At 42.3% G+C, this 71,942-nt stretch overlaps 4 protein-coding genes across 7 annotated transcripts; all 4 read right to left on the minus strand.

The window, feature by feature from the left end:
• Positions 1-13,458: 13,458 nt before the first annotated feature.
• Positions 13,459-23,686, minus strand: trim35-28 (tripartite motif containing 35-28). 2 transcript variants are annotated; one of them, XM_083661313.1, is made up of 7 exons: positions 23,549-23,686; positions 23,011-23,461; positions 21,539-21,634; positions 20,632-20,862; positions 20,421-20,443; positions 17,674-17,792; positions 13,459-15,545 (listed from the first exon to the last, which is right to left on the minus strand). In XM_083661313.1, the coding sequence occupies exons 2-7, from the start codon at positions 23,437-23,439 to the stop codon at positions 15,010-15,012; spliced, it is 1,434 nt and encodes a 477-aa protein (XP_083517439.1). In that variant the 5' UTR covers positions 23,440-23,461; positions 23,549-23,686; the 3' UTR covers positions 13,459-15,009. The 2 variants fall into 2 exon arrangements, with proteins under 2 accessions (XP_083517439.1, XP_083517438.1); XM_083661312.1 differs by having other exon boundaries at positions 23,011-23,458; positions 23,549-23,682.
• Positions 23,687-24,498: 812 nt separating this feature from the next.
• LOC310798835 (uncharacterized protein) lies at positions 24,499-36,331 on the minus strand. 3 transcript variants are annotated; one of them, XM_083661395.1, is made up of 7 exons: positions 36,103-36,331; positions 35,372-35,485; positions 34,599-35,276; positions 34,245-34,421; positions 33,972-34,111; positions 33,727-33,830; positions 32,441-33,613 (listed from the first exon to the last, which is right to left on the minus strand). In XM_083661395.1, exons 1-7 carry the CDS (start codon positions 36,275-36,277, stop codon positions 33,487-33,489), a joined length of 1,515 nt encoding a protein of 504 aa, XP_083517521.1. In that variant the 5' UTR covers positions 36,278-36,331; the 3' UTR covers positions 32,441-33,486. The 3 variants fall into 3 exon arrangements, with proteins under 3 accessions (XP_083517520.1, XP_083517521.1, XP_083517519.1); XM_083661394.1 differs by lacking the exons at positions 32,441-33,613; positions 33,727-33,830 and adding exons at positions 24,499-26,388; positions 26,502-26,602 and having other exon boundaries at positions 34,245-35,276; XM_083661393.1 differs by having other exon boundaries at positions 34,245-35,276.
• A 2,173-nt stretch (positions 36,332-38,504) lies between these two features.
• On the minus strand, positions 38,505-44,727 carry LOC310798836 (uncharacterized protein; the record flags this gene model as incomplete). Its single annotated transcript, XM_083661396.1, has 6 exons — positions 38,505-41,203; positions 41,317-41,417; positions 41,566-41,705; positions 41,838-42,059; positions 42,184-42,273; positions 44,595-44,727. 6 exons carry the CDS (start codon positions 44,725-44,727, stop codon positions 41,077-41,079), a joined length of 813 nt encoding a protein of 270 aa, XP_083517522.1. The 3' UTR covers positions 38,505-41,076.
• Positions 44,728-49,295: 4,568 nt separating this feature from the next.
• tmem79b (transmembrane protein 79b) lies at positions 49,296-60,277 on the minus strand. Its single transcript, XM_083661349.1, has 5 exons — positions 60,238-60,277; positions 57,554-58,063; positions 55,035-55,229; positions 52,767-53,028; positions 49,296-50,419 (listed from the first exon to the last, which is right to left on the minus strand). The coding sequence occupies exons 2-5, from the start codon at positions 58,017-58,019 to the stop codon at positions 50,215-50,217; spliced, it is 1,128 nt and encodes a 375-aa protein (XP_083517475.1). The 5' UTR covers positions 58,020-58,063; positions 60,238-60,277; the 3' UTR covers positions 49,296-50,214.
• Between the last annotated feature and the right edge of the window lie 11,665 nt (positions 60,278-71,942).

A 71,942-nucleotide genomic window follows, 5' to 3' on the forward strand; every position in this document is an offset into this window, starting at 1 on the left:
TTGTTTAAATGTCCTATGTAGGCTATATGTCTCTGTCTCTACTCAAATAAACAATAAATGAAAACAAGACAAAAAATGAAATTTATGTACAATAGTTTAATTATTATGGCTAATTTATCCACAGATGTATAGATTCAGAATGCCAGACCAGTGTTTTTAGTCCTCATGAATGAGATTATTAATTTCAAGAAAGCAGTGAAATGTGTACAAACCAGACACGCCTTGAGTGATTTCCAAAACATATATAGGCTATTTTGATTTCTGATTAGACCTCTGACTCATTTTTGTTATGTATTTTATTTATAATTAGTTTGAATTCTAAATTTATTTTCTATATTTATTTTAAATTGCTCTTCTTGTCTTGAATTTGTAATGTATGATCACTAATGACTGGAAATGCCAGACTTTGTTAACAGAAAAAAACACTGTCAATGGTTTCCATGTATATCCACTTGTTCCCAACACACTAATAGCAGCCGTTTAAAACATTTGTACTACCCGCTGTGAAATTGGAGCATATACAGTAGATCAGTGTTTCCCAACCAGGGGTACGTGTACCCCTAGGGGTAGGCTACTTGAGCAGCTTGCAGGGGGTACTTGGAAAGATTTGGCATTACAATTTATTTCCAAAATGATGGGAGAAAAATAATTTCAAAAGTAATTTCATAAGCCCATTGTTAAAATGGCACATGCACGCACATGCACTAGTTCCCCCCGACAGGTGTCAACTGTTACATGACTGATAAATGGCTCAAAAACGTCCAGTTGCTGTCGCTCCAGATTCAGATTTAGGAGAGCCTGGTTATAAAAGGAAAAAGGAGGCCAATCCCAAACACGTCAGTTCAGTGAAACATATCTTTTGTATGGATTTCTTTGTACGTCTGCATATTATTACACTAAAAGTTATAGAACAAATTTAGGAGCATCATCAACAGGCATGAGTGAGGGGGTAGGCTACTATTGGCCTGGCAAAACAGCTCAAGGGGTACATAAGACAAAAAAGGTTGGGAACCACTGCAGTAGATGACCTGATGGGACACTGGGGTCATGGACACCCAAGCTTGGAAAAAGATGCAATATACCTCCACCTAGCTTAGGCTACTTGCTTAGTTTAGCTCTGAGGGACAGTATTTGATTTTGGCCTGCCCTCATTAAAATAACTTTACTTTCTGATGTCTGTGTTCTTGGTTGGGATGTAAGGAGTGTGTGTGTGTGTGGGGGGGGGGGGCTCAATTCTATAATGCATTTTTGGTCTTGTCAACATTGTTGTCCAGCTGATGCAGGATCTTAAAACTCCACTATTTCCGTGTGGTTGAATCAAACATTTGCTCCATTAATTTGTGTGTGATCCAACTGGTTTAGGCACACGAACCAAGGGATTTCATCTGCAATTCTTTTTTCCATGGACATTTCATGAAATGCTAAAAGTAGCCTAGTTTGATTTGGTCAAACCAAGTGATTCAGCTATACAGTATTTAGAATTGGAATCAGGAGGGGCCGAGGGGCCATATAACATTTCACTCAGACCTAAAAAGCAAAGAAAAAAGCAAGTTAAAGATGTTTTTTTAGACTTTTTGTTGACGTTTTGGTCCGAGTGAAATGTTCTGGTGTCTAAATATAGCTGAATCGCTTGGTTTGACCAAGTGAAACTTATTTTTAGAAGCATTCTGTTGACTTTGTCATTTGGCTCTCTATTGGACACGTTAATGCCCATGTTTTTTTAAGAGATGCTCAACAATCACAGTATGTTTAGGTGTTCATACTTCTGCCCATATAGTGGGTTTCCTACAACTGCTCATCTCTTGTGTTACAAAGATGATATATGTCCTGAGGTGAATAGCAGTTGTTACAGCAGCAAATTCACAATGGTAAAACCCAGGACAAGTCACAGAGTACGAGAAACACAATACTATCAACAGGACACTCCAACTCCACCAAGGTAAACAGCACACTGTACAAGAGACACAATGCATACAAATGGGATAAAATATAGCCTACAGTAATTCATATGTATGCGTTTGTCATATTTATATGTTCTTCATAGTAGGCAACAAAGTAAATAATGTATCTTGGAAGAGGAAATGTGTTAAGACTTTTTTTCTGTTAACACAGTCTGGCATTCAGTCATTACATTACAAAATCTATACTGAGCAATTACAGAATTGTGATCAAATAGAAAACAATATTAAAATCAAATATAATCTTGCATTGTATTGCATCTTGTAGTATGTTTGGCGATTGAGGGTATTTTTCCATTGAGATTGGTGGTTGATTGGTCGCAGGCCTGGTCGCTGGATGATCTGTGGGCGTGGCCAACCTGTGCTGAGTGCGTGCTCTTCCTGTTTTCAACAACAAAACATCGTCAGTTCAGAATGCGACTGAGTGTTTAGCCTGCGTGACACGGTTCCTCAGGTCTCATGAGACAACTCAGTCAGACAGGTATGTTTTGATATGTTATTTGGGGAACGAAACGGAGGCATTCACAAGGACAGCTACGTATTCTGTTGCGTCCTTTCAACAGCTGGCGTAGCTGTGGAAACCACAGACGCAATTGGCTGACGGTCGCCAGTTATATGGTCGCCAGTTGTTCCGGCTCACCGGCAACAAGTTAGTGCAACTGCAATTTGCGTCCGGGCGTGTAACACCAAAATACCACCCCAGGGGAACAAAAAGCTAACGTAGTTAAACCAGTAGGGTGGGACCTATTAGAAAGAATAGATTTAGGGGAAGTTCACTAATACAACAGAAATCGGGACAAATAAATAAACAAAATAAAATAAATAAAATAAGCTCGGCTACAGTAGCACCAATGAGAGAGTCGTTCGAAAAATGGGCTGCGCCTCCCGTGTCATCACTATTTACATATGCTCCACAACAAAAATGGCTGAGGTAGCATTAGCAACGTTAGCAACAGTGAGGACACCGTCAAAGTTTGTTGATATATGCCGAGTATGTGGTGACTGTACGAATACAGGAAATAAGCGTAACTTATTTCAGGGAAAACATCTCTTGAAGCCAGATTATACAATTGCCCTCGAAGAAATATGTGGACCTGTTCGCTACGAAGACAAGAAGCCGCGCTCCATTTGTAGACCATGTTGCTCAATCTTGGTAAAGTATTATAAGATATATTGTGAGCTTGCTAGACTTCGTAGTTTAATCGGCGAAAAAAGCAATGCTAATGCAAGTTTAACAGGAAGACATAAAAGGTGTGCGCCTTCAACCCCGACTCAAGAATCAAAGAGAAGAACTGCCTCAGATAATGATGGTAACGATAATGGAGGGAGAACAGCAACGTGTGATAAAGGAACTCAAATGGACATGCCGCCGGCTAATCGTAATCCGAGACGTGGTCTTTTCCCAATGAAACCTGGGCCAGTTTCTACAGTCTCCGTGCCAGCAGTGGATCTCCCAGTGCCAGCAGTTACTGCTCAATCAAAAGTAGTTAAGGTAAGGCAATTCTCACTTATTAACGTTAGGTATTTTCACTCCAGTAGTTCATATTTTCGTTTTATAATAAAAAATAATGCCAGGTGGTTGTCAAAACTGTTTCTAGACTACACACATGTCCATTTTGGCTAGCCATGCTGTCAGAATTGAACTTTTAAATATTGTTATATGCAAGATCACTGCAGCTAAAATGATGTCCAATAAAAATGTTATGAGTCTTTGGAAAGGGCTAGTAGCCAGCAACTATAGTAATAGCCTACTTCACTGATTATAAGGGAATGAGAATTCTGTCCCTCTCCCTCTCTCCATAGGTTACATGTGAAAGAAAGTCATCGACACACCAGAATTCTGAAAGGCCCATGGGAGAAAGTTGGAGAAAGTCTTATCAAAGGACGTTATCAGAGTTTGCCAAAGATTTTGTTCTATATTCCTACTGTGGCAAAAGAAATTAACAAACTGGTGATGATCCAACTCAGAAAGGAATGTCAACTCCTAACAAGTAAAAAGTTTAACTCAGTACTCCGTCAAAATCATCCTGCTGCTTTAATAGACTTTCAATGGGAGAATGTTATCTCTGAATGGCAAACAACAGCACCAACATTCCTGGCTTTTCTTTTAGAAGCATCGAATGCAAATCCTGACGACGTGGTTGGAAACAGGTGTACTACAGAACGAAGCACCAAGATATGCAGTATGGCAATGGCTGGTGCCATGTTACTGAAATCCCGTTGCAAACACATGTCTGCTGCCCAGTGCCGTAATTCACTTGTCATGCGCCACGCAGGCACCAAAAAGAGATGCTTCGATAGGTTTTCCAGACTTGGCATATGTGTGGGGAAAACAACCAGTTTGAAAAAACTAAAACAAATGGGAGAGTCTTATGACAAAAGCTTTATTGAATGGAAAGCTATGGCAGAAATACCCTCAGATGCCTGCCAGATGACTGGGGCCCCAGAACACCATCTGGAGGAGAGCTTTTGCATTCAGGTGAGGGAAATAATCAACATTGGTATTCAATTACATGTATTACACATTGATCATATTTACATTATATAATTTTTGGTGATTTTCAGCATGTGAGCCATGAAGATCGGATCCTGGAAGATAACTGTACCAACCAGCCCACAAAGCCAGTCCATGTGCCATGTTTACCTGTGGTTAAGCAGAGACCTGCAGCAACACAGGTATGTCACATTTCTCCCTGTATCTTATCTACTTTTTTCAAAGAGTCACAATGTAGTTTGATTTAAAAATGTATTAAAAATATATGATATTTTCTCTGTCTCTCTCTCTCTCTGTCTGTTTCAGCTTGCGAGCCATGAAAGCAGGATCCTGGAAGATAACTACACCAAACAGTCCACAAAGCCAGTCCATGCGCCATGTTTGCCTGTGGTTAGGCAGAGACCCGCAGCAACACAGGTATGTCACATTTCTCCCTGTATCTTATCTACAATTTGTCAAAGAATCAAAATTTACATTGAAATAACAAAAATCGATTCTATCCTCTCTCTCTCTCTCTCAGTTTGCGAGCCATGAAAGTGGGATCCTGGAGGATAACCGCACCAACCAGTCCACAAAGCATCCATGTTTACCTGTGGTTATGCAGAGACCTGCAGCAACACGTGTATGTCAAATTTTTCCCTGTATCTTATCTTACTTTTTTCAAAGAGTCACAATGTAGTTTGATTTTAAATTATATTAAAAAAAAATCTCTCTCTCTCTCTCTCTCTCTCTCTCTCTCTCTCTCTCTCTCTCTCTCTCTCTCTCTCTCTCTCTCTCTCTCTCTCTGTCTCTGTCTCTGTCTCTCTGTCTCTCTGTCTCTGTCTGTCTGTTTCAGCTTGCGGGCCATGAAAGTGGGATCCTAGAAGATAACTGCACCAATCAGTCCACAAAGCCAGTCCATGCGCCATGTTTAACTGTGGTTCTGCAGAGCCCTGCAGCAACACAGGTATGTCACATTTCTCCCTGGATCTTATCTACAATTTATCAAAGAATCAAAATTTAGATTGAAAATCAAAAAAATTGATCTATTCTATCCTCTCTCTCCCCCCTCTCTCTCTCTCAGCTTGCGAGCCATGTAAGTGGGATCCTGGAAGATAACTGCACCTACCAGTCCACAAAGCCTCCATGTTTACCTGTGGTTATTCAGAGACCTGCAGTAACACATGTATGTCTAATTTTTCCCTGTATCCTATCTACTTTTTTCAAAGAGTCACAATGTAGTTTGCTTTAAAATTGTATTCAAAAAATATTTCTCTCTCTCTCTCTCTCTCTCTCTCTCTCTCTCTCTCTCTCTCTCTCTCTCTCTCTCTCTCTCTCTCTCTCTCTCTCTCTCTCTCTCTCTCTCTCTCTCTCTCTCTCTCTCTCTCTCTCTCTCTCTCTCTGTCTGTCTGTTTCAGCTTGCGGGCCATGAATGTGGGATCCTAGAAGATAACTGCACCAACAAGCCCACAAAGCCAGTCCATGCGCCATGTTTACCTGTGGTTATGCAGAGACCCGCAGCAACACAGGTACAGTATGTCAGCATGTGACATTTTGTAGCGAGACAACACAACTTGATCGGAACAAAGTTGTGTGCATTGGGCTTAAAGACCAATGTACGTGGGAGGCGATCGATGCCTGGCGGCCGAGAATGATTGCTCCCATTGTTATAAATGAGTCTCCATCGGTCGTCTGCCATCTGCATTTGACTTAATTTACAATATCATTCTTTTTCAAGATTTATTGCTCTCATTTCAGAAACCTGCGGACAACCTCACAGACCTGTTCAGTGTGCCATCTCCAGCTGACCTCATCAACCCGCCCACTGTGCCATCTCCAGCTCCAGACATATCCTCAAACCCAATGCAACTGACAATCGACAACTTTGATCGCATTGTATCCCCACATGCAATGACCATTACAAATCAGAACATAGACTATCACTGGCTGTTAGTAGTTGGAAGTCAGGAGAGGGTTAGTGGAGCGCACCTTTGTGACAAGAGTACAAGGTCAGTTCTAGAAGTGCCACTCACTGACATTTTGCCTAATACAGAAGACAAGCTGTGCTTAAGAAATGACTTTAAAGAACTGGTGGGCCGTGTAGTAGTAGAACATTTTCCTCATATGCAGCAGTTTAAGGAGAATGTTCAACAACACATTACCCACGAGTATTCAGCTGCCATGTGCCAAAAAAGTGAAATCATACCAGTGGGATTGCTCGACTATGATGAGAAAAAAGGTAGTGATATGATCCAGGCACTTAAATATATTAACGGCAGATACATACCATACACTCCCACCGTTGTCGGTGTCAAGGTTATCATTCATGGAGACCAGCTTACAAAGCAGAACAGTGATGCTGCTATCAGAGCCATGAAAAATGGTGAAAGCCCAGTTGATAGATTGGAGGGACTATGTCCTGCCATTGCAGACTTTCATTGTAGTATGAATTTTACAGATGTTATATACAAGAACTTTTATAACACGTCATCTACCTCAGAAACAGGAACACTTTTTCAAATTAGGAATAAAATAAACCGAAGAAATGTCACCAAGAGTGCTCTTGGTGACAACTACCGACCCTGCAGTGACTTTTTAAATGACGTGACTGATGCCTCTCTTATTGCAGCTGCTCTCCATCACTTTGACATGAAATCAACCACAGATACTCCTAAAGATGAAATGAAACCACCTGTCTTTACATGTAATAGTGAAAAGCAAAAGTGGTTTGACAAAGAAATGTTTGCTTTAGTAAACAAATATATAATGAATGATCACTTGGCTCAGACTGGACTCCCTGAACAGACTACTGACCACACCATCCTGCCTCAGGCCATCAAATGTCCCTTCCAAGCTTGCAGTCACACGACATTCCGTGAGATTGATCAGCTCTGTAAGCATATGTTGAAGGAGCACCAAGTGAAAATACAGGAGAACAGGGAGACTAAAAAGTATACAACTGAAGATGACAGAAATCTAGATGGTGTATTTAGCTACCACAGTGCCTTATTGAAACTAGCTCTATTGGAAAGGAATTTTCTAGATTCTATAATGGAAGGGGATGGTGAACGTACATGTCGTATCTGGAAGTTTAAAATGTTACATTTCAAGAAATCAGGCAGGCACAAATATGCTCTAGAATCCCTCAAACTTCAACTCGATATCCACGCGATACAGAGCCCACAGACTGCGCACAGGCTAAAGTGGAACAGGACAGTAAATACAAAAGGTGGTGTTGGAAACAATGTAGCTATGGATCTAAACTGTGAACACTATGTGCGTGTAACAAAAGATCTGATATCTCATCAAGGCGCCAATGTCAAATTTAATCTTGCACAGGAGGTCAGCCGGACTATAAAACAGCAGAACAAATTGATGGATAAATTTGACGAAGACTGCAACCTCCGTCCTGAATTTGGTGAACATTCACGGCCAAACAAACAAGAAGATATCTATGCCATCGTGCAGGCTCTACAAGAAGAGAATGTTTTCAGTCAGTGTCCTGGCAGATTCTATCCCTCCTTTAAAAACATCAAAAGAAACCCGTTACAGGGTATGAATATGGCAGATGTTAAACAATGGATCAATGAACACAAGAGGAAAATATATAAACTGCAGCAGTTGGAGTGTATGAAGGTGTAGAGCCCTTAATTTTTTTTTTAAACAGTATAACATCTTAAGTCTCAATTTAAGTTTTATTTTAGGACAAAAAAATGGTTATACAATTCACATGCTCTGCAGGAAGCACAAATTCGCAGGAGAAAACAGTGTAAACGTCTTTACTCAGGTTCTAAGGTTTCAAAATGCTCAAGTCCAAAGTATGAATACAATTATTTTAGACTTCACATGCTCTGCAGGAAGCACAAATTCACAGGAGAAAAAAGTGTAAACGTCTTTCCTCAAGTTCTAAGGTTTCAAAATGCTCTAGTGCATCAAAGTATGAATACAATTATTTTACGCTTCACATGCTCTGCAGGAAGCACAAATTCACAGGAGAAAACAGTGTAAACGTCTTTCCTCAAGTTCTAAGGTTTCAAAATGCTCAAGTGCATCAAAGTATGAATACAATTATTTTAGACTTCACATGCTCTGCAGGAAGCACAAATTCACAGGAGAAAACAGTGTAAACGTCTTTCCTCAAGTTCTAAGGTTTCAAAATTCTCAAGTGCATCAAAGTATGAATACAATTATTTTAGACTTCACATGCTCTGCAGGAAGCACAAATTCACAGGAGAAAAAAGTGTAAACGTCTTTCCTCAAGTTCTAAGGTTTCAAAATGCTCAAGTGCATCAAAGTATGAATACAATTATTTTAGACTTCACATGCTCTGCAGGAAGCACAAATTCACAGGAGAAAACAGTGTAAACGTCTTTCCTCAAGTTCTAAGGTTTCAAAATTCTCAAGTGCATCAAAGTATGAATACAATTATTTTAGACTTCACATGCTCTGCAGGAAGGACAAATTCACAGGAGAAAACAGTATAAATGTCTTTACTCAAGTTCTAAGGTTTCAAAATGCTCAAGTGCATCAAAGTATGAATTATTATTATCATCTGACACAGTATACATGTCCCCAAATACCTCTTGGATGACTAACAAAATCAATCTTGCTTGCTGTACATTTCTAACCTGTATTTTGCACAGAATGTCCTCTAATGTGAAAAGTCTATTGCATTCCTCCAGCACTTCTTCTGAAATGATGTGATTTGATTCATGTGATGACTCTGCTGAATAAACAGACATAAAGGAATATGCTTCTTCAGACTTCCACTCATTGCCTAATAATGCATTCATCTTTTCTTTCAGTGTGTGTTTTTGTTCCTGGGTAGACATTCGTTCCCTCTGTGGAACGACCTCTGACGCGTGTCTCTCGAGCGGGCTAGCTTGGCCATTACATGCTTCCCCACAGGTACAAGACTTTGCACAAAGGTCACAGCAATCATGGCCTGGCAGAACAGGATCGGTCTTTTCTTTATCAAAAAGATGAAAAAGTTGAACTCTCCTGCACATGTCTACATTTGTGACATACTCCCTCATCTGCTTAGATAGCCCCAGCATCAGTCGGCCGTGATGCAATATAATTGAATGAGACCTTGACCCATCTCTTCCCGCCCTCCCCAATGCTTGAATGTAAGACTCCAAATCATTTGGGGCACCATAGTTAATTACATTATTTACACCTTTGAAATCGACACCCATGCCTAATGCAGATGTTGCTATAACAACTCGAAGCACAGATGTATGATCACTTAAAGATTTGATTATTTGTTTTTTGATGTGATCGGGGGTTTCAGAATGAAACATTTCAAAAAGTCTGTTCTCAGTGGTGTCTGGAGCTCCAACAGGGCACACAGACTTTTCTTTCAATGTTGCCTTGAATACTTCATAATAAAGGAGTGAGCAGTCTGCAATACTTTTGCAATAGATAACAGTCCTTTCTGTATTCTGCCCTTTAGTATCAAGTTCTTTGATTAGCCATGAAAATGTGTTGACAGGGTCAACGGACACCTTTTTAACAGCAAGGCGTATATTATTGCGATTAGTGCTTTTTATTACTTCGATGCAGTCATTCATTCCTAGGGACTTCTTAATACTTTCTCTTGTAGATTTGCAGGCTGTCGCAGTGGTGGCTAGGACAGGAACCTTCACAGGCAGCAAAGAACGCAGTTCCCCAATGAGACTACACCACTTCCGGAATGGGTCACCTTTCCCCTTGGCTGAACCCCTATAAAGACAATGAGAAAAAGCAATCAGTGAAGTCTATTTTATTTGGGAAAGATGCCATCATTTTTCAATTGGGTTAGGGTTAGTTTGTGAAGCTACTACTTGGTAGATGTGGACATCACTGTAGTCCACATCTAACATTTTTAAATATTTTATGGCACTGTGTTGCCTGTTTTTGCTATTTTAATATTGTGAAGCACTTTGTGATCTTGTATCTGTGAAAGATGCTATACAATACAAATAAACAACTAACAAGGGGAAGATATGTTCCTCTTGCTCCCATCATACCTCTCTTACACACACCCATTTTTTGTGAGGAACGTTTTGGCTCAAATGTAATAATGACATAGTTCCTTATTATCAGGGGTGTAGTGGAAAATACACAGGTGAGTAAACTATGTGAGTAGTTTAACTACCTTGTTTCCCCTCATTGATTGGTAGCCTATATGAAAATAGTGGAATTGGTTGGCTATTAAAACGCTCTGCCTCATTTCAAAGGTGTGTAAACTGCATTTACCCTCCACTATGCCCATATTATGCCTAATCAGCTGTCATATTTCCAAAATACGGGAAAATTGATTATTTATAGATGAAGGTATTCACGTTATACACTTACCACAGGATCATGGTGTGAACTTCATCTACAGCCAGTCCAATGACACGTCTGCAGAAATCAGGCATTTGGAGAGCAGCTCTCCACGTCTCGTTTCCAAGGAATGTCTCCGGTGAACCGAAAACCACGTTGAATTGGCCGCTCATGATCGACTCATCAACTTCGGGACTTTTGCCAAGCCGCTTTGATGCCTCTCTCGTTTAGGAAAGCGACCTGCTCCTCCATGATGGAAATTAGTGGGCACACCACCAGCACTATATTGCTATCTTCTGACCATAGTCGCGGGTAGTCCTTTGCCAAAACTTGGCATAACGTCGGCCATGCTTGGTAAATAAGGCTTTTGCCATAACCTGTTGGCAGACAGGCAAGGACGTCGCGATGGGATACCAGGTATTTCAAACACAGATGCTGTAGATCTTTCAGTTCCACGATAGAATGCAAACTGCAAACTTCTAGCAGTGCACGTTGCAAAATATTGTCTTCCACTTGCATGATATAGAATGGGTTATGGGTTATCTTAAGTAGTTAGCGAATCCACGATATTTGTTTTGTTTTTTTAAGAGCATGCTGCTTCCTGGTGGGATGGGCGCTGGGCGGTCTCAGGGTGGGTTGACCTCGCGTCACCGTAAAGTCATTGCTGATTGGACAGGACTGTAGCCATCACTGGCATATGACTGGTCAAGTGAAGGTTCCCTCCCATAACCAGCCAGCGGGGGTGAAGCGTTCCAGACCCAGAGAGAGATCTGCAGAATGCAGTAACGTAGTGTAAGAACTCTCATGGGTCTGGCGTCGAGACTAGGCTAGCAGTAACCCGGGTCGTTACTGTTACCAACACAAAAGACAGCGCTGGTTTCTATCCTCTCTACACTGCCCCCCAGTGGACGAGTGAAACACTGAAACATCTGGATAGTAATGCTGACAACAAATATTGTAAATTGGTGGTTTTAAATGTGTGATTTTTGTTATATTTGACAACAATTTCTCAAGCCTAAACTTCTCAAAACTGTATAGCCGGATAATCTCTAGATGTTTGTGTCACACCTGTAATAATATACATCATTTGTGCAACACACTTGGCCTTGGGGGGTTAAAGGTCACGTGATTTGGCTTGGGATCTGACCTATATCCCCTGTTTAAGAAATGAGCAGTGGCATTTTTCAATGCAATTCTAAACCCAACAGGTAGCCTAACCAGTGAAACGAGGCCAGCATTCGGGAGATGTGATTTTCTCTGCCAGTTCAAATTCGACCTGCTGGATTTTAGTAGCCTACACACACGATACACACATTTACTGATGCCAGAATAAACACATAGTGGTCTAGGATCGTGATTCTCAACCGTTTTCATATCAAAGACCCTCATTTAGCCCACATTAAGGTCACAGACCCCCACTGATGAGATTTTGTCTCTTGGACCCAAATCTGATTTTTTCTTTTCTTTTAGAGGTTATTCTGTTCAGATTCAACGACTCTTTGTGTTGTAGGTTCAGAGGTGACAGTGTAACATTATCAAAGCAGTCATGCCTCTATATTTTCTAATTGTGTGAAGTTGATGTAATTGTAATGGTGAAGTCTAGCAATTCATCAATTTGCTGGAGACCTCTGGAATCCCTTCAAAGACCCCTGGGTGGTCCCCGGACCCTACATTGAGAACCACTGGCCTAGGAGATAAAAGCATTAATTAGTGTGTGTGTGTGTGTGTGTGTGTGTGCGCGTGCGTGCGTGCGTGCGTGCGTGCATATGGCAGGCTAAACTGGTGATGATTCTCATGCTTGTGGTGGAGTAACATTAGGTGAGAGGTTATTAAGAAAGAGCCTGGGCCCAGTTGCACAAAGCACCTTAGGTTAAGATTTCCCTTAGAGTCAGAGTTAAGGTGTCCATAAAATAGAATCGGCTGCACAAAACACCCTTAAATCTTCTCCATAAGGTTAAACATTTTAAGGAAAACATATTTAAGGGTTAGGGTTATTTAACTATTTATTAATTTTGATTTAACTATTTAGGCTATTATTTAACTATTTATTAGCCTATTTTAACTACTAGCAAGATCTGCTAGTAGTTACTGCACAGTGGACTGCACAGGGTATTCAGCCATTTTAAGTAATATGGCTCAATACCCTGTGCAGTCCACTTCACAGAGAACTGCTAGCCGATCGGAACGCAGTGAAAGTAGTTCCAATAGACCCTTCTCACGGGGGCCATTTTGTGTCAAAAAGGCAGGGTAAACACAGGTGGAAGCAAAACACTAATGAGGGGTTCCAATTTCCATGAGCTTCAGTCATATATAACATTTTGTGTCAATCATGTTTTTCTAATCACTTGTGGAGGTTCAAGGAAAAATATATTTTGGTCAGTGGTCACAGCTTTTGAATTCAGAGCACCCCAAATCCCTCCAGTGACCCCCGTCCCTTTCTAAATAACGAACAGTCCCTAACCACACAGCGTCATCATACACTAGAATTACTATTAAATTGGGACAATATTTGATAGAAATAATAACTGTGATATATCATTTACATGCAGTCTGTTAGGACCACTTTATAAATGAAATAAGATTAATTCAATTTCAATGGTTGGTCCAACTAGGGAGGTAGATATCTTACAATGATCATGTCTGAGTGTACTCACCAATGTAGCATTTCCTTTTATGCATCCAATTTTTGAAACATAACTCAAATTTGATTATCTTTATTGAATAAATGTTCACATGGATATGGTTCGATGCAAAGCCCCTTGCACACGTTTTCCTCTGTGAAATGATCAGATACAGTGCTGTAGGTACACATACAAGTATGCTAGATTAGAACAATGATACAAGCAAGTAGATTACTGTGTCCATCCTCCCAGGAATCCTGGTGATCATACTGGACAAAGTTATCGATGCTCTGGTTCGAGTGTGGAAAGTATCTTCGTTTCACCAATCGGTTCCCTCATTAGAACAAGATTAATGTTTTTTGTACCTCCATATTTTTCACTACTTGCAGTTGCTGCCAGCACTGTGTGTATTCTAAGTCTCCAGTGTGTAGTAAAGTTGATGTGTAAAGTACAGGGATGCAAAGTCATGGAGAGTGGAAAAAAGTGACAGATACCAGGACAGACATATGTAAAACCACTCAGAAATCCTCCTATTTTGAGATGGAAAAGGTGACGGTCACCTAAAGGCTGCATCCCTGAAAGTATCCAAGTGTCCTCAAATCAATCAGCACAAACACAAGCATAATCAGCAGTAGTAGAGCATAAATGAATTACTAAACAAAGAATAGAATCAACAGAATCATATAAAAAGTAACAAAACGTTCAATAAAATACAGCCATATTTCCCCAAGCATAAAGATATTCTGATGTGATTCGAGATTAAAATAGCATCCATACACATAATTCCAAATGTATGTAAAGAGATAAAGTGTAACCCATCACCATAAGTAGCCCCTCGATTATGACACAATCCTTCCTGTATATTATAAAAGGGAGCATGTGGGCAATGTTTCTCTGTTCCGTTTAAATTTTTGTCCCACTGATGTCATCAGCGATGTCATACATCAGATCGACAATACGTCATTTTGTAGGCAGCACATGTTTCTGCCCCCTTTTAGGGGGAAAACAAGCCTCTCCCCGTTAACTTCAATGTAAAATAGCACGAAAATAGGCTTTTTTCTAATTGCCGATCTGATGTATAAATCTCTGATGAATCCTAGGAATCGAGCGCGCGAGATGCCTAGTGGTAATATATTCCAATTAAGTCATTAATGTGTAGTCAAATGGACCGTTCCTTTAAAACTGGGAAACGGGAATGTGACGGTTCAAAGGTCATGAGCTCCGACAGTGACGTCACCAGGGTTCGGATTTCTCTGCCAAACTCGGAGCCTCGGCAGCCCCGACCTCAAAAATCCAAGATGGCTGCTCAGCGCATCAACAGTAGTTAAAATCGTAGTAATACGGTTTATTAGCACTTCTGTCTCTGTTTGTGTCTCATTAAATCAGCTGTACACACAGCACTGTCTTAACTTCTGCGTGGACATGTTGCTGCAGTGTTTGTATGCGCAAAATACCGCGAAATGCCTCGTTATCAACTGTTATTGCTAACAATGGCTAGCCTGGCTAGAGCTAACCCTGGCTGGTTTCTGGACCGTTTAAATGGAACGTCGACAACTCTGGTGCAACCGTCACATTCCCGTTTCCCAGTTTTAATGCAACGGACCACATTACTTAGCTCTACAACCAACACAGTGCAGGCTGCACTATGCTATGAGGTGTGAACAGCCATCTTTGCTGGAGCCATAATCATTGGCGTGCTATGGAGCCCGGGGCCAAACAGCGGAAACATCTTATCGTTAAACTTATTCGTAAACGTGCACAGGTGCTTCGCCGTTCCGCCATCCCAAAAGGACACCTCCCCCTTATCCATGTTCAGCTTGACTCGGATCCTCTCGGGACGCTGCTCCACCGCCAGCACCGTGCGCTTCGGGGTCAGCGCGTTGTACACGCCCTTGCTCAGCCCGATGGACCACACGCCGCGGTCCGTGGACACGGTGAACTTCTTCTTGCGCGCCACCGACTCTTTGCACACGCCCACGATCCACTTGGGGTTGTCGCCGACGTTGACGTCCCACCGGTGTTTGCCGGAGGTGTAGCCTTCGGCGCCCATGACGAAGACGCAGGGGTCGAAGCGCTCCGGGTTGTCAGGGGTCATCTTCCGCTCCGCGCTCTCTTTCACACTGGTCAGCTCGGAGTTCAAGGAGAGCCACGGAGAGGCCGTGTTCGGGTCCAGCACCACGGAGTCTGCGCAGACAAGAGGGAGGAGGGGCGGGGTGCAAACACAATGCGTTATGAATCCTCATCAAATTACAAGTATCGATATGGGTTCTTGACACCGATATTTTTTAGACTGAAGCCGATATGTCGCGTCAATATTTCACATCTTTAAATGTGAATATCTTCCTGCCAAAAAGCGCAGATACCCTGAAGCCCACAGCAGAGTGGTGTGGCCATTCAGCCTTACGGCACTTTAGGCAATGTTTTTTGGGGGGGGTGCCTCAACAATACAATCGTTTTCAACATAGAAAATGGTCCTAACCCCCAACGCTACCGTAACCGTAACCCACCCATATCGCCCCCGGCTACTTTCCCTCTCCACCCCTCGAACCCAGACTCTGCACGACCTGCCTATTCGTAGCTATGGCCCCTTCTACCACTCACATAGACCTACCTACTCACCCTACCCACACGCCTTCGAAGCATGACGTTCGATTATAATGAACTAGTTGTGTGGCTTAGCCTTCCCAAATGTTGAGGGTCGTTTTTTAGAATTTAATGCATAGAATTGGGAACGTTACATTCAATTTCATTCAGACTGCCTGGCACTAATCGCCGCCATTTTCCCCTGGAGCTTCCACAGGAGGAGGGGGGTGGGAGGAGCGAGCTGCGCACTTACTATGTTCTGTTTTAGCCCGCGCAGAGTGCGCGTGCCCTCCGGGGAGCCCCGCCTCCAGCGCGTGCGCGAAGAGTATGCCAGGCGCTTAATGCCGACTCTACGCCATTCTATCCATAGCTATGGTCCCGGGTTTCATAGCCCCGCCCTGATCCTAGCCACTCCCCCTACCCACCCCTTGAACCCCGACTCTCTAGAACCTAGCTACGGCCCCTTCTCTCCCTGGCTCTGCTCTCTTCACTAAGCGTCCATGAGTGACTGAGTGAGTTTCCTGACTTTGTCCATCTTCTGACCCCGGCCCTGGTCTGCTGCCAGCGCCGTGGGAAAAATGACGAGGATTCAGTGTTTCCCCCAGAATGTTATTCTAGGCAGGCTGGAGAAAGAAGCATTTCGATCATCATGTGACACTAAATCACAGACTTAATGAAATATTTTTAGGTGACCCACTGCATCTATTTAAAGGAAGGGGAACCTCTGGGACACAATACTGCCTTTAAATGAATTCATTCAGAAAAACATGATTGCAAAATTGTATGAATAATGTGAAAATAAAAGTTAATTACAGGTTTTCCATTTGCAGTTTTTACAGAGTACGGTAGTATTCATACGGATAGTAGACAACACTCAATTAATTTATCCCTACTGCCATTCATTTGCTGAATATGCATAACTAACCTTTGTTTATCTATTAATATTTCTACTTACTGATGTTGACATGTGTATGTTTGGTATACTTTCACGTATATAGGCTATTGACCCAGACCAAGATTACACACTTTTATGGTTAAGGGGTCTGCTGTTTAGGTCAGGGGTTCCCAACCTTTTTTGTGCCACGGACCGGTAGATAGATGGAAAAAAAAGTCGTGGACCGGTTGTCAATTTTAAGAAAAAAAAAAGAAAAAAAAAAAAAAAAAAAAAAAAAAAACATAGGCTATAATATTATAGGCTGTGTGGTAGTTGAAACATAGTTTCACGTTGACGTTTATTTATGTTTGTAGTTTTTTTTTTGACCGGGCTCGCGGCCCGGTACCAAATGCGTTGCAGCCCGGTAACGGTCCGTGGCCCGGTGGTTGGGAACCACTGGTTTAGGTGACCCGGTTTTAACCTCAAGACTACTTGATGACTGTTCAGACTCAGCAATACACAATTGCAGCAAAACGCTGAAGATGGCAGTTTGGCTGAAACTGTCCCAGATGCTTTATTAAACTTTTGAAAGGACATTTTAGTGTGCTGGCCTGCTCTCTTTTTCACTTGATGACTGTTGAATTATGTTTTGTGTGATTTGTCTTATCGCGTTCTTTTCACTTCTGGAAACCTGCTTGCAAAGAAAATGTCCCTTTTGTGAAAACACACATACTGAATTGAAATTTAATTGACTGGATAATATCAGATATTTAACAAAAGTGATCTAATCCGCTATCAACTCCCAGCTCTTAGCGACCACAAGCTTAGCGCCGACCCACAGTGTCATGTACTCACTGTATCTGACATGAGCCTGCATGTTCTTCCAGATGTTGAAGCTCAAGGAGCCGACATGCTTGCCCATGTTCAGGAGGCAGTTGTAAGGGAGCTCCGGGTCATCGTTTTGCCAGTTGGCTCTAGAAAAAGACAGCGACATAAGAGATTGTGAAGCTTTATTATCAGAGACACTTTCACATTTAACTCATTCTCTGCCATTGGCGTCATAGAACATCATTTGAGATACAGCACTTCCCCGCCATTGACGTCATAGGATGGCAATAAGTGTTTTCACCGTCATGTGATAGATGGCTCTCTGTACCAGCTCAGTGGCCTTGTGGTCTGAGTGTCCGCCCTGAGACTGGGAGGTCATGAGTTCGATCCCCGGCCGAGTCATACCAAAGACTATAAAAATGGGACCCATTTGCCTCCCTGCTTGGCACTCAGCATCAAAGGGTTGGAATTGGGGGGTTAGATCACCATATGATTCCCGAGCGCGGCGCACGCTGCCGCTCACCGCTCCCCCAGGGGATGGGTGAAATGCGGAGAACAAATTTCACACATTGTGTGACAATCAGTGGGACTTTTCCTTATCTCTTACTCCCCCCCCGAGCAAGACGAACGCGCGACCCGGGCTTCCCGCTCAATGAGCGGGGTGAATCTCTTTCTCACACCGGTGTTACGGTAAAAGCTGTGTTCACGGGTAAGTTTGACCAGAGGGGGGAACAAAATCATTATGGGGTTCATAGTTGAGTGTAACACCGCCAGTATCCGCCATCAAAAGCATTTACTCGGGTCAGGAGCCATGAAGATGACTTCATTTCTTTTTTAAATGTCATTTAAAAAATGTCAGAGACCGCTGTTTTTGGTGAAAACGACCTACATTCAGGTGTCGATAACTAAAGAACGGATGAAGGTAGAAACTTTTTTTTTCATACGAAAGTCGAGGCTCCCTTCTTTCTTTTGGGATATTCAGTCTTTACGTAGTCATAGAAGAAAATATTCTGTGGGTCTTGGAAAATGAATGAAAATGATCAAAAACCCAGGCGGTGGCCAGTGACTTTTCTGAAAAACTGTGGCAGAGAATGAGTTAAAAGATACAGCAGAAGCCTAATCATCAAAGCTGTTGGAATAGAAGCTGCTGTGGCAAGTGAAAAGTTTGAATATACTGGAGAAGAAAGACAGGATCAATTCCACATCCAAGGTGCAGAGAAGGCACCTAAGGGCCTGTGTCCACCTAGCCTCTTTTTTCAGTTATTTCCAATGGGGGGAGAGCGTATGCGGGCGCACACGGACATCTAGAGAAAGTGCGCTGCGCCCAGCATCTATTTTCACAGCGCTCCGGCGTTTTTGTGCGCCCGACTCCCAGCGCTCCCAGCTGAAAATATTTTAACTTTTCAGAAAGACGCTGGTGTCGGGTGCTCCTTTTCTGGCAACTTTAATCATGGAGGAACTATCGCAACAGAGACAGAAAGGCTCAATTGTGGGAGCAGATTGGCTAGACACTTAATATTTCTGGTGAGTGTTGAGCTAAATCACTGTATGTGTGTTGTTTGCTAATGTTAGCTGTCAGCTATCAAGCTACTACCGCACGGTACAGTTTAAAGTTCTACATAGGCTTCACTTATCGGCGAGCAAGCTGGCCAAGTTATATCCTGGTTTAGACCCAAACTGTGTTAGGTGCAGTCGAGACCCAGCTACCCTCAGTCACATGTTCTGGCTGTGCCCCAAACTGACCCCACTCTGGACAGGTGTATTTAACACATTTTCCTTTATGTGCGACAGAGTCATTGATCCCAATCCATTGACCGCTCTGTTTGGTGTAGTCCCACAGGAGACATCAATTCCAACTCACCAAGCTGAAGCTATAGCATTTTCTACATTACTGGCTAGACGTCTAATACTCTTCAGCTGGAAGAAGGTTAGGGCACCATCCCATAAGCGCTGGGTAGAAGAAGTAATGTCCCATCTCAAACTAGAACAGCTTAAACACACTGCCCGAGGCTCCACCCAGAAATACCTTAAGATCTGGCAACCGTTTCTGTCCCCCCCCCCTTCCAATCCTATCCTACATTTTGTTTTGTTTTGTTTTGTTTATTTCGTCATGTATTTGTATTCTTGTCCTGACTGGTTTATTTTAATTTCATTTAATTTAATTTAATTGTATTGTATTGTATTGATTTTGATTTATTGAGTAGTGTTGGTAGTGTTGTGGGTTTGTTTTTGTTTTGTCCTGTTCTGTTTGTGTTAATTTGGAGAACGGAGTGCTTTGAAAAACCAATAAAAACATTTGAATAATAAGCTACTACCGCACTGAACTAACGTTACTTTCAGACTGCTTCGTTGTATAATTGTGCGCTGAGATCAGCGCTTCCCAGCGTACTTCCAGCGTTTAACGGTCGGAAAAAGACGCTAGATGGACACAGGCCCTAAGAATGAAGAAAACCCTGCAAAACTGCTGCTGTAATATACACCAATTATTTTATTGGCTCAGTCCAGAGTCTTTCAGTGTATGGAGCAGTGTGCAGGTATTTCCTCATCCTTAAATTACAGAAATCCATTCAAATATTGTGCCAAGAATGTATTTGAAAATGTAAACATGCACACACGGTTAACATTTACTGCAGTCTAATTTGCAGTGGATTTTTCATATTAAAATTTGTCAATGACATTTAATTTTTCATTCATTCTAGATGACATCCAGAAAGACAGAAATCTGAGGTTCAGGGTATGTGCGATTGTTACGAGTACATTTAACAGTTACTTACTTTCTTTTTAAATTTTGGAAATTCTGAAAGAAAAATACATGATTTGTGGTTAGTTTTTTTTTGTAGGAATGCAAATACGATTTTACATTGCAATTTCAAAATAAGTCTAGTCAACAAAAAAAAAAAACTTTTAACACCAGAAAGAATAAACACTATCATTATGCCAAACAACATGTCTGACAAGTTTATGAAAGCATGCTAGTCCATGTACCCGAAGGAAGGTTAGGTCATCGTTGCCCATCTCTTTCTGCAGAGACTTGATGAGCTCCGTCAGAGAGGCGATGTCTCTGGCGGTCCTGGCTATCAGGTCCTCCATGACGGCGATCTTCTGCTCCTCCTCGGTGGCCAGGGCTTTCAAACGCAGCGCCTCCTCAGTGACCAGCACCTTGTGGAGACGCTCAAACTCCAACTTGATCTGCTTCTCCGCCTGACCGGCCTGGTACTGTATCAGGAGGAACCAGAGAGGTTGAGAACAGTTTTGTTCATTTTATGTGTATGGGAAAAAAAAACATTAATGCTGTACACATTAACATTTATAATTGTATTTTTTTTAAACTATATTCAGATTTTTGTCAAATGCCCCCCCCCCCCTTGTGAAATACTTGTAGTTTTCAGCCTCTAGGTCTCCTTTGATATAATGAAACAAATAAATAGCGCTTTAGAGTGCGACAGAATCAGCAGTAGATTCTATTAAGAAAGACTTGTATAGTCTACTGTGCCATGTCTCTTTGCACTGTATGGCACACGCACGCACGCACACACACACACACACACACACACACACACACACACACACACACACACACACACACAAATAATATCCGGGCCCGTTGCTTGAGAAAGTTGACAAAATGTCTCATCAGCAGCGGCACCAAGAAATATCCCTGTACATATCCATACTGCTGTGTTTGACACTACACTACACTACACTACACTACACTACACTAGTAGAGTAGTAGGGTCACTTTATGGGGATAGGTCAGGTAGAGAGCAGCCCCATGATAGTATTACACCCTTATTGATGTCTGAAGGTGTGGGGCCAGACAATGTGTAGCCAGCTTGCCTCATGATAAACACAGGATAATGAATGAATATCATCAACACTGTAGTGATTTTACCTTGATGAACGCCACTGTGCTGGTGAATTTCTGCTTGATTTTCTCGTGGGTTTCGACTTTCTTTTCAAATATCTTGGTTCTGTCATTCAGCTCCTCCTGCGGTGTGAAAAGTGGGAGACACAAAAATAACTTGGATCCAGCACTATAATGCAACATTTAAGGCTTCTCACAATGCGATCAGGACACTTTACCAATAGACGCAAAAACAGTTTCTACCCACAGGCCGTTACTCTGTTGAACACCTAAACCAGCCACTCACTTAATTTATGTTCACTGTCAACTCAAGCCTCGGTCACATTGAACGGCATACAACTGTACCGTGTACCGTGTAATATCTGCATAATCCTTGTTTACTAAACTATGTGGCGTTGTTCCACATTTTACTGCACACATTTATTGTTCATTCCCTTATATACTCATATTTAAAATGCAATCCCTGTATAAGCCTCGTTTACAAACCTATGTAGCGTTGTTGCACTACTGTACATCCCCTTATATATTCATATTTAAAAATGCAATATCTGTATAAGCCTTGTTCACAAACCTATGTAGCGTTGTTGCACACTTACCGTACACTTTGACTGTACACTCCCTAATATATTCATATTAAAAAGAGCCACTTTACTACATTGTATATAGCGCAGTCACCACATTGTATAATGCAGTCACTGTAAATGTTTTGCTTATGTCCAACAAAGTATTCTTGCCTTGATCGCCTTGACTATGTGTAACCTTTTCTCTTTTTTTTCTCTATATGTGTGTACTTGTGTACTCTGTGTGTACTTGAGAGCAAAGCTGACAGGTGTCATGCCGAGAATTGCACCCCCACCATATTTTGGGGCTGTTTTAACTTAAAAACAGGGATGCAAATCTCGGCAGGTACAAACCAGCGAAATGTGCACCCCCCTCCATAAAGCCAGGAGAGATCCCCAGGTCTCGAGGTCATCTGTACCCGGATTTTAACCACCAAAGTCAGCTTCCATGAGCCAGAAGAGAGCCCCCAAGCGTGGAAGTCACCTCCACGCGGATCTAATGCATCAAAGTCGGTCTCCACGAGCCAGGACTGCTGGCTTGGAGCTCACGTCTACGCAGACAATTATATCATATTTAAACGGTTAAGTTTCCGTATAAATCATTACAATAATATGCTCCCGGAAGGTGGGGATGCAATTCTCGGCGGGGGTGCAAAACTCGGCATGACACCACGGGAGCCCAATTCCTTGTATGTGTTTGCATACTTTGTTGTGTAAGTTAATGGTAATCACCTATACTATAAGGCTGTAGATGCCGTAGCCAATGAGATGGCATGTTGTTGAATATACGGAAGTGACATCATACAGTGACATGCATTACCTGTACTACCTACAAGCTGCAAGTAAACACTAAATAGCAACCTCACTCTCTATCTCGTTATTATATATTAACGTAACATACTTGGCCAATAAAGCTGATTCTGATTCCGATTTACCTACCTTACACATGGGCGCTCCCTTGTTAATGGGCAGCAGCTGGTGTGCACCGTGCAGCGTGACACAGTCCACACACACCGGCTCCTCGTCCTTCACGCAGTACAGCTGCAGCTCCAGCTGGTGCAGGTGGCAGTGCTCCTCGTTGACGCGCTTCTCGCGGGGCTTCCAGTTCTCCCGGATGAACGACTCGCAGGCGCTGTTGAGCGCCCGGTTGGTGATGGCCTGGCTTCGCTGGCACACCACCCTGCACACCGGGCACTTCATGTTGGTCTCCCAGCTCTTCTCCAGGCACACCCGGCAGAAGCTGTGCGAGCACGGCAGCAGCACCGGGTCCTTGTAGATCGCCTGGCACACGGGGCAGGTCAGGTCCTCCTGCAGAGGGAAGGGCCCCTCGTCCACGGCGGGTTCCTCCACATTCATAGCCTCCGCCATGGCTGTTTCACTACGTGGCCTGCTGCACAGGAAGTGCACGTTTTTGACTTTCACTTTTAACAGAATAGCTCGCCAAGTACAAACTAAAAGCAGGTAAAAACACACTCACCTTGGTTCTGGTTAATAGGTCGATGCGTCCGCGTTTGAGCTAGCAGTCTCGCCAAGACCGACAGATGTGTACAGATCGACCAAAGTTTGCGTCTTTCTTCTGCTGGCTGGCTGGGCTGGGGGAGGGCGAGTTTCGTTTCCGTGTTTGAGCAGAACTGAGTGGGGTGGTGCACAGCTCCCTCTAGTGGAGGGGGAGCTGAACAGCATATACAGTGTAACTTCTCAAAGTGAGGTTGGTCCGGGCAGCGATATTTTTTTTGGATGATGGCGAAGGCATAACCATAGCCCAAGATATTTATAGGAGGAAACCTTTTCTATGGCTGTTCCCTTTAGGGTAGAAACATTAGCAAGATCCCCTGGCTGTAAACAAGCCCTTGTAAAGACCATGTATTTAGTTTTTTTTAGCATTTAGAACAAGTTTAAGATCAAAAAGGGATCTTTGTAGGCAGTTAAAGGCAGCCTGGAGATCCTCAATTGCCTGTGAAGGGGAGGGAGCACTTGCGTAAAGAACTGTATCATCCTCTTATAAATGCAGCTTGGCAGTGTGAATTCCCTTTCCCAGATCATTTATAAAAATGGAAAATAAAACTGGTGCTAAAATTGACCTTTATTACCCTTACACCTTTATTAATTTCTAAAAAACTAGATTTGTAATTCTCTGTAAATTTACATTGTGTTCTCTCTGAGAGATCATTTCTGAATCTGAATTGTGATTCAAGCTGTAGCTAGTTGAAAACTTTTACATTTGCTTTTGCACCTATGCAGGTTCGGGGGAAGAATTCCCTGGCAGAGAGGAACTGATGCATTTTATGTTTCCTGTATGTATTCTGTTGGGAATAAATACAAGACAGGATACGTTTACAGTGAATGTCTTTAATATTATGTTGAGCCAGAGTTTACATTGAGCAGATAACACCAAAACAGTGATCAGTCACCAAAGGTGTAACCAAAATCAAGAAAAACTATCACTAAGTTTCAGGCCTATACAAATAAACTCTGACTCTGATTTGACTATTTATCTCATTGCATTTTGAAAGTCATCTGTTACAATTTTGCAATCTTAAGAGCAAAATTCAAACAGCCATCACATCTCCTCATCATGCTATCAGTACTCTGTCTCCTCATGTCTTTCAGGACCTTTCCTTCACTGCTTTTCTCCCCCTACTGGCATTTCCTTCACTGCTTTTATCCCCCTACTGGTCAGGGATTGAACACAACCATTATAATTTGACAAAGAGGAAGTTTATTCAAAAGCTTTTAAAAAAGGCATATAGAAAAGACATCAAGCTACTAACAACCACATGAAGGAAGTGAAACCAAAGTATGTAAAAATATGAGTACATCGCCATGGGAACACATCATACCCCAGCACCATTTTCAACCATGTGTTCTATCTCAGATCAGAGGTACCACAATTACCATCACTTGATTGTATATTAATGGAGACATGGGAATCACACCCACACAACCTTGAGTTATTTACAAAAGAGAAAGTAGCATCTAGCAGCCACAGCTGCTGATAGGAATCAGTTTCATGACTGATATATGGCTTAGGAGAGACACTGAGTGCACAACACAATAAACTTAGGAAAATGTATAGTAGCCTACTATGTATGTTACATATAGGATATAGACACTGAATAGTGCCCACAATTCATTGGACTAAGTAATAAAAAAGAGTGAGAGACAGAGAGTGAACTTTTCAGTCAGGAAAGGTAGTCCTTCATTTTGAATGAAGGCATGTTTTGCAAAGTAGCATCAGAACAGCTAATATCAGGCTATACATATTTACACTCTGAAAGAAGTTCCAGTCACGTTTCATATGAATGCCAACAGCTAATGTCCTCTGTGGTTATGTTAGGACCCGCCTTCTGTCAATCAAAACTGAACTGTAATGATTAATTAATCACTTAATCAACCAAAGCAAGATGGCTAGATCTGGGGGGGGGTAGATAATAACCTATGTAAAACAAAGTTTGGTTTTATAGGGCCAGAATCATCTGAGAAATTCACAAACAAATGCAACTGGATCCAGGTGAGATTTCTGAATGCAGATTTGACAATTTGTGAATAGAGAAAAGTTTTTGACGTGCATAATATGCTCATGAAACACGGTTTGGTTTTAAGATATAACTTCCAATTTGAGTGGAATGTATTTGTTGATTGTATGATATGTATTCGGTGGTGGACAGGAAAACGTTTTGTGCATTCAATATTTTGACAAATGTGACCCGGTACATTTTACACAATTCTGTCTTAATATTGACATGCTCTTATTTGGGATTAACTCATTACATTTAGACAGCGTTTACTTCAAAGTAGTTACTTTACAACTACACTGTAAAATATAGGAAAAATAGCAAATATAAGATATTTAGCACTGGATAACAGCACTGGAAACTGTACAGTGATGTAAAACAGCAAAGAAAGGCAGGAAATGAGCAAACTTCAATGCTGGAACAGTCCTTTAAAGTTTGACCAACATTTTGCAAACAGATGATATAAACTAAACATGTTATATAGTGAGACACAGCAGCTGTAACAAATGATATAAACTAAACATGTTATATACTGAGAGACAGCAGCTGTAAGAGCAGCTGATCTGAGTCTGGGCTCTCCTGTAAAATCTACTATAATACTCTTATACACCCTTTTGACTCCAAGCCATTTAGGTAAGTATTAATAAAGGACTATCAACTCAAAGCTGTTTTGAGGACCTGTCACACGTTCATCTCACAGATCCAGCAGAGATTTACGTCACATGACTTGTCACTCCATCCTTTTCCTAACTCAGCACAGTCTGCGTTGTTATAATTGTCAGGCTGCCCCTGTTTCCAGTACCTGAAACACAGGAGGACAAGGAGTCAAACCCTGTAGTGAAGACATCATCCATACTGTACAGTGACTCTGAAGTCTCACACCAATGAGTCAGAACAAATGTGATCAGATCTTACGCTGTGGTCAGAGGTGATCCATCCACCCATCTCCAGGTCCCTTCTTCATCTCTGTCTGTCAGACCAATCCACATCCACCTGTTTAGTCCAACCAGGAAGTCCTGTTTGTGGAGACACAATTAGAGGGTTCACGCATGCCTGCACATGCAAGCTAATCACCCACCCATCCACGCACACGCACAAACACACACACACACACACACACACACACACACACACACACACCTGTTCCTGTCTGCTGTTGATGATCACCAGATCAGCTCCTCTCTGCAGACAGTCCTGCCTGCTCTCTTCCCAGGTTTTCAGCTCAGCAGAGACGTAGTACCACTTAGAGTCAAATTTAGTCCAACAATTATACCTTTGGGCTGCGACAAATCAACACAACAAAACAAAACAAAATGTGTTAAATGATCACACTCACACATAAAATAACATGTGAACTGCTTTCACCCGTGCTTTAATGATATCATTAACTTATTATGATAAAAATTTACTCACTCTTTGTACATAAATTATCTCCCAGGAGGTTGTAACGGGTCTGTAACTGGTCTCTCTCTCCGGTCAGCCTGTTGTAACTGGTCTGTAACTGGTCTTTCTCCCTGGTCAGGCTGTTGCAACGGGTCTGTAACTGGTCTCTCTCTCCGGTAAGGCTGTTGTAACTGGTCTGTAACTGGTCTTTCTCACTGGTCAGGCTGTTGCAACGGGTCTGTAACTGGTCTCTCTCTCCGGTAAGGCTGTTGTAACTGGTCTGTAACTGGTCTTTCTCACTGGTCAGGCTGTTGCAACGGGTCTGTAACTGGTCTCTCTCTCCGGTAAGGCTGTTGTAACTGGTCTGTAACTGGTCTTTCTCACTGGTCAGGCTGTTGCAACGGGTCTGTAACTGGTCTCTCTCTCCGGTAAGGCTGTTGTAACTGGTCTGTAACTGGTCTTTCTCACTGGTCAGGCTGTTGTAACGGGTCTGTAACTGTTTGTTCTCTCTGGTCCGACTGTTGTAACAGGTCTGTAACTGCTTATTCAGGCTGTTGTGACTGGTCTGTAACTGGTCTCTCCCTCCGGTCATGCTGTTGTAACTGGTCACGTCTCTCTCTTTAGTCAGGTTGTTGTAACTGGTCTCTAACTGGTCTCTCTCCATCTTCAGCAGCTCAAGCATCTGCACATCTGAATTATCTGAAAGCAGTTGTCAGAGAAAACCATGTTCCTTGAATTAGTCCTTCTAGGTTGGAGGAATTGAGATATCTGCTGCTCTTGGCAGTGACCAAGCATAAGGATTTGAAAATAGAAAGAGACTCACGCACGATGAGACGCAGAGAGACGTTGAGAGCAGCTTGTGTAGCACACAGCAGCCCAAAGCTCACCAAGACCAGCTTGTAAACGTTTCCCTCTGTGGAACAAACATTCACATGTAGGACACAGGGATTCTGTTAGCCGGCAATTGCCGGCTTTTAGCCGGTATTTGTTCCCATGGGCCGGTCAATTAAGAGGTCACCGGCTCAATTGGCCTGTTGGAAATATGCCAAATAAATACATTTGTTATATAAACTAGCCTAATATTGTCTATATAGTATATACTTGTATATATAGCCTTATATATGTTCGCCCCGCTGTTATGTGGTGTCGGTGTTTGGTGAAAAAAGGAAAAATCTAGCCGATGCTGTCTCTTTAACTGTAGTCCGCCATTCACCATCCATGCAGCAGCATCCCGCCGTGGCGGGCGGCTGACAACGCTTTGACAAGATCAAAATGGCAAAACAGACATACTGGCAAGTTATTTTTTAAACCTAATGATGGTGCTTCAGTACTTCAGCCGAGGCCAGAAAGACGACAGAAAAGCATCAAGCTCCTGCTACTCCTGAAGAAGAAGAGGAAACACTGCGACCGCCGGCCCCCTGCCGCCAAAGGCAAAAAAGACAAAAGATTTAACCCAGAATGGCAGGATCCCACATGTGAAAATGGACGGAAAAGATAAAATGTTCTGCACCATCTGTGAAAAGGTGGGTGAGAAAAACGGCTTCACCAAAACACTCCATCAATCTGAAAGCATCTGCGCACCACGCACATTCTGCTCATTTAACGCAACAGCAAAGTGCACTGATAAAGCCACCAAGTCGAGTAAAGAAGACACCCTTATCGATAAAATAAATGTCTTGGATGATAGCCTTTGTTTTTGTGTGTTTTATTGCTGTTTAAATGTTATTTCTGAACGTAAATTCCAACCCGAACCAAATTAATTAATTAATTAACGAGCCTCACCTCGCCTGCTCCCTTTGCACTGCAAGCACATAATGATCTATGCACAGAGTGCATAGATCATTATTTTGAAATAAACGCCAACAAAAATTATTTTAAAATGAAAGTTTTCTTTGCTAAAAATATGTTATGTATTTAAAAAATATTAAATCAATCTTTTTTCCAATAGCTACATTTTGACTGGGCCGGTAAATATTCTATAAGGCCGGAATTTTGGAACGATACCGGCTGCATTGGCCGGCCAGAAAAAAACCCTAGCGGAATCCCTGGTAGGACTGCAGCTCACGATACCATTTCAACTGCTTACTGCTGTTGAATCAAGGAATGTAAGAAGGATGTATCAAGGAAATGTGACATCTTCAAATGATCTTCCCATATTTCCTTACCATGTCTGTTGGCTACCCGCTCATGTCTGTTGGCTACCCGCTGACGCCTCTCAGCAGAATTAGCCGTCACGAGAGGATCGTCGTTCAGCTCAGTTATTTCAAGTTCCTCTCGTCGTCGGGCAGACCTCGCCATCGCTGCATCTCTCTCGGCTTGTGACTTCTGCATTCGTTCTTTGACTCTATATAAGTTAGACACAACTCTGTCAGCATTTTGAGGAAATCACACATCTAGACCACACTGAGGCAGGGCCGTTTGTCTCCAACACACATGCCACAGGGTTAGCGTGCTAATCGTGCTATAGATGCTGTGTGTGAATTATGTGTTGAAACTTGAGACAAACAACAGAAGTCTGTGGAGTCTCAATCAAGAGATAAAAATATAAAATAAAACAAAGGCCCATATCCTGCGTATTGGGGTGCGGCAGTGCAGCAGGTCCCTGGCATTTATCGTTTTATTGCTTTTATTGTCTTATTGTTTTAGTCTCTTATTTTTCTGATTTTAATTGTCATCATATATGCACTTTGTATTATGTTGCTCTCAATTAGTATTTTTGCACTTTACTTATTTATATCTGTGCACTTTACTCCCCGCCTGTGAAGCACTTTGGTTCGGCTGCCGCTGTATGTAAATGTGCTATATAAATAAAGTTGACTTGACTTGACTTGACTTGGATCTGCACTGGAGCCAGGTCCTCGAGCGAGACGAGAAGTGAGGGGCCAGCTGGCATACATTTCAGCTTAAAACAGGGTGTAAATGATGGCTTTCCCTGACAGGGCTTGTGGAGACTTGGATTATGCCAGGTGAGCAGTATGGAAGCATTTTATGTATTTTTTCATGTTTTTTTTTACTTTTTTGCTCGTGACCCCGTTCACACTCAGCAGACAGCTCTGCTTGCCTGACGCGGCCGTTCTCCATTTCTCCAAACTGGCACGGGATCATGTCTATGTTCCCCGGGTTCTATGTTCCCCGGGTTCTATATTCCCCATTTTTCACTAAGAGGGTTCTATGTTCCCCAGGTTCTATGTTCCCCGCTTTTCACTAAGAGGGTTAGGGTTAGGGTTAGGGTTAGGGTTAACCCTAACCCTAACCCTAACCCTAACCCAAATAACCCTTTTGCTGAAAAACGGGGAATATAGAACCCGGGGAATATAGAACCCGGGGAACATAGGGATGACCCCACTGGCACGGCGCTGTAGCACACTGACTGTCGGCAAGCACCGCATAATATAACCCCACATCAAAAAACCCCGAACTATCCCTTTAAATTGGAAAAGCTGACAGACATGGACTTTTTTATTTATTTATTATAAATCAGAATTAAAACATTTTCACCTGATAATGTTCACATAAATCACTCCAATAATGCATAAAAAAAATTGCACTCCAGGGTGTGTCAAGTGTGTGTGGGTGTGCGCGCGCGCGTGTGTGTGTGCGTGTGTGTGTGTATGAGTGTGTGTGAGTGTGTGTGTGTGTGTGTGTGTGAGAGAGAGTGTGTGTGTGTGTGTGTGTGTGTGTGTGTGTGTGTGTGTGTGTGTGTGTGCGTGCGCATGTGTGTGTGAAGCTGGATAAACTACTACTAACCTAAACTACACAATGTATTTAAAAGTCAATTTTGTCACTCGTTAGCACTAATTGATTGTTTTTATTTATTTTATTTATTTATTTAATCTTTGTTTAACCAGGAAGTCCCATTGAGATACGAGATCTCTTTTACAAGGGAGACCTGGCCAAGAAGACAGCAGCAGCAATAACATGAGGTAATCACACAGAACAAAAGGTACATACATCCGAAATACAATGCATCACACACACAAAACAACGCAAGAGACCAACATGGTAATAAAAGTGTCTGAATGAGGATGATACAGTCGTGGCCCATCTACGAAAAACAAATGCGTTATTTGTGTAAAACGATCTGCAATAGAGCTTTAAATTGACCAAAAGAGACCAGGGTGTAAGTGGATGAGTTCTTGTAGTCCATTCCATGTCAGAGGTGCATAGTGAGAGAAGGCCGTCTTTCCTAGTTCAGTAAGCACTTTGGGTGTTTTTAAGAGTAGCCATCTATACTAGTGGACCTGGTATGGTAGCTGCTCGAAGCAAAGGAAAGTAGACCACAAAGATATAGGGGAAGCTTCCCTAAGATGGCTTTATATATAAAGACGTGCAATTTCCTCCAAAGGTACAGAGAGGGCCAACTTATCATGTGATATAGCACAGTGGTGAGTAAGCCACTTGGCATTAGTGATGAAGCTCACAGAGGCATGATAAACACAATCAAGTTTCTTTAGCAAGGAGGAGGCAGCATGCAAGTATATTATATCACAGTAGTCTATTATAGGCAAGAATGTGGCTTGAACTAGTTTCTTTCTAGCCTCAAAAGAGAAGCATTTCTTATTACGAAAGAAAAAAACAAGTTTTATTTTAAGTTTCTTTGTGAGGTTTCCAATATGCACATTAAAAGAGAGTGTCTCGTCTAACCATAGCCCAAGATATTTATAGGATGAGACCTTTTCTATGGCTGTTCCCTTTAGGGTAGAAACATTAGCAAGATCCCCTGGCTGTAAACAAGCCCTTGTAAAGACCATGTATTTAGTTTTTTTTAGCATTTAGAACAACTTTAAGATCAAAAATTGATCTTTGTAGGCAGTTAAAGGCAGCCTGGAGATCCTCAATTGCCTGTGAAGGGGAGGGAGCACTTGCGTAAAGAACTGTATATTATATCCGCATATAAATGCAGCTTGGCAGTGTGAATTCCCTTTCCCAGATCATTTATAAAAATGGAAAATAAAACTGGCGCTAAAATTGACCTTTATTACCCTTACACCTTTATTAATTTCTAAAAAACTAGATTTGTAAATTCTCTGTAAATATACATTGTGTTCTCTCTGAGAGATAATTTCTGAATCTGAATTGTGATTCAAGCTGTAGCTAGTTGAAAACTTTTATATTTGCTTTTGCACCTATGCAGGTTCGGGGGAAGAATTCCCTGGCAGAGAGGAACTGATGCATGTATTCTGTTGGGAATAAATACGAGACAGGAGAAGTTTACAGTGAATGTCTTTGATATTATGTTGAGCCAGAGTTTACATTGAGCAGATAACACCAAAACAATGATCAGTCACCAAAGGTGTAACCAAAATCAAGAAAAACTATCATGAAGTTTCAGGCCGATACAAATAAACTCTGACTCTGATTTGACTATTTATCTCATTGCATTTTGAAAGTCATCTGTTACAATTTTGCAATCTTAAGAGCAAAATCCAAACAGCCATCACATCTCCTCATCATGCTATCAGTACTCTGTCTCCTCATGTCTTTCAGGACCTTTCCTTCACTGCTTTTCTCCCCCTGCTGGTCAGGGATTAAACACAACATTATACTTTGACAAAGAGGAAGTTTATTCAAAAGCTTTTAAAAAAGACATATAGAAAAGACATCAAGCTACTAACAACCACATGAAGGAAGTGAAACCAAAGTATGTAAAAATATGAGTACATCGCCATGGAAACACATCATACCCCAGCACCATTTTCAACCATGTGTTCTATCTCAGATCAGAGGTACCACAATTACCATCACTTGAATGTATATTAATGGAGACATGGGAATCACACCCACACAACTTTGAGTTATTTACAAAAGAGAAAGTAGCATCTAGCAGCCACAGCTGCTGATAGGAATCAGTCTCATGACTGATATGGCTTAGGAGAGATACTGAGTGAGTGCACAACACAATAAGCTTAGGAAAAAGTATAGTAGCCTACTATAATTATGAACGTTACATATAGGATATAGACAATAGAACCCATTAATATTTATTATGATAGTTTTGACATGCATGCATTCATCATAATTGAAAATATTTTGAAATCCGTTTTGTCATTCACTCCTGTCTAATTCAGTCAGGAAAGGTAGTCCTTCACTCTGAATAATATCAGGCTATAAATATTTACAGTCTTTTAAAGTAGTTACTTTAAAAACAACTAAAATATAGTAAAAATAGCAAATATCTCATTAAATGATAATAGCACTGGAAACTGTACAGTGATGTAAAACTGCAAAGGAAGGCAGGAAATGAGCAAACTTCAATGCTGGAAGAGTCCTTTAAAGTTTGACCAACATTTTGCAAACATATGATATAAACTAAACATGTTATATACTGAGAGACAACAGTTGTAACAGATGATATAAACTAAACATGTTATATACTGAGAGACAGCAGCTGTAAGAGCAGCTGATCTGAGTCTGGGCTCTCCTGTAAAATCTACTATAATGCACACCCTTTTGACTCCAAGCCATTTAGGTAAATATTAATAAAGGACTATCAAATCAAAGCTGTTTTGAGGACCTGTCACACGTTCATCTCACAGATCCAGTAGAGAATTACGTCACATGACTGGTCAATCCATCCGTTGGCGTTTTCTAACTCAGCACAGTCTGCGTTGTTATAATTGGTAGGCTGCCCCTGTTTCCAGTACCTGAAACACAGGAGGACAAGGAGTCAAACCCTGTAGTGGAGACATCCTCCATACTGTACAGTGACTCTGAAGTCTCACACCAATGAGTCAGAACAAATGTGATCAGATCTTACTCTGTGGTCAGAGGTGATCCATCCACCCATCTCCAGGTCCCTTCTTCATCTCTGTCTGTCAGACCAATCCACGTCCTCCTGATGTATACTCCAACCAGGAAGTCCTGTTTGTGGAGACACAATTAGAGGATTCACACACGCGTGCACACGCAGGCACGCACGCACACACACACACGCACACACACACCTACACACACACACACACACACACACACACACACACACACACACACACACACACACACCTGTTCCTGTCTGCTGTTGATGATCACCAGATCAGCTCCTCTCTTCAGACAGTCCTGCCTGCTCTCTTCCCAGGTTTTCAGCTCACCAGAGACGTAGTACCACTTAGAGTCAAATTTAGTCCAACAATTATACCTTTGGGCTGCGACAAATCAACACAACAAAACCAAACAAAATGTGTTAAATGATCACACTCACGCATAAAGTAACATGTGAACTGCTTTCACACGTGCGTTAATGATATCATTAACTTATTATGATAAAAATTTACTCACTCTGTGTACATAAATTATCTCCCAGGAGGTTGTAACGGGTCTGTAACTGGTCTCTCTCTCCGGTCAGGCTGTTGTAACTGGTCTGTAACTGGTCTTTCTCCCTGGTCAGGCTGTTGCAACGGGTCTGTAACTGGTCTTTCTCACTGGTCAGGCTGTTGTAATGGGTCTGTAACTGCTCTCTCTCCTTAGTCAGGCTGGTGTAACTGGTCTGTAACTGGTCTCTCTCTCTGGTCAGGCTGGTGTAACTGGTCTGTAACTGGTCTCTCTCTCCGGTAAGGCTGTTGCAACGGGTCTGTAACTGGTCTCTCTCTCCGGTAAGGCTGTTGTAACTGGTCTGTAACTGGTCTTTCTCACTGGTCAGGCTGTTGTAACGGGTCTGTAACTGCTCTCTCTCCTTAGTCAGGCTGTTGTAACGGGTCTGTAACTGCTCTCTCTCCTTAGTCAGGCTGTTGTAACGGGTCTGTAACTGCTCTCTCTCCTTAGTCAGGCTGTTGTAACGGGTCTGTAACTGCTCTCTCTCCTTAGTCAGGCTGTTGTAACTGGTCTGTAACTGGTCTCTCTCTCCGGTAAGGCTGTTGTAACTGGTCTGTAACTGGTTTTTCTCACTGGTCAGGCTGTTGAAACTGGTCTGTAACTGGTTTTTCTCACTGGTCAGGCTGTTGTGATTGGTCTGTAACTGGTCTCTCTCCTTAATCAGGCTGTAACGGGTCTGTAACTGTTTGTTCTCTCTGGTCCGACTGTTGTAACAGGTCTGTAACTGCTTAGTCAGGTTGTTGTAACTGGTCTGTAACTGGTTTTTCTCACTGGTCAGGCTGTTGTAACTGGTCTGTAACTGCTCTCTCTCCTTAGTCAGGCTGTTGTAACTGGTCTGTAACTGCTCTCTCTCCTTAGTCAGGCTGTTGTAACTGGTCTGTAACTGCTCTCTCTCCTTAGTCAGGCTGTTGTAACTGGTCTGTAACTGGTCTTTCTCTCTGGTCACGTTGTCCACATGAAGATTCCCCTCGTTGTTCCTGCTGGTTTTTCCCTGAATAACTGCCATAGGAGATCAACCACATGTTGGGGGATCATTAACATTCACATGACTTATTTAGATGATCTATAACAGCATCACCAAACTGAAAACTCACATAGGACTCCCAGGCTGATGATGGCAGCCAGGAGGAGAAGACACAGCAGCCCCAGAAACACTGTGGCAGCTCGGAAAGGATTCCTCTTCTCAGAGTTTACAGTGACTGGAGTGACTGTGGGCATAAATGAACTGTGTTGGGGAAAGTTGCTTTTAAAAGTCATTTGTAAGGCACATTATGGTACATTATATATTATATTATATTATAATATATTATACATTATGGTACAAACTTACTTGTTCATTGTTAGAGTACTTCTGCGTTCTACACGTCAAAAACATATAACCATACAACTTGCACTGACGTGTACTGTCAATCATTTTAAAATGCATGCAATATGTTTGTTTTTAAAACAGCAAATGTCATTAAATATGAAGGGGATTTACTTAGCTTGCACTTTTCCAATTTGTTGCATGTTGTCTGTACAAGATGCAGTGAGATTTTTTTTTACTTTTTAATAAATATTTGCTCGAACAGAACAACAAGTAAAATAAACTACATTCTAGTTTTAAAAGGTAACGCATTACAAAAACGGAAAAGGTGTCACTATAGTTGTCACAAAAAACATAGATAGATAGATAGATAGATAGATAGATAGATAGATAGATAGATAGATAGATAGATAGATAGATAGATAGATAGATAGATAGATAGATAGATAGATAGATACAGTAGATATATAGATCGATAGATAGATAGATAGATAGATAGATAGATAGATAGATAGATACTTTGGTTTTGACGTTCGGGGGGGTCCGGTGGTGTACTCTCCTCCGCCGAGGGGTTGTCAAGGATCCTCACGCTGTCTGCGCTCTCGTAGATGTCCACAATCCTCTCCTCCTTCTCGCCTCTCTGATATCGAACTTTCTTGGTGAGGTCTATCTTGGCGTACACGTCTGCAGACATCGCTGTATGTTTTCTCACACATCAGCTGTGTACCTGAATCAGTTCACATGTAATCTACTCTATCTGCTCTGCTCTATTCTGCTCTGCTCAACACCACAAGAACTCACTGTACTGATGTTCAGGAAATGAAGCCTGCGTTAGTTCATTCAAGACATGGAAGTCATAGGCTACGCCCCAGCTGTAACCAGCTGACAGCCGCCGATTGGACCATCGTTTAACTATTCGCCAATCACAGCCATTCTCACAACAAGGAGGTCCGTTTAAAAATGGCCTCCTCTCTCACTCTGTTCTGCGCTTCACCTATGCTGACACTTCTCACTGCGGCTGCTGGCAAAGCTTTGCCTCCACCACCCCAGCCTCCACCTTCTAGCTCAAGTCTGCATAGCTCAAAGGCTAATCATGTATTCTAGCTCAGAGTCTGGATGGCTCAAAATGTGAACATGTTTCCACGTCTTGCTTAAGGTTCCCTCTGTTACTCATTATGGCTTTTAAATTAATCTGGAATCTTGTATCCCCATGGGGGGATTTTTGCGGCCCTCCCTGCTCGGCGTAGCTTGATGCTGCTGGGCCGGTTCAGGGAGGAGCATCTTCTGTAAAGAGCGGAGCCTTCAACTCCAAACATAACTGTACTTCCATGTATGCAATAAATGGTTAAATCTATGACGAGTGTTCTTGAATGAAATAGATAAGTAGATAGAAATGTACAACTTAAAAGGTAAAAGAACAAAAGAGGAAGTCAAAGGCATGATCTTGATATCTGGTCTGTTTCTTTTCACCAACCACAGCGCTTCCGACAGAATTTGGTGGTAGTTGGGTTGGTGGAGACGAGGAGGAGGAGGGGCGTCCTATAGTGCATTTTTTATTCTTCTTTGTAACTCCTGTAACTCCATTTGTGTCGGTACTGACTTTTTCCTCGTGGATCACCAGCCAGCCTTTGCACCATGAAGGCCCAATGAGGTTCTGAAAGATGAACCAAGAGTCTGGCAGAGGTTTGACCCAAATGTATAACATTCACATCTGCAATTTAGCAGTGATCTGACTGCAGCAGAGAGGTTTGAACGAACACGACAAAGCTCGGCTAGAGAGAATAGTGCGCACGGCGTCAAAGATCATCGGCTGCAACCTTCCTTCTGTGGCCTCCCTATACGCCACACGCATCAAGCGAAAGGGGGAGAAGGTGATGCGAGACCCCTCGCACCCCGCTTACTCCTTCTTCAAGCCCCTCCCCTCTGGTAGGAGGCTCCAGAGCATTAGGTGTAGGACTTCTCGCTTCAAAAACAGTACATATCCTGAAGCTGTCTGACACCTCAACTCTACCTCAAGAGCACAGGCACTTTGTGCTAGTAGGGTCAACACTTTTTTTGCACTTTATCACTAAAAAGCACTTTAAAAAATAGTTTAGCACTTTCTTTTTTAAATACTTTTTAAGCACTTTATCGGGCATTTTTTTAGCTTTCTGTGGCACTGCGGCAAGTATGCATTCACTTTCACATTCACAGCAGACCCGTGGGGACCCCCTGTGAGTTAGGCCCCCCTGGTCTGGAACATGACATCATCACTGATGACATCATCACTGATGACATCACATCTTAGCCTTTAAATGAGACCTGAGCATTATGCAGCCACGTGCACGGCAGCCACTACACACACACACATGCAATTGGATGCGCTGTGAAATTTGTCCTCCGTATTTGACCCACTGCTACTTCCTGGTTACAGAGTCGCAGCCCGGTTCGGCCCAGTAACGGGAGCCGCGGCATGACTTACGGGTTAAGTTTAGGTAACTAAAAGCTAAAGGAACTTGGTTAATGTTAGGTTTATGGTTTGGGGTTAGGGTTAAAAACGGGATAAAAACACAGGACACATCGCGTGTTGCTTGAACCAGGTCTCTCACAATGAGAAAGTAAGCGGTTGCCTATAGCAGCAGAACAAACATGACATTCTAACCATTTTAAAGACATTTTTGTTCAACTACAATGTGTTTGGGCTGTGAACCAACGTTAATATGTCACTTCTTTGTGAAGCTGGGTTATTTCTGCATCTGTCTTTGATTGTGACTTCTGCATCTGTGGCTTTACTCTATTAGACAGAACTCTGTCAGCATTTGAGTAAATCACACCTAGACCACACTAACGCAGGGAGGAAGCAACAAGACAAGACAGGAGAAGTTTACAGTGAATGTCTTTAATATTATGTTGAGCACAAAACACCAAAACAATGATCACCAAAGTTTCAGGCCGATACAAATAAACTCTGACTATGATTTGACTATTTATCTCATTGCATTTTGAATGCTATTATGTTACAATGTTGCAATCTTAAGAGCAAAATCCAAACAGCCATCACATCTCATCATGTCATCAGTACTCTGTCTCATTTCTGTCAATACCTTAATTTCCTTCACTGCTTTTCTCCCCCTGCTGGTCAGGGATTAAACACAACATTATAATTTGACAAAGAGGAAGTTTATTCAAAAGCTTTTAAAAAAGACATATAGAAAATACATCAAGCTAACTTTAAGATCAAAAATTGATCTTTGTAGGCAGTTAAAGGCAGCCTGGAGATCCTCAATTGCCTGTGAAGGGGAGGGAGCACTTGCGTAAAGAACTGTATCATCCTCATATAAATGCAGCTTGGCAGTGTGAATTCCCTTTCCCAGATCATTTATAAAAATGGAAAATAAAACTGGCGCTAAAATTGACCTTTATTACCCTTACACCTTTATTAATTTCTAAAAAACTAGATTTGTAAATTCTCTGTAAATATACATTGTGTTCTCTCTGAGAGATAATTTCTGAATCTGAATTGTGATTCAAGCTGTAGCTAGTTGAAAACTTTTATATTTGCTTTTGCACCTATGCAGGTTCGGGGGAAGAATTCCCTGGCAGAGAGGAACTGATGCATTTTATGTTTCCTGCATGTATTCTGTTGGGAATAAATACAAGACAGGAGAAGTTTACAGTGAATGTCTTTGATATTATGTTGAGCCAGAGTTTACATTGAGCAGATAACACCAAAACAGTGATCAGTCACCAAAGGTGTAACCAAAATCAAGAAAAACTATCACTAAGTTTCAGGCCTATACAAATAAACTCTGACCCTGATTTGACTATTTATCTCATTGCATTTTGAATGTCATCTGTTACAATTTTGCAATCTTAAGAGCAAAATTCAAACAGCCATCACATCTCCTCATCATGCTATCAGTACTCTGTCTCCTCATGTCTTTCAGGACCTTTCCTTCACTGCTTTTCTTCCCCTGCTGGTCAGGGATTAAACACAACATTATACTTTGACAAAGAGGAACTTTATTCAAAAGCTTTTAAAAAAGACATATAGAAAAGACATCAAGCTACTAACAACCACATGAAGGAAGTGAAACCAAAGTATGTAAAAATATGAGTACATCGCCATGGAAACACATCATACCCCAGCACCATTTTCAACCATGTGTTCTATCTCAGATCAGAGGTACCACAATTACCATCACTTGATTGTATATTAATGGAGACATGGTCACACCCACACAACTTTGAGTTATTTACAAAAGAGAAAGTAGCATCTAGCAGCCACAGCTGCTGATAGGAATCAGTTTCATGACTGATATATGGCTTAGGAGAGACACTGAGTGCACAACACAATAAACTTAGGAAAATGTATAGTAGCCTACTATGTATGTTACATATAGGATATAGACACTGAATAGTGCCCACAATTCATTGGACTAAGTAATAAAAAAGAGTGAGAGACAGAGAGTGAACCTTTCAGTCAGGAAAGGTAGTCCTTCATTTTGAATGAAGGCATGTTTTGCAAAGTAGCATCAGAACAGCTAATATCAGGCTATACATATTTACACTCTGAAAGAAGTTCCAGTCACGTTTCATATGAATGCCAACAGCTAATGTCCCCTGTGGTTATGTTAGGACCCGCCTTCTGTCAATCAAAACTGAACTATAATGATTAATTAATCACTTAATCAACCAAAGCAAGATGGCTAGATCTGGGAAGGGGGGGGGGGGGGGGGTTAGATAATAACCTATGTAAAACAAAGTTTGGTTTTATAGGGCCAGAATCATCTGAGAAATTCACAAACAAATGCAACTGGATCCAGGTGAGATTTGTGAATGCAGATTTGACAATTTGTGAATAGAGAAAAGTTTTTGACGTACATAATATGCTCATGAAACACGGTTTGGTTTTAAGATATAACTTCCAATTTGAGTGGAATGTATTTGTTGATTGTATGACATGTATTCGGTGGTGGACAGGAAAACGTTTTGTGCATTCAATATTTTGACAAATGTGACCCAGTACATTTTACACAATTCTGTCTTAATATTGACATGCTCTTATTTGGGATTAACTCATTACATTTAGACAGCGTTTACTTCAAAGTAGTTACTTTACAACTACACTGTAAAATATAGTAAAAATAGCAAATATAAGATATTCAGCACTGGATAATAGCACTGGAAACTGTACAGTGATGTAAAACAGCAAAGGAAGGCAGGAAATGAGCAAACTTCAATGCTGGAACAGTCCTTTAAAGTTTGACCAACATTTTGCAAACAGATGATATGAACTAAACATGTTATATACTGAGAGACAACAGCTGTAACAGATTATATAAACTAAACATGTTATATACTACTGAGAGACAGCAGCTGTAAGAGCAGTTGATCTGAGTCTGGGCTCTCCTGTAAAATCTACTATAATGCACTTATACACCCTTTTGATTCCAAGCCATTTAGGTAAATATTAATAAAGGACTATCAAATCAAAGCTGTTTTGAGGACCTGTCACACGTTCATCTCACAGATCCAGTAGATAAATACGTCACATGACAGGTCAATCCATCCGTTGGCGTTTCCTAACTGAGCACAGTCCTCATTGTTAGAATTGTCAGGCTGCAACTGTCTCCAGTACCTGAAACACAGGAGGACAAGGAGTCAAACCCTGTAGTGGAGACATCATCCATACTGTACAGTGACTCTGAAGTCTCACACCAATGAGTCAGAACAAATGTGATCAGATCTTACGTTGTGGTTAGAGGTGATCCATCCACCCATCTCCAGGTCCCTTCTTCATCTCTGTCTGTCAGACCAATCCACACCGTGCTGTGTAGTCCAACCAGGAAGTCCTGTTTGTGGAGACACAATTAGAGGGTTCACGCACGCCTGCACATGCAAGCTAATCACCCACCCATCCACGCACACACAGGCGCACACGCACACACACACACACACACACACACACACACACACACACACACACACACACACACACACCTGTTCCTCTTTGCTGTTGATGACCACCAGATCAGCTCCTCTCTGCAGACAGTCCTGCCTGCTCTCTTCCCAGGTTTTCAGCTTAGCAGAGACGTAGTACCACTTAGAGTCAAATTTAGTCCAACAATTAGACCTTTTGGCTGCGACAAATCAACACAACAAAACAAAACAAAATGTGTTAATGATCACACTCACGCATAAAATAACATGTGAACTGCTTTCACCCATGCTTTAATGATATCATTAACTTATTATGATAAAAATGTACTCACTCTGTGTACATAAATTATCTCCCAGGAGGTTGCAACGGGTCTGTAACTGCTCTCTCTCTCCGGTCAGGCTGTTGTAACTGGTCTGTAACTGGTCTTTCTCATTAGTGAGGCTGTTGCAACGGATCTGTAACTGGTCTCTCTCTTCAGTCAGGTTGTTGTAACTGGCCTCTAACTGGTCTCTCTCCATCTTCAGCAGCTCAAGCTTCTGCACATCTGAATTATCTGAAAGCAGTTGTCAGAGAAAACCATGTTCCTTGAATTAGTCCTTCTAGGTTGGAGGAATTGAGATATCTGCTGCTCTTGGCAGTGACCAAGCATAAGGATATGAAAATAGAAAGACACTCACGCACGATGAGACGCAGAGAGACGTTGAGAGCAGCTTGTGTAGCACACAGCAGCCCAAAGCTCACCAAGACCAGCTTGTAAACGTTTCCCTCTGCAGAACAAACATTCACATGTAGGACACAGGGGTTATGTTAGCCGGCAATCGCCGGCTTTTAGCCGGTATTTGTTCCCGCCGGCCGGTAAATTAAGAGGTCGCCGGGGACACCTCGGCATTCCGAAATGTCGGTACTCCGAAATACCGGCATTCCGACAAAATTGTCGGAATGGAGATCTGTCTCGCCATTGCGAAAGAACCCTAACCCTAACACGGGGGACCGGCTGGAGCTAACCTCTCCCAGCCCCCACGTCTAAACCTAACCTCCCCCAGACCCTAACCCTAAACCTAACCTCTCCCACCCCCCACGCCTAAGCCTAACCTCCCCCAGAACCTAACCCTAAAACTAACCTCTCCCACCCCTGTAAGCTAAATAACTCAATATACTACTACTACTAATACTATGTCGGAATGGCGGACCTAATATCTTTCGCAATGGCGAAACATTTTTTGGAGATAAAAAGGGCCACCTCTCCAAAAGCATAGAAGTCAATGATCGGCATGCCGACACTTCGGAATGGCGAGATGACCCTGAGGTCGCCGGCTCAATTGGCCTGTTGGAAATATGCCAAATAAATACATTTGTTATATAAACTAGCCTAATATTGTATATATAGTATATACTTGTATATATAGCCTTATATATGTTCGCCCCGCTGTTATGTGGAGTCGGTGTTTGGTGAAAAAAGGAAAAATCAAGCCGATGCTGTCTCTTTAACTGTAGTCCGCCATTTACCATCTATGCAGCAGCAACGCTTTGACAAGATCAAAATGGCAAAACAGACATACAGTAGCTGGGCAAGTTCTTTTTTAAACGTAATGATGGTGCAATTCTACTTCAACCGAGGCCAGAAAGATGACAGAAAAGCAGAAGAGCAGGTTGCATTATTCTCTGGTGTGCTATGTGAAAAATATCATCATAACTAAAACCCCAAAAATACTTTATAGTAAATTGTCATTTTTTGCAGATAGTCGTAATTATTCTACTCGCCAGTCGTCAGAAGGTCAGTTTTTGTTGCCTCCATGCAGAACTAGTCTATTTCAGAGAACAGTTTATTACAGAGCAAGGGTGGCATGGAATTCATTACCACATTTTTTGATTTCACAAAGTAATAAAACATGCTTTAACAAAAAACTAAAATTATATCTGTTTACACAAGAACTGTAAAATATAACATGACCTTTGTTTTTGAGCTTTTCATTCATTGTTATAAAGGAATTTATTTTCTCACTTATTCAATTAATTACATATTCAATTGTTATATAGAGCAATTGTATGTATTAGATAAGTTTTGAGCTAGTGTTTGTGGTTATGTGTTTTGTTGGTTTTTGCCTTGTGTGTCTAAGTGGTTGTAGTAGCATGTATGAGTAAGAATGATACAGATATGTATATTTGTAAATAATGTTTGTATGTGAATATAATGTATTTTCATAATTGAAGTATTGTAAAATATTAATGTGGACCCCAGGAAGAGTATACTGTTTTTTACAGTAGCTAATGGGGATCTAAATAAACAAACTCCTGAGAAGAAGAGGAAACACTGCGACCGCCGGTCCGCCGCCGCCAAAGGCAAAAAAGACAAAAGATTTAACCCAGAATGGCAGGAGAAGTTCCCACACGTGAAAATGGATGGAAAAGATCAAATGTTCTGCACCCACACAGCACAGATGGTGGTGGGTGAGAAAAACAGCTTCACCAAAACACTCCATCAATCTGAAAGCATCTGCGCACCACGCACCTTCTACTCATTTAACGCAACAGCAAAGTGCACTGATAAAGCCACCAAGTCGAGTAAAGAAGACGCCCTTATCGATAAAATAAATGTCTTGGATGATTGCATCATAGCCTTTGTTTTTGTGTGTTTTATTGCTGTTTAAATGTTATTTCTGAACGTAAATTCAAACCCGAACCAAATTAATTAATGAATTAACGAGCGGTGAGGCTCGCCTGCTCCCTTTGCACTGCGAGCACAGACCGCAGTGCATAGATCATTATTTTGAAATAAACGCCAACAAAACATTTTTTATAATGAAAGTTTTGTTTGCTAAAAATATGTTATGTATTTAAAAAATATTAAATCAATCTTTTTTTCCCAATAGCTACATTTTGACTGGGCCGGTAAATATTCTATAAGGCCGGAATTCCGGAACGATACCGGCTGCATTGGCCGGCCAGAAAAAAACCCTAGCGGAATCCCTGGTAGGACTGCAGCTCACGATACCATTTCAACTGCTTACTGCTGTTGAATCAAGGAATGTAAGAAGGATGTATCAAGGAAATGTGACATCTTCAAATGATCTTCCCATATTTTTCTTACCATGTCTGTTGGCTACCCGCTCATGTCTGTTGGCTACCCGCTGACGCCTCTCAGCAGAATTAGCCGTCACGAGAGGATCGTCGTTGAGCTCAGTTATTTCAAGTTCCTCTCGTCGTCGGGCAGACCTCGCCATCGCTGCATCTCTCTCGGCTTGTGACTTCTGCATTTGTTCTTTGACTCTATATAAGTTAAGACACAACTCTGTCAGCATTTTGAGGAAATCACACATCTAGACCACACTGAGGCAGGGCCGTTTGTCTCCAACACACATGCCACAGGGTTAGCGTGCTAATCGTGCTATAGATGCTGTGTGTGAATTATGTGTTGAAACTTGAGACAAACAACAGAAGTCTGTGGAGTCTCAATCAAGAGATAAAAAATATCAAATAAAACAAAGGCCCATATCCTGCGTATTGTGGTGCGGCAGACAGTGCAGCAGCAGGGCACTGGATCTGCACTGGAGCCAGGTCCTCGAGCGAGACGAGAAGTGAGGGGCCAGCTGGCATATATTTCAGCTAAAAACAGGGTGTAAATGATGGCTTTCCCTGACAGGGCTTGTGGAGACTTGGATTATGCCAGGTGAGCAGTATCAGTATGGAAGCATTTTATGTATTTTTTCATGTATTTTTTACGTTTTTGCTCGTGAACCCGTTCACACTCAGCAGACAGCTATGCTTGCCTGACGCAGCCGTTCTCCATTTCTCCAAACTGGCACGGGATCATCATGTCTATGTTCCCCGGGTTCTATATTCCCCGTTTTTCACTAAGAGGGTTCTATGTTCCCCAGGTTCTATGTTCCCCGCTTTTCACTAAGAGGGTTAGGGTTACCCTAACCCTAACCCAAAGAACCCTTTTGCTGAAAAACGGGGAATATAGAACCCGGGGAACATAGGGATGACCCCACTGGCACGGCGCTGTAGTACACTGACTGTCGGCAAGCACCGCATAATATAACCCCACATCAAAAAACCCCGAACTATCCCTTTAAATTGGAAAAGCTGACAGACATGGGATTTTTTATTTATTTATTATAAATCAGAATTAAAACATTTTCACCTGATAATGTTCACATAAATCACTCCAATAATGCATAAAAAAATTGCACTCCAGGGTGTGTCAAGTGTGTGTGTGTGGGTGTGCGCGCGCGCGCGTGTGTGTGTGTGTGTGTGTGTGCGTGTGTGTGTGTATGAGTGTGTGTGAGTGTGTGTGTGTGTGTGTGAGTGTGTGTGTGTGTGTGTGTGTGTGTGCGTGCGCGCGCATGTGTGTGTGAAGCTGGATAAACTACTACTAACCTAAACTACACAATGTATTTAAAAGTCAATTTTGTCACTCGTTAGCACTAATTGATTGTTTTTATTTATTTTATTTATTTATTTAACCTTTGTTTAACCAGGAAGTCCCATTGACGAGATCTCTTTTACAAGGGGGCCCTGGCCAAGACAGCAGCAGCAATAAAATTAGGTAATCACACAGAACAAAAGGTACATACATCTGAAATACAAAGCATCACACACAAAACAACGCAAGAGACCAACATGGTAATAAAAGTGTCTGAATGAGGATGATACAGTCGTGGCCCAATCTACGAAAAACAAATGCGTTATTTGTGTAAAACGATCTGCAATAGAGCTTTAAATTGACCAAACGAGACCAAGTGGATGAGTTCTTGTAGTCCATTCCATGATGTCAGAGGTGCATAGTGAGAGAAGGCCGTCTTTCCTAGTTCAGTAAGCACTTTGGGTGTTTTTAAGAGTAGTGGACCTGGAATGGTAGCTGCTCGAAGCAAAGGAAAGTAGACCACAAAGATATAGGGGAAGCTTCCCTAAGATGGCTTTATATATAAAGACGTGCAATTTCCTCCAAAGGTACAGAGAGGGCCAACTTATCATTTGATATAGCACAGTGGTGAGTAAGCCACTTGGCATTAGTGATGAAGTGCACAGAGGCATGATAAATACAATCAAGTTTCTTTAGCAAGGAGGAGGCAGCATGCAAGTATATTATATCACAGTAGTCTATTATAGGCAAGAATGTGGCTTCAACTACTTTCTTTCTAGCCTCAAAAGAGAAGCATTTCTTATTACGAAAAAACATTTATTAAAAAAATATATATATTTTAAGTTTCTTTGTGAGGTTTCCAATATGCACATTAAAAGAGAGTTTCTCGTCTAACCATAGCCCAAGATATTTATAGGATCAGACCTTTTCTATGGCTGTTCCCTTTATAGTCCAGTAAAAATGTCACTTGACCTCACACTAATTGCAACAAAACCAAACTCAACTGATTTTGTATCCTCAATATGTCCTCAATGAAGGAAAAAAAGTGTTAAGGTAATGTATGAAGGGACATTTTTGAAAATGACCTATATGATGCTACCAAAAACATTTTATTTATTTTTTAACATTTTTTTTCTTTCTCCTTGAAGCAAAAAACACATACAGGATATAAGTCATGAGATTTATGGCACATTAAAAAAAAAAAAAAAAAAAAAGGCTTCCATAGGCTACCATCATATTTAGGTAATTTTCAAAACTTTCCCTTCATACATTTCCTTAACACTTTTTTTCTTTCATTGAGGACATATTGAGGATACAAAATCAGTTGAGTTTGGTTTTGTTGCAATTAGTGTGAGGTTGACCCACATATTTGCGTAAAATGCCTGGACTATTAGGGTAGAAACATTAGCAAGATCCCCTGGCTGTAAACGAGCCCTCGTCTCCCCTCCCCCCCTCCTCCTCCTCTCCCCTCCCCTCTCCTCCTCTCTTCCCCCCACTCTGCAGAAACTACAGTAACAAAATCACGAATTGCTCTGTTTTTGGAGCTCTGCATGTCTGTGTTTGTCTAGCTAACATTAACGTTAGCTAACGGCTAACATTCGCCAGCTAGCTTACCGGAAGCGATATGTTTTTGAGATACTTCTGGCTCGCCTGGAAAGAAGGTGGGAGCAGCCGAGTACAGTCAGCCAATCAGAGGCAGAGAGGGGCGGGTCATGCCTTGGCCTAGCCTTCGCCATCATGGGAAAAAAATATCGCCTGCGGGAGCCTGAGAGCTCCAAATGTTTCCTGTCCTCCGACAGAAAAGTCACCCGGTTCAACCAGTCGATCTAGTTCATATTACATCTTATACAAGCAAACATGTTCTGTATGGTAGTTATGTTATTTTATTTTATTTAAATGTATTGAGTTAATAGGCCACTTGCATGGTATTTTTAAGTTTTCATAATGTAGCTTTCTATCATGTAGGCCTATTACATGATTGTTTCTGTTCCACACAGCAAATATGAATAAGATACAAAGAGGTTCATGTTGAACAGTGTTTAATGCATTATAAAGTAGATATTACAAAAACAGATATGCAAAAACAGCCCAGAACAGATATGCAAAAACAGCCCAGACTAACAGAAACGCACAAACTAATCGATCCAGTTAAGAGTCCAGTAGCTGGTGATGAAATAGGTTTCATTTACTAATAATAATAATACCAACACCAATAATGAGATTCTACCCAAAACTAACCAATCTAACCAATGTGTTTTTTCTGTTCTACTGCAGAGGACCTCTTGAATTATTGCCCGTTTTTAAGTGGCCCGCCATGAATTTAGCACAATTCTTTTTTGCCGGTGAAGCTTTTTTTTGTTTTTCTGTTTGATAGTTTGAGACGAAAAAACTGAAATACTTTTTTCTCGCTTTGTCTCGCTGGCCAGCCTCTCCCTTCCGGCCGAGGAGTCTGGCGCCGCAGGTCTCCATAGTGGGATTGCAATGGGCGGCGCTTAGCGGCAGTGCCCTTGGAAAATAGTTTCAAACAATCCAACTTGCCGTTTTCAGCATGTAGCAACGAGCTAGCGTGTAGGTTTCTGCCGTTAGCTTGCTATGGGACCTTCCAATGGGAGAGCAAAGTAGAGCAGAGGAGGGTTTATCCCAGTTATGGAGACCTGCGGTGCCAGACTCCTCAGATGGAAGGGAGAGGAGGCTGGCCAGCGAGACTAACTAGGAAGTGAATGCTGACATTAAGATTCCACTTTGCTGTGATGACATGACAGTAATAGATAGATTTACACAGTAACAGCATATTATATTTTCCCCTTCCTCTTTTTATTATTTTTTATCAAGCAGTAAGTTAGCTCACAAGCCAGACAGTTGTTGCATAATCTATTTTCACTACAATTCCATCCCTAAGTAACACAATCTAAGCTAGTGTAGAAGTGAGTAACTAAGCTAATAATAACCATAACAGCACAAATAATTGACAAAAATATAAATATACATTATTTACTCTGAGTAATGAAATAATGAGAAAAGGAACAATTATTGATGGTTAAAACTGAACAATGATATCACAACAGTCGAATCCTAATGCTTAATTAAAATGAGATATTCCTCTAAATCTGTCTTCAAACTGCAAAAAAAAAAGAAGTTTCCTCCCTTGCTTTCAAGCTCAGGAGTGTACTGGTCTACAGGTATAAACATTACATTACATTACATTACGTCATTTGGCAGGCGCTTTTATCCAAAGCGACTTACAGTAACACATTTTTGTCAGCAATAGAGCAATCAACTATGTAACATTGTGTGACAACTACAACTTCTGAAGGAACAGTGGTACAAGTTTAGTTTAGTATATATATATATATATATATATATATATATATATATATATATATATATATATATATATATATATATATATACATACACACTGTATAGAAAGAAGTTAGTTCAAGAAAGACCCAGATGGAGCCTGAAAAGGTGTGTCTTTAGTCTCTTCCGAAAGACTAAAGTTAAACTAAAGCAGTAGTTAAACTAGTAGTAGTAGTAGTTAGACTAAAGTTAGTTAAACAAGTTAAATTTAAGACTTTTTAAAGATGGCCACCCTGCAGGGACCAGTGTGTGTGTACAAGTACAAACAAGCTAAATGTAAGACTTTTTAAAGAGGGCCACACTGAAGGGTACAGGTATAAACAAGTTAAATTTTAAGACTTTATAAAAATGGCCACCCTGCAGGAACCAGTGTGTGTACAGGTATAAACAAGCTAAATGTAAGACTTTTTAAGGATCTGACCCGGCCGCAGCCACCCTGTATTTAATCTGTCTAGGGGTGTCTATAGGTATAAACAGAGGCTTTTTAAGGACCTGACCCACGGCCACCCTGTATTTAATCTGTTTCAGGGTGTCTACAGGTATAAACAAGTTACATTTAAGGCTTTTTAAGGACCCGGCCTGTGGGAAAACCAATGAAGAATCCAGGTGAAAAACGACACGAGGACCTGACACCCGAAGAGCAAACAGACCCCCAGACAGTTTGACCTAAAGTCTTCATTTTACTTTGTAAGGAGTGACAGTGATGGGGCCTTAACTTATCTCACCCTGTTCTAGTTTAAACTGAGATTACCCAGTTTAGGTCTAGTTTAAACTGTGACTAACCGGCTTGGTTCTAGTTTAAACTGACTAACCGGCTTGCTTGCTTGTCTTGTAACCTGTTGAATTGAAAAAGATAGGCTCTTGGCATCCGTCTGTTTCCCCAAGTAAATATTTAATTTTCTTACTATTTAGGGATGCACCGATTTATCGGTTGTACAACAGTATCATGCTGCACCACCCCCCCCCCCCCCTCCCCCCTCCCTTATCCCCAGAACCTCTGTCTCCCAGCAGGGGGAGGAGGCGGGTCTGGAGACGTTTCCGTGGAGATGAAGATGGACCCCGCAGCCTCCACAGTGAAGATGAAGTAGATGTTAGCAGCTAGCATAGCCACGCTGGGCAGGAAGGAGAGGCCAAAACCAAAGCCCCGAACACTGCTTCCCAGAGACGCACACAGCCAGTAACACAACCTGTAACACACACACACACACACACACACACACACACACACACACACACACACACACACACACACACACACACACACACACACACACACACACACACACACACACACACACACAGTCAGACCTGTCCCTTGTCTGAAAGGCCCAGACATTACACCTGTAATGTTACCGTTAAAGCTAATTTATACTAACTGCGGAGTGTCCGGTGTTCGCGGAGGCTCTGTGCGGCAAGCGCGGCGCTCCGCACAGGCTCTGCGGAGGGACTGCACGGAGCTCCTCGCTCCTCTCAAAAAATTTAACTCCGCGGAGCCCGCCGCGAGCTTGTGCAGTCAATTCCGAGGCTATGATTGGCTAATGTTTGCTATGGTTTGTATAGGGAAGAAGCCTCCACAAACTGAGCAAGTCATCGGCGAAATCAGTGCAAAATGAACGGGTTTGAGCATCGCCTGGCAGAAGAAGTACAGAAATACAGAAATGTGTATGATTCATCCACCCGAGACTACAAAGACCTACAGATTACTAATAATTCGTGGAGGGAAATTGGTAGAGTTTTGTCAACAGATCCTGACATCTGTAAACAAAAGTGGAAGAAACGTCGGGACAAATTTGTGAAAGCCAAAAAAAAAGGTGAAAGGAAAGAGTGGGGATGGCGGTGGGAAAATAATTCCTCCCATAACAAGCTGCCTTGGCTCAGTGTTTTTGGGAAAAAAAGTCTGAATAGCCTACAATTTTCTACGTCAGTAAAAACTTGATTTGAGATCGAAAAAATGAAATGCAAAGCACAAAAACAAGAAGACAACAAACTTACTTGCTCAAAACAAACTGAAAATAGCCTACAATTGCACTAGGATTGATTATTCGCCGATATAAATCAGGATCACACACGGAAGAACTGATGTGACATTTGCATTCGTGCTAAAAACACAACGGGAGCCTGGAGGGGGATTCTCCGCTCTCTGCAGACACTGCACTCCTACCGCATTTACCATGAAAGGATGTTCCTCTGCGGAGACAACGGTCTTGCCGTGAACACCGCGGACACCGGACACTCCGCAGTCAGTATAAATTTGCTTTTAATCCTGACCCAACATCTTCAGCAGAGATAGCGTCATCTGACTCAGAGCCAGAGCCTGCCACATGCAAAAAGGTCTTTAGCAAAGAATGACTTGTGGGGGCACGGTGGCGCAGTGGTAGCGCTGTCGCATCACAGCGAGAAGGTCCTGGGTTCGATTCCTGACTGGGACGCCGCGGGTGGTGAGGGTGTGCTGCTCTGAGCGCTCAGAGCAGTCTATCTACAGATCTGCTGCTCTGAGCTCGAACTCTGCCCTGCGAGGCAGATTTCAGAGCTCAGAGCAGTCGATATGTAGCATGCTAGACACCGCTGGCTGATAATATCTGATCTCAAGATTATGGACGATGAATTCAATGGCCGCGTGTATTCATTTGAGCCGGTCTGGAATAACGTATGGATTACAAGGAGTGGGAGGGTGAGGAGCTGCTATCAATGTAGTCTCAACGCCAGACCCATGAGAGTTCTTACGCTGCTACACTATGTTACTGCATGCTGCAGATCTCTCTCTGGGTCTGGGACGCTTTCCCTCAGAGGGCTGGTTATGGGAGGGAACCGTTCACTTGGCCAGTGATATGCCAGTGGTGGATTCAGTCCTCTCCAATCAGTAACGACTTTGCGATCAGACGACACAGGAGGCGCAGCCTTTTTTCGAACCGCTCTCATCGGTGCTACAACCTGTCACTCATTCAATTTCAACCCGCCTTCAAAAACCAGCAGTGGCTGTTAACTGGCACAGACTCACTTATGTAGTATGCGGAGCGCAGCGATTCAACGTCATATTTGAGTCTGGGGAGAGACTACTATCAATGTGACGGACCATCGACCATCGTTCATTTTCTGCCATTGCATCTATGATATAATAATGATATGTGCCGCTGCGTATCAGAAAATAAGACGTTTACTAGATGTAAATAGAAGCATTAGGTATGCCCTGTTTTCGCCTTTTACAGGACTCTACTCATGGCTCAATATCTTCCCAGGCGATCTGAATGTACCCAAAGTTATCTGGGCGAGTTTAACATCATATTTTAAGATGGAAATAAGGTCCGGGTGTCTAAAAAATATAAATTCTCATTTAAGAGTTCTCCTAAATGAAAAAGTTAGGCGCACCAGTTAACCCAGTCTTAAGCCCTGCTTCTGTTTTATGTAAATGAGCTGAGCTGGAGTGAGTGTGTGGAGCTGAAATGAGGGGGTGGGGCTTAAGCGAGTGGGCGGGGCTGAAGCAAGGGGTGGGGGTGAAGCGAGGGGGCGGTGCTGAAGTGAGGGGGTGGGGCTTACCGTCCCAGGGCGAAGATGATGGTCAGCAGAGGAACCAGCTTTAGCTGCTCCTGGCTCAGGTACATCGCCATGACGACCAGCTGCAGGAAGAACAGGATGAACAGGGAGGCGGAGTCTGACACGAAGCGCCGGTGCACCTCCACCTCCATCCGAGCCTTGTCCTCCTTCACCTCCACCTGACCACCATGCTCCAGCTGCCCCCTGGCCTCCAGGGGGCGCACTGCACCCGCCCTCAGCCGACTCACTCCCAGCACCAGCCAGCCTGTGGGGAAGAGGGAGTCACACTGTAATGTTGACTTTGTACCGCTAGGGGGCAGCATTGACAATGAATGGGGACCCAGTGGTAAAGCAATACAGTTATAAGTTATCATATCTTTATTATTGTAGTATTGTATTATGTTATGAATTAAAAAAAAATATGAAAAAAGTATCGTAGTGTACATTGTGTAAGGTAGGGACTTATTGTGTATTGTAGTTCTTATATTTTGTACTGTACCGAGTAAAAACAAGATGATTACAGTTACTTTTTCAAGATATCCACCTTATTCCTAGCTGCCATGATGCCTTATGTTAAATATGGGTGCTTCTTCCGGTGTAATTTCAAATTTATTAGAAGGATAAACCCCTTGAGATGAACCATCTCGTTTTCGAGGGGGTCCTTAGCACAAATATACAGAAAAAAACAGGTGTTACATAAAACAAACAGTTTATAGTTCTCCTAAAGGAAAAAGTTGGTGCACCAGTTAACCCAGTCTTAAGCCCTGCTTCTGTTTTATGTAAATGAGCTGAGTTGGAGTGAGTGTGTATATATATATATATATATATATATACAAATACACTCATACATACACATAAGCTCTCCCAGGCCTAGCCACTCCCCAACCCCTTAGTCCCCAAAGATAGCATAATACATACAGTGAGAATAGATAATGTAAGTGTACACATACCCAGATAGGGTGAAATTACATGCATGAAGTATCATGAGCAAGTTATTTCAAAATCTCAAACATAATTAGAAGCAGGAGCAGGTTGTTTGAAGATAAGTGAGGAGAGATGCCTTGAAGGAATGAAAAGATGTGATAGATCTAAGTGAGGAAGGCAAATTGTTCCAGTCAGATGGAGCTTTAAATTTAAATGCACGACGTCCAATTTCTTTGTGAATTCTAGGAACGAAAAAGAATGGATGCTCAGCATGCCTGAGACTATATGATGATCTAAATGGAATTAAGAGTTCTTTTAAGTATGAAGGATAATTAAAGAAAATACATTTAAAAACAAACTGCAGCCAGTGTGAGTGAGCCCTCCCACCGTTACGTTGTTGACATGGACACAACATAGCCCATCTGTAAACAGTGTCAAAGCTGCAGGCGAAGGCAGCCATTCACGTCCAGCTTGGCCAAATTTACCGATAAATATCCAGAGTTGTTCAAAGAGAAACAGGTTAGTGGATGTGATAAATAACATTATTACATTCCCTCAAATAAAGTGTCAAACGAGTGTTATTTCTTTGTGACAAGCAACTTTTTTCAGTGTCGAGTTCGACAAGGAAATGCGCCGAGTACAAGTAACGTTAACCAGCTGCAACAATCAGTCCGGACCCGACCGGACCGGACCCGACCTGACCGGACCTTGCACCCAGAACAATTTTACAGCGGGGCATTCAAAAATAAGGTGGGTAACTTGTAATTGTGAGGAGTAGGCAACAGAATATGGTCAATCTGTCCTGTCATTTCCCCCAAATATTTCACTCAATTTCGCTCATATCACTGACTGACCCAACGGTTGACAACATGGAGACTATTTGCTTGTTTTATTTAGTTGTATGGTTTCCTCTTCTCCTCACCCAGGACGGGTTAGGGTTAGTTTAGGTTTAGTTAGCATTAGGGTTAGTTTAGTGATTGGCTAGGGTTAATGTAGTGATTAGTTTAACTCCAAACAAGGAAGACATGTTGTCTCTCCCGCTCCTGCCATCTATTGTCTTTACTCTTTTCTTTTCACGTATGGGTGAGTGTGTGTGAGATACTTTTCTGTTAGCGTCTAAACTAATAACCTAATAAAACTAATATATATATATATATATATATATATATATATATATATATTAGTTTAGTGGTTAGTTAGAGTTAGGGTTAATTTAGTGGTTAGTTTAGGGCTAGAGTTAATTTAATGGTTAGTTGGGGTTAGGGTTCGCTTAGTGGTTAGTTAGGGGTAGTTTAGTGGTTGGTTAGGGTTAGTTTAGTGAGTTTGGTTTCCTCAAGCTGTGCTCACCCAGGACAATGGGTGCGCTGGCAAACACGGAGCAGCGCAGCGTGTAGACCAGCCTGAGGGGGGCGCCATCCAGCAGCGGGGCGTCAAACGGCAGGAAGACAAAGCCGCCCCAAACCAGGAAGGGGAAGAAGAGCGCTGAGAGGAACAAAGACACGCCCACTTTCAGCGCCGCCCTGCTGGGACAGACACGTCCACCTGGAACACAGACAAGACAGGCAGGCAGAAAGACAAAGAGACAGCAGGAGAAAGAGTATTACGGTACATTCTTTGTATGCTTATGTTAAAATGACTCATGCTCCTGTAAATGGATGTAACAACTAATGATCTTGTCTTGTCAAACTGAATTTGTCCTCTAGTATGGAAATAAAATAAAAATTTGATAAAAAAAAAGAAAGACAAAGAGACATTTTTTTTTGCACAGCCCTAGTAGGAACATGATTTGAATCATTCAGTTTTGTTTGACATCACACCTAACAATACCATCCAGTTCAATGAGATGAACATTAAATTTGATTATTTAATGTGATTCTGCATACATGAACCATGATACCGTGATATATCAGAATCACTTTTATTGCTACAATATGCAAATGTCATACGAGGGATTTGTCTTAGTGTCAGGATGCAGCGTAGCGGTTATGTCAATATTCAGAGATGAAGAAGTAGGAAAAATAAAAAAAACTGGGATTCACTGCAGAACCCTCTGAGGGTCATGGGCCTATCAGCGAAACATCAAGGAAAGAGAGCGCCCACTTGATAACCCAGAAGATGCTGTCACTCAGTCGATCATCCCACAAGAGTCTAAGCAGCAAGTTAAAGACGAGCTGAACCCAAAAAAGATTTTTCTTTTCTTTTAGTTCAAATAACTGGGTATTCATTGCACCTTTAATAACGTATGCAAAAAGAAATCACAAAAATCTAATTTCTTTAGTTTTTCCCACTTTTTCACACCAAAAGTTAATTTTTCAAGGTTTCATTCATAACAGTAATCTACAGTTTGCAGACGTCACATAGTAGATTTCTACCCCATTTCAACCAATCATATCACGGCATTGCAGCTGTCAATCTATCTTCATTTCAGGAGAATTTTCTCCTCCAAATGAAGTAGAAAATGGCGCCTAGTGCCTGTAACCTGGCAGAATTTCTAGCCCATAAACTAACTAATAACTTGGCCAATTGTATGTAACATTACAAAATAAAGCAAACGGTCTAATACCTTTTTACATCAAAAGTCCCACTAGTAGTACACATGTTTTTGTTAACCAGGAAGCAGCAGCATCGCCTTTTAAACTTTTATATCACACTCTTAACCCGCGTTTCTCCACCGCTGCAGGCTGTCTCTTCCCCCTCCCTTTTCCCTTCTTCTCTCACGGCTGCCCTAGGTGGTGCAGTAGTGTCAGGCCACCCAAAACAAAATAAACTTCCAGATAAAAATGTCAAACTAATGTCATTTAAACAAGTAAATAGCCTCGCTGATGCACGTTGGAAGAGAAAAAGGTGTTTCAACAAACGAAGCAGCAAACATTGTATCAAAATACTTGTTTTGATGTTAAGATTACATAATAGTGAAGCTGTGAAGCATGACTCAAAATGTGAACGTTACAACGAGGGATTTATTTTGAAAGAGCTAAAGCGGACGAACTACTTACATTCTGGCTGACTTGACGCAGTCTATGTGCCTGGGGCTGGGCTCGTGAGCTTTGTGGGGTGCACTCGTGCTGCCTGGGGCTGGGCTCGTGAGCTTTGTGGGGTGCACTCGTGCGTGAGGACGAGAGACACTTTCGAATTTCAGCCTGTGGGAACAACTGACTCTCATTGACTCACGCTGGAAAATGGGCGGCAACTCACGGAAAATCACGGGTTGGACCACCGCCAAGATTTATATCGCCAGCCGGATCAGAGCCGCCGCGTAAAAAACCCCACCTCACTTGCAGGGTCGCTCTATCGGGTAAACGGCCCAGCTTGGAACCTTTTAGACTGAAGAAAATTACACTAGTTTGTGGATATTAAGTGGGATTTTTGACTAGTCTAAAAGGGGTTTAAGAATGCAAAGAAATGTAACTGGCTTGTTAAAATCACATTCCAGGATAACGTTAGTTAACGTAGTGAAGGCCGAATTCAGACCCCGGCCCCAGGTCGACAGGCTGCACTCTCCACTCCACACAAAGGCAGCTGGCTGCCTGCGGCTCTAACTCGCGTAGCGCCACAACACGCTGAATCCCACTCGATTTGGGGGCGGAACACGCCAGGATTGGCCAAAGCCAAATCCAGTCCCTAGAATTGTCAAATAAAATAATTGACTTGCTACTATGACCCGCCTCTCAACCTGTCATCTCAGACAAGTTATGTTTTCAGTCTGAAACGTGACTCCGACCCACGCGCCACTTGGGTTCCGTTGGGTTCATTTCGTCTTTAACATCCACATAAGAGATCAAATAATACCCACCCATAATTTTACTACAGGTCCAACATTACTGTTATTATTAGACACTAGAGACGGAAGAAAGGCTGCTGCTCACATATAGAGTCCTGCTGGTAGTCCTGCTTGTAGGCCTGGCCATGGTAGTCCTGGTCCTGGTAGGCCTGCTCTCCTCTGGGACCCAGGAAGGGGCTCTTCTCGGACTCCATATCCCAGAATGCCTCAGTCTCCCTGGGCCAGGTGCCGGCTGGGCTGAAGACCTGAGCTGCTTTCTCTGGCAGGAAGTTCTCTTGATGTTCTCCTTCCTGCTCCTCTCTGCTCCCCAGGCCTGATTCCTCCTCCTCCTCTGTTCCTCTCCTACTTTCCTCTCCTGCCAGCAGCTCTCTGTCGCTCTCCGTCCGGCTCTCTGCTCCCTCACTCCTGCACTCTCCCCGTTTCTCTCTGGTCCCTCTCTCTCGGTCTCCGGGCCATTGGAGTGTAGCAGGCTCCATGTTCGCCTCCTTTTCTCTCCCCCCCGTCTTTGGTTCCATCTCCTTGGTCCCCTCGTCCCCCAGTGCCTGGGACATCTCCCTCACAGGGTCAGAGAGAGTTCCTCCTGCTGATCTGAGACCTGCAGGGAACAACACATCTTCAATTATTTTATATTCTTTATAGACCAGCCCAGTGATTCCCATAGATTTTTTTTCAGGCCTGGAGGGACCCAAAGAAACAAACATTAAAACCGACACGGCGTGCGGGATGACAGATACCAGGCAGACACAAAACACTGGAATCATTCACTTAAGTGGTGACTGTCATGAATCACTGCTGCCATTTATCTTCCTTGGCTTGCAGTAAAATTGGACCATGCCATCATGGACCATGATGGTGTCACATGGTGTAACAGACTGTTCTGTATCTGTTATGGTGTACTCTTAATGACAGATGCTGGCTGTTGCCTAGCAACAACACATCAGGTGGATAGGATACATTGGATGTTGTAATGTGACGTTACCGCAATATTGATGGTAAATGGTAAATGGCCTGCATTTATATAGCGCTTTTATCCAAAGCGCTTTACAGTCAGTAGGTACATTCACCCATTCATACACCGATGGCGGCAGGTTACCACGCAGGGTGCTGGCATTGATCATTGATCATTAAGGCAGTATGGATTATAACATTACGTGGAAATATCCAGTAAGCCTGCGTGTTGTAAAACACCGTTTTGTCTTCTTGAAGTGCTGCTAACCAGTTTGTTAGTCTGCAGTAACTTTCTCCTTCTCTCTCTCATACACACGCATCAGCGCGCGCACACGCCAGCACGGATCTCAGGCAACAGACACGGCTAGACGTTTAACGTTTCCTTATTTCAAAACTCAAAGCACGTTAACCAGCTTAGCTTACTTTGGTTCTTAGCTTTCTGGTGCATCCACCATCTTTGCGCCAGGCATGGGTCTCCCGTCTCGTCTCCTTGGAGACAACACGTGACGTAGTCCGTTCGCAACACATGAAGTGGCCACTGGCTAGCTGCATGCAAGTCGCAAACAAGCACAGCAAGTCCGACATAGTCAAATAAAAAAAATAACATTTCCCCCAAACTTTTTTCTGGCCTGGCAGGCTCCTCGTTGGCCTGGCGGGCCCGCCATATGAGTACATACATATACACATATATATATATATATATATATATATATATAGTGTAGCCCATAAATGACTGTAATGCGACTGCAGTTGGTGGCGATAATGCACCGCTAAGCTGGTATGCCAACCAGCACTAACACTGAATGAAAATAAGCAGAACCATTTAACTGTAACAACACACTGTTTTTATTTCTCATAACTATTCAGCTTAACTTTTCTTCAAACATCAACATAAAACAACAAAACAAAATAAGACTTTTGCCTACTAGTGCAACTTGAGAATAGGCTAATATGAAAAATAGTGCAATCAGAATGGATTGGCACTACTTTTTTTTTATTAAAAAAAATAAAAAAAACACGTTTTTTATTCGGTTCGCACGTGATCAAACCGGTTTGGGCTCGTACACCGAACCGAACCGGTAAAACTGGAAATCGAACTCAACTTCTTGCATTGATTGTAAAAGTTAATTATTTTGAGATTGACATCTGTTACACACTTCAATAATTACACATTCAATATCTGCTGGTGCTGATAACCGTCAGTAGACTAAGCAATCTTCAATAAATGTAACACAACCACCGCCTTTCTGGTTGGCTTTTGATCAACATTATGGCTATAAATCCTCTAGATACATTAATTTTGACAGGTAGGCCTAACAATAACCATCCCATAATAATGATACCCCATGAAAAGTCCATTTCAACAGGTGAGCCAGGTGCTGCTGGCTCCGCCCACTTCCCTGTTTGTGTTGCTTCATAATGGCGGACATTTCCTACTTTAGATAGGCTACTGTGTCCAAGTCAAATTGCTACTATTTTAGCCTATTTACGGACATTACAAAATAGATCTAAACGAACATGACGCACATTCAGCAGCTTTCTGCCAGCTCAGCTGTTTCTATCAGACTGTAAACAACTGAGACCCCACGGATTTTGAGCAAGAGAACGCACGCAAGCACGCACATGACACACGCAGAGGGAGAGAGACAGACAGAGTGAGAGAGAGAGAGAGAGAGAGAGAGAGAGAGAGAGAGAGAGAGAGAGAGAGAGAGAGAGAGAGAGAGAGAGAGAGAGAAAGAAAGAAAGGGAGAGAGAGATATAAACGGCTTAGCCTATCTGTTGAAAACAAAGAGTAAAAACTCTAAAATAGGAAATTCTCACTTGCCTCAGTTGAGCTCGTGTTGTGTCGCTGTTTCTTCTGTCTGAGGTCTGCGTGAGTCACTCAGCAGGTGTGTTCAGGTGAATTGTCTTAAAGGGGAAGTCGCACTGCCTGCCCCTCCCCCCAGTCGCCTGACCGCACTCGGAAGAGAATTCCCCAATCGAAACCCCCCCCCCCCCTCCTCCTTTTTTAAATATCTTTTTGTGGGATTAACACAGTGTGAAGCCCCAGTGTGACCCAGACTTTAAGTGCCCCACCCACACACATGTAAAAAGTGAAATTTACTATTGCAATAAATATCACAGATTTAGCCTACATGACTGTATTGATAAAGTAGAGCCTCAACACACACACATACCATACACAAGATACAATGTAGATGTTGGGGACTAACATCATCACACATGAATACAATTGGGCTAATTTAATTTATAAGAGTCTGAGCCAGTGATACTCAACTGGCGCCCGCGGGCCGCATCGCCCCCTGTGTGGCCCGCGATGGAATTGCAAAAAAATATATATATATTTTTTTTTACAGTGCACCTGAACGCAACATGCAAGATACCCGCTGAATAAGGCCATGTTCAGACTAGGAGGCCAAATCTGATTTGTGAACTTTAGTGACCTATTAATTACTTTATCCAGATTGGTTTTATGAGTCTGGACACTCCAAGTCTGATTTGTGTCACTTGTCCCAAACCACATATGGAGGTAGTTTCCAATCTGCTTTCGACTGTGACTTGAGTGCGGACGCGCAGATCCACCAAATCTGATTTGAAGGTCACTCGCAACTCGTCATCAAATGCTTCTGCGCAGGAAAACCACGTCACCAACGTATGTATTTACTGACGCCCACGTCGTTACCATAGCAACCCATGCATATAGGCTGTTTAGGTCTGGACACACAGATCCGACTTGAGAATCAGATTTGTGGCAGTGCGGACACACTCCCAAATCAGATTTGGGAAACCAATCAAGATAATGATGATTAATGACTTTATCAGCAAATCGGATTTGCCTGTAATGTGAACATGGCCTAAGTGTCCAAATGTTCATGTCATTCTGGCCAATACTCCACTTCTGTTATAGCATTTCGGTCTGGAATATGGAATATCTTTCAATAATCTATGATTTAGCTGCTGAATTGTCAAATACCGCCGTCTGCTCGCTACCCAGGCACTTATGTATGTACTTAACCTAACTAACTATCCGGTCTGCACAACATTGTCAGACTAAACTCCGGCTGACACCCCAAAAACCTACAATCCGCTACAGAAAAATGTATATTGATTGTATATTAACTGGCCCCTGGCCTTCTATCATTTCATGAAACCTGACACTCCCTTTTTGCAAGATGACTCTTTGCCATCAAATCTCTTCACTGTTCACAAAATGGAACTGGTGTTTTCATTTGGTACACAGCCATATTTTCAAATGACACACACATACCATTCATTGAGTACACACAACTAAGCATTTGCTGCACACTACCAAGCATGTACAGCACACAGTGCAAAATTGAAAACACAATCATAGAAATGGAACACACCATATGAATGACAATGACTCTGGAGAGAATGAGCCATTTCTCCTTTTGTAAAATGTCTCAGTGTAAGCCTACTTTTTTCACAGTCAAACATAAAACAGCACACAAATATGCAGCAAAAAAAGATTTATTTCGGTACACACAGGTTGTCTCTCTCTTCAAAGTTCTCCATTGTTCACCAAACAAAACAGAGGCTCAAGGCACTTTTATGCTGCAGTCCTGATTGCAAATTGCTCAACAGACCTGAATGTTTAGAGATTTGAATATTTGTGTGTTGTAGGTTGATGCTTTGAGATTTGACTTGAGAAGTGTGTGTGCAACAACTGAACATTGTGTGTAGTGTTTTGACAACAAGCTGATGTGTAATTGACATCAGAGTGTAAAGAAGGAAGTCAGAGTCTAATGCAGATAAGGGAATGTGAAGTAGTGCCAAATTGTGTCGAGGGATTGGTACATGAAGTGAAGGCTGTGCAAATTGTGTCGAATTTTCGCTTTTGTGTGTTAACAATTGTGAAAAACTGTATTTCATTAAGGCTACTCATTGAAACCACACATTTTGAGAAACATACCATTCAATTTTGAACAATTTCCTAAGGGTTTGAGACACCAAAGTTGTAATTACATATGAGTGATTTAATTTAATTTAATCCTGCGGTACCTACAGATCACTGTTGTTTCACGTATGTTGCCACACACACACACACACACACACACACACACACACACACACACACACACACAGACACACACACACACACACACACACACACACACACACACACACACACACACACACACACATACACACACACACACACATACACACACACACAGTTGTGATTGTGAATTTGTGGAACAATGCCGCCCCCATCTGGCGGAGTCAGGTTACTCCCAATGTACATCAGCACTGAATACATCCACAGCATGTCCGGACTCCAAACCAGAAACATCATCCTCACACAGAAAATACATTGAGCAATCAACAATCCATCACTGACATAGTTAATCCAAGAAACACCCCTCTCATAATCATGCAAAACAAACCACCATAACCATCAACATCTCCACACTGACAGTATGACTTTATGATTTTAATCATTTATGACAAAATAATCTTATCACCTTTCTTTTACATACAGTATTATTGACCTGTCTTGGTTTTTTCCACATCTATTTTAATCCGTTTTATTCTCATTATTCTTATTTGATTATCTTGTATTACTTATATACAGTAGGCTATATAAAAATGAAAAATAAAATGCTGTCATGATACCAGTCGGCTCCTCCATGACTGGGAACGCCCATACAGGCTCTAGGAACGCCCACAATAGACGCTGAGTTAGCCTGGGGGCGGGGTCAGGGTGGGGTAAATTCCCCCGTTCTATCCATTCAGCAAAGTTAGAATTTAGCTGATAGCCCAGCCCAGGCAGACACGATCGGGGATTTAACCACCGCAGTAAACGCACATCTGAGCAGACGTCTTGTGTTCTGCTCTAGAACCCCCAAACATGTAGTTTAGGGTCGCAGCACCGTCTTTTGGTGAGTCAGCCCATGAGATAGATGGGCGGTTTTACCCCATTCGCGCGGAAGCCGTTTAACATTGTGTGGGCGTTCCCAGACATGCGGACTGTCTATGGCTCCTCCCCACCATCTCTGCCTCCCATGGCTGAGGCTCCTCTCTCCGGCTCCACATCCAAGCCAGTACTAATAAGATAGAAAACAGCACAGGCCCTGAGCTATCCACCAAGATCAAGAACGAACTAACGAACGGACGTTCTGCCTCTTTAGACCGGCGGTTTCAGAAATTCCAGGACAATAAAACCAGGAGGAGTCGAGGACTAGACCTCTGATCACGGTTTCTTTGTGCTCCGATCCAGTCTACAACTGCTGCCCACAAGTAAGGACAACTTATTTGGAAACGCAAAGACTTCAAGTAAGGCTGAATCATATGAACAGAATTAGGCTATATGAGCCTTATTGTTAGATGTGTTGTGCATATAGGCTACTGATCATAATGGAATGAATATCCTCTAGAAGCTTTGAGGACGATTGTGATTATATCTCCTTTGTTTATCGAGTAGTGATTACTACTGGTCACGTGGTCAGACTCACCTCGACTAGCCTACTACTGAGTTGATTTTCTCTCTCTCTCTCTCTCTGTTATTAGACGCGATCCCAAATGCTATCCAACTTAGAGTTAGTGAGTTTAATAACTCAGGCACACCAAGGCCGTTTTGGTTTATGACGTGATGTGGTGGACACACTATCTAGGGGAAATAATTCACCCCGGAACAGTGGGCTGGGTTTGTGGTGTTCCGGGCCGCTGGCCGGCTATATTTTTGTGTTACACAGGAAATGAATGAGTTGTGTGAAATGCTACAAGCTAAATATCTGTACCGATTTGCTTTGGTGATTAAAGTGAAGTAAATCAGGATCCTGCCTCTGTCCTCCCTCCTCCGGCACTACGCTTTATTTGTTTTATCTCTCTCACTTCCCCTCCCCCTCTCTCTACTCTCTCTCACGCGCGCGCGCACACACACACACTTATAGTTTTTCAGATTGTTAACACGTTTCTCAAAACAATAACGGTTTTCTCAAAACTGCACACACACACAATGCTAAACCTGACACTCCCTTTTTGCAAGATGACTCTTTGCCATCAAATCTCTTTATGTTCACAAAATGGAACTGGTGTTTTCATTTGGTACACAGCCTTATTTTCAAATGACACACACATACCATTCATTGAGTACACACAACTAAGCATTTGCTGCACACTACCAAGCATTTACAGCACACTGAAGAAGTGCAAAATTGAAAACACAATAATAGAAATGGAACACACCATATGAATGACAATGACAACATAAACATAAAACAGCACACAAGTATGCAGCAAAAAAAGTGTTCTGGTTGTCTCTCTTCAAAGTTCTCCATTGGTCAACAAACAAAACAGAGGCTCAAGGCACTTTTATGCTGCAGTCCTGATTGCAAATTGCTCAACAGACCTGAATGTTTAGAGATTTGAATATTTGTGTGTTGTAGGTTGATGCTTTGAGATTTGACTTGAGAAGTGTGTGTGCAACAACTGAACATTGTGTGTAGTGTTTTGACAACAAGGTGATGTGTAATTGACATCAGAGTGTAAAGAAGGAAAGTCAGAGTCTAATGCAGATAAGGGAATGTGAAGTAGTGCCAAATTGGGTCGAGGGATTGGTACATGAAGTGAAGGCTGTGCAAATTGTGTCAAATTTTAGCTTTTGTGTGTTAACAATTGTGAAAAACTGTATTTCATTAAGGCTACTCATTGAAACCACACATTTTGAGCAACATACCATTCAATTTTGAACAATTTCCCAAGGGTTTGCTTTGAGACACCAAAGTTGTAATTACATATGAGTGATTTAATTTAATTTAATCCTGCTGTACCTACAGAGCTGCTTGGTGGGAGGACAGACATCTGGTCTAGGAGCAGAGGAACATTGTTGTAATGAATTCTTCAGAAGAGGTGAGAAAAAGATCACTGTTGTTTCACTTATGTTGCCACACACACACACACACACACACAATCCGTGTGTCCTAATTCTGTCTTTGCATCTTTCTTTATGGAAACAGAGAGTCACCAAAAGACCCAAACGTCACCGCTGTCAGCAGTGTGACAAAGGATTCACAACACTTCAGAGCTTAAAGCATCACCAGAGAGGTCACTTGGGGGAGACAGGTCCACCTCACTCCTGCCAGCTGTGTGGGAAATCTTTCAGTCATTCATCTAAACTAAAGACACATAAACGCATTCACACTGGAGAGAAGCCCTATGACTGTGACCAATGTGGGAGCTGTTTCAGTCGTTTAGGTAACCTAAAAACACACAAACGCATTCACACTGGAGAGAAGCTCTACGACTGTGACCAATGTGGGAGCAGTTTCAGTCAGTTAGGTCACCTAAAAAGACATAAACGCATTCACACTGGAGATAAGCCCTACCACTGTGACCAATGTGGGAGCAGTTTCAGTCAGTTAGGTAGCCTAAAAACACACCAACGCATTCACACCGGAGAGAAGCCCTACGACTGTGACCAATGTGGGAGCAGCTTCAGTCGGTTAGGTAACCTAACAACACATCAACGCATTCACACTGGAGAGAAGCCGTACCACTGTGACCAATGTGGGAGCAGTTTCAGTGACTTAGCTACCCTAAAAACACATCAACGCATTCACACTGGAGAGAAGCCGTACCACTGTGACCAATGTGGGAGCAGTTTCAGTGACTTAGCTACCCTAAAAACACATCAACGCATTCACACTGGAGAGAAGCCCTACCACTGTGACCAATGTGGGAGCAGTTTCAGTCAGTTAGGTAACCTAACAACACATCAACGCATTCACACTGGAGAGAAGCCGTACCACTGTGACCAATGTGGGAGCAGCTTCAGTCGGTTAGGTAGCCTAAAAACACACCAACGCATTCACACTGGACAGAAGCCCTACCACTGTGACCAATGTGGGAGCAGTTTCAGTCAGTTAGGTCACCTAAAAACACACAAACGCATTCACACTGGAGAGAAGCTCTACGACTGTGACCAATGTGGGAGCAGTTTCAGTCGGTTAGGTCACCTAAAAACACACAAACGCATTCACACTGGAGAGAAGCCCTACCACTGTGACCAATGTGCGAGCAGTTTCAGTGAGTTAGGTACCCTAAGAACACACAAACACATTCACACTGGAGAGAAGCCATACCACTGTGACCAATGTGGGAGCAGTTTCAGTCGGTTAGATAGCCTAAAAACACATCAACGCATTCACACTGGAGAGAAGCCCTACCACTGTGACCAATGTGGGAGCAGTTTCAGTGACTTAGGTAGCCTAAAAACACATCAACGCATTCACACTGGAGAGAAGCCGTACCACTGTGACCAATGTGGGAGCAGCTTCAGTCGGTTAGGTAGCCTAAAAAAACACCAACGCATTCACACTGGAGAGAAGCCGTACCACTGTGACCAATGTGAGAGCAGCTTCAGTCAGTTAAGTAGCCTAACAAGACACAAACACATCCACACTGGAACGGGCTACTGGTGTGACCGCTGTAAGAAAATGTTCACTCAGTCAGCTAATCTGAAGAAACACCGCTGCATCGAACCTGCTGAAGAGCGCCTCCACTGTCTGCAGGGGGAACAAGCTTCTCTCTGTCCAACCAAACATGTAAAGAATCCAAGTTCACTGAAAGCAGAGTCTGACTATGCATAATAATCATGTTTGTTTCTCAGCCATAAATCTTCACATTGCATAGCTAGAATGTAAACAATGTAAAAGAAATGTCATTACAAAGTAAATAATATAGTTTGAATGGAGAGCTTGTGAAGCTGTGGTGTTAAGTGTCTGATTTGGGATTACTACAGCAGAATAACATGGAGCATTATCTTTTTTCTGAACCACCATACAGAGCTTCATATTTTGTATTGACTCGATACAAAATATGACGCTATATGATATTGAATTCAGGTATATTGTCCTTAAAGCCTTCTGTTTCTAAATATATCTGGGCGGTTTGAACAAGTACAACTCTTTTTATACGCATTTTACGAAATGTCTATGGGAAAATAAATGGCGGATGAAAATCTCTGGTACCTTGCTGAAGCAGGAAGCGACGTTCACTTTGGCTCTCTATATATCGGTCAACACTAAGACGGTTTCTCCCTTCAGCTGATGTGCAAATCATTATACAAAATCATGGGGCCAAATATGTCAAAACTGCTGCCATTTCCTCTGTGGCAAAGCGAAACTTAAACTTAAATAAAATAAAGAAGCACGGCAGTTGATAGTATTTTTTGATCATCTTCATATGCTCGATACATTATAGTCACCACGCTTAAAACAATGTACAGAAAGATCATGATTTATGATACTTTGAGAAATAATATAGTGTTGATTCTTTTTGTTCCCTGTCACTGTGTTTTCCTGGATGTGGAAAGACTTGGTGTGTTATTTGTGTGTCGCTGCCCGGGCCGTCATGTCATGGTGTGTGTGTGTAGTACGCACATAATGTGAGGCCTGATGATGGTGTGTGTTCTGGAGCCAGACTCGCATCACGTTGTCGTGGGCCGAGCGCTGTGCGGTGGTGAGTGAATGACCTTAAAGTGTGTGCTATTTACCTCTAGGGGACTTTTAACAATAAAAGATGACCTGTAGAAATATTAGTGGGCTTATATCAGGCTCTTAAGGAAAAGAGGCTGCGGTGAATTCTTAAAAAAATATAAAATAAAGGCAAATTATTATTTTGATGAACAGGCGACACACGTGACCATCGCATTCTGTCGTCTGCGATATCTAATGCAGTAGTGTTGTATAGCGGGCGAGGGCTTTTATCAAAATTCATCTGGACTTTGGGGCGTTTTGTAAGAAAAAAAAGTGACCTTTATCAAAATGTATTATTTTTTATCTGTACTTCTGTTTGCTTGAGTCACATCATTATCTGCCCTTTTTTTGTAGTAAATTGTTTCAATAAACAAACTGAATGGATGGTAACTTTGTTTGAGAGTGTTGTTATTTTGGTTCCTGTTTATCAAATCATCCCATCAAGCTGACAGTCAGCATAAGTGTCATTTCCACACTGACACAGTTGTATTGCAATGAAGTCTACCAAGCTACTTCATTTCCCTTTGTCCTCCCACCCCCAGAAATTTATTGAACATTATTTAATCGTGTTATAATGTTAAATACTGTAGATAGATAGTGAGTCAGCTATACATGAGTGGGGTTTAGTTTATGCATTATATATCTTTGGCACAAACTGATTTCACCAAGTAACAGTTGTTCCTGGACAAACATTTCTTCCTAGTATGGGCCGGGGGGAAAACCCTGCCCCCAACTCATTTCAATCATGAGAGACTAGAAGGAAAGTACGATAAACTTTAATGATAAAACAACACTTAGATTTGGCGAATGACTCCATGGAATGATGACGCTCCTCTGAGACAAGAGGAGGACGTCAGTGATTTATAGGATAGAGAACCCCCATAGGGAGTTCTACTGGAGTCATGACATTGGTGGTGTTCAGGGGAGGAGGAGGGGCGAAGCAGCAGCTACGCAGGAACAGCAGCTATATGGGTGAACAAACAGTGTGAGTTACAACTTGCAAGAGTCTTAAATAGATCTTCATTTAGGTGATTGGCAACAGCCGAAGAGAGAGAAAGCGTGGGAGACATTGATTGGACAGGGATAAAGAGGGCGTGCATATTTATGAATGGCTGATGTAACCTGAGGGCGTTGCTGCAGGGGAGAGAGAGATGAATGGAAAGGAACCATGGATTAGTGAATGGGATGGATAAACAATCATTGACTAGTGAAGTAGTCTTCATTATTGAAAACAGTCTAAGACATTATTTGATTGGTCGCCACAATTGCTTCTTCCTGAAAACGTGCGGCAAGTAAAAAAAGATGTGGAAAGAGCCAGATAGTAGGGCACCTCAGAGGGGTCCACGCGCACCCCCTTACTTTTTTTTCTAGTCTGGATTTTTGGCATCCACAGGACCTCTAAAATAAAGATTTTGATGATCCCAAGAAAAAAACCTGTCCAAAATGTGTTTCTTTCAATGTTTTATTACCCCTATGACACCTGCGGGATTGCCGGCAGGAACGCCAGTGAGACTGTCTTTCAGAGACTGGCACGCTCACATTTTCATTTTCATGCTTGCTTGTCGGGAAGGGAGCTAAATAACTAATGATTTAAAGTCAGACAACATTTTGGCGAGGGAAAAATGGTCCCTTGACCTGTCACCTCAATATACAGTATCTGAATGGAAATGTGTTATATGGGTACTACCCACAAGCCTCCCCTGTACAGACATGCCACATTTATCCTAATCTCATGCACTTTGGGGCAAGAACCACACCATTTACATGCAGTAGGCCTGGAAAAGTGTCATTTCCGCCTATTGCAAAAATGGTGTATTTGACCACTTCTGCCTACTGGGGTCCCTAAAGAGTCTTGGAATTTCATAAATGTGGGTATGACTGACCAGCTGAGACTCTTATAGATTCAATAAGCCCAATTGGTGGCTATTCATGTCTGATCTATAGTCCCCAGAGTAGCCATGTTGTTGTAGTGAGACACTTTTTTGAAACTAAAAACACGATTTTCAGACGGCAGCCCGTCTTTTATTGTCACACAACACACTACAACACATGCATGCGGCCACTACACATACTCATGCTGACGGTGGCCGGTGAAATATGTCCTCTGCATTTGACCCATCCAGGCTTGTCCTTTCCTCCAGGGGGCAGGCCAGGAGCAGTGGTCGCTATTTCTTTCCAGCGCCCGGGGACCTTCATTGGACCATCATTGGACCAACTTCAGATGTTGTCGTCACTGGTCGGATGACGATCTTCTGCATGTTTTTAGTGGGGGGTTATGTACGGAGGAACCCCCTGGGGGAGCACGGGGAGAACATGCAAACTCCACACACACAGAAAGGCCCTTTCGACGAGATAGCCCACCTGGGCAGTAGGCACTGAACATATGGGGGGGTCACAACTCCAGAGCCCACAGCGTCCCAGGTGGGAAGCGAACCCAGGACCTTCGAGCTGTGAGGCGACAGCGCTTACCACTGCACCACCGTACCCCGTATGAAAAGCTCACTGTATGAAAAGCAATGACCTATGGCTACCTCTAGGACAGGACCGAGACCAAAGTCTGAGACTGTGGGCCTCCCCCCAGACAAAACTTGGAAAAAGGAGCCCCCTCACTCAACTGCTGGATGCCTATGGTATCAAGATTTTGTTATTTGATCTGATTTTGATTTTGATCTGATTTTGTAATTTGATTTTATTTGATGTTATTTGATCCCCATGGTTACCCAGGCTAAAAGAGGCTAAGTTCTTAGGAGTCACTTTTCAAAGAAACATGTCATGGACCTGGAAATAACCTGGAATAACCTGGAAAAACAAGGAAACCAAAGACTCAACCACCTCAAAGCACTCAGTGGACACAAACACGGAGCATCACCAGAAATCATGCTCAAAGTGTACCAATCATACATCAGATGAATCTTGGAATACACAGCAGCAGCCTGGACCACAGCCTCACAGCAGCAGTTCAATAGACTCCAAAGCATCCAAAACAAGGCAATACAAATTGTATAGAGTCAGACTCCCAATGTAACCTGACGCTGCCAGATGGATGTAGGTTGGTTCACATTTGTGATTGTGAATTTGTGGAACAATGCCGCCCCCATCTGGCGGAGTCAGGTTACTCCCAATGTACATCAGCACTGAATACATCCACAGCATGTCCGGACTCCAAACCAGAAACATCATCCTCACACAGAAAATACATTGAGCAATCAACAATCCATCACTGACATAGTTAATCCAAGAAACACCCCTCTCCATAATCATGCAAAACAAACCACCATAACCATCAACATCTCCACACTGACAGTATGACTTTATGATTTTAATCATTTATGACAAAATAATCTTATCACCTTTCTTTTAATTCTAGCTGCTATTTACCAGTCCCCTCCATAGGGACCCACCCACATAGACACACAAGCACATACAGTATTATTGATCTCTCTTGTTTTTTTCCACGTCTATTTTAATCCGTTTTATTCTCATTATTCTTATTTGATTATCTTGTATTACTTGTATACAGTAGGCTATATAAAAATAAAAAATAAAATGCTGCCATACCAGTCGGCTCCTCCATGTCTGGGAACGCCCATACAGGCTCTAGGAACGCCCACAATAGACGCTGGGTTAGCCTGGGGGTGGGGTCAGGGTAGCTGATAGCCCAGCCCAGGCAGACACGATCGGGGATTTAACCACCGCAGTAAACGCAGATCTGAGCAGACGTCTTGTGTTCTGCTCTAGAACCCCCAAACCTGTAGTTTAGAGCCGCAGCACCGTCTTTTGGTGAGTCAGCCCATGAGATATATCGTGGCGTGCCGTCGATTAGGCGAACTAGGCAAATGCTAGGGGCGCTTGAGCCGTTAGGGGCGCCAGAGAAGTTTTTTTTTTTTATTATTCTTTTTTTTTACAAATACTGAAATTTCATGATAATAGGCCTACTATTATTTTACAATAGTAGACAAAAATAAGCAGAACAACGTCTTAAGTCTTTAAATAATAGTGAAATCATTTTTCTAATTCTGGCTTTCT

The sequence above is a fragment of the Poromitra crassiceps genome (assembly GCF_964638095.1).
Source record: "Poromitra crassiceps genome assembly, chromosome: 26".
In the NCBI taxonomy this organism is placed as follows: Eukaryota; Metazoa; Chordata; class Actinopteri; order Beryciformes; family Melamphaidae; genus Poromitra; species Poromitra crassiceps.

Coding starts and splice junctions, on each gene's coding strand:
- tmem79b (XM_083661349.1), bottom strand. CDS start 58,019: ATGTCCCAGGCACTGGGGGACGAGGGGACCAAGGAGATGGAACCAAAG. Junction 55,230..57,553: donor CTACCAGCAGGACTCTATAT/GTGAGCAGCAGC, acceptor TCTGTGTTCCAG/GTGGACGTGTCTGTCCCAGC. Junction 50,420..52,766: donor ATCATCTTCGCCCTGGGACG/GTAAGCCCCACC, acceptor TGTGTGTTACAG/GTTGTGTTACTGGCTGTGTG.
- LOC310798835 (XM_083661393.1), bottom strand. CDS start 36,277: ATGTCTGCAGACGTGTACGCCAAGATAGACCTCACCAAGAAAGTTCGA. Junction 35,486..36,102: donor CCCCGAACGTCAAAACCAAA/GTATCTATCTAT, acceptor TTATGCCCACAG/TCACTCCAGTCACTGTAAAC. Junction 35,277..35,371: donor CATCAGCCTGGGAGTCCTAT/GTGAGTTTTCAG, acceptor CTCCTATGGCAG/TTATTCAGGGAAAAACCAGC.
- trim35-28 (XM_083661313.1), bottom strand. CDS start 23,439: ATGGCGGAGGCTATGAATGTGGAGGAACCCGCCGTGGACGAGGGGCCC. Junction 21,635..23,010: donor AGGGAGCGCCCATGTGTAAG/GTAGGTAAATCG, acceptor TTCACACCGCAG/GAGGAGCTGAATGACAGAAC. Junction 15,546..17,673: donor GCAGGCTCATGTCAGATACA/GTGAGTACATGA, acceptor TTGTCTGCGCAG/ACTCCGTGGTGCTGGACCCG.